The sequence below is a fragment of the Triticum aestivum genome, chromosome 7A (assembly GCF_018294505.1).
Source record: "Triticum aestivum cultivar Chinese Spring chromosome 7A, IWGSC CS RefSeq v2.1, whole genome shotgun sequence".
NCBI lineage: Eukaryota > Viridiplantae > Streptophyta > Magnoliopsida > Poales > Poaceae > Triticum > Triticum aestivum.
In genome coordinates, this window is record NC_057812.1 from 65722087 (window position 1) to 65793074 (window position 70988).

The following is a 70988-nucleotide window of genomic DNA, read 5'->3' on the forward strand; positions in this document are numbered from 1 at the left end:
ATCTCAGGAGCGTCTTGACGATTTCATGCTTGGTGATCTCAGTAGCACTGAGAGCTTGAAGCTCATTTGTGATGTCGGTGAGGCGATCAAACATGAGCTGAACATTCTCATTGTCGTTTCTCTTGAAGCGGTTGAAGAGGTTGCGAAGGACACTGATCCTTTGATCACTCTGGGTTGAGATGCCTTCGTTGACCTTGGAGAGCCAGTCCCAGACTAGCTTCGATGTTTCCAGAGCACTCACACGGCCATACTGTCCTTTGGTCAGATGACCACAGATGATGTTCTTGGCAGTAGAATCCAGTTGAACGAACTTCTTAACATCAGCAGGGGTGACACCGTCACCAGTATTGGGAACGCCATTCTTGACGACATACCATAGGTCGACATCAATGGCTTCAAGATGCATGCGCATCTTATTCTTCCAGTAGGGATATTCAGTTCCATCGAAGACGGGGCACACAGCGGAGACTTTGATTATCCCTGCAGTCAACATAGCTAAAACTCCAGGTGGTTAAACCGAATCACATAGAACAAGGGAGTACCTTGCTCTGATACCATTTGAAAGTGCTAGTGATCGACTAGAGGGAGGGTGAATAGGCGATTTTTATGAAAGTCTTCAAAACATGGAAGTTTCGAAGACAAATGATAGAAATGAACCTATTAACATGCAGCGGAAGGTAGACTACACTAGGCAAGCCATAGTCAAGTATACAATGAGTGAAACAGGAAGACTAATGACAGCTAGGCAGTATGGATCGGGATGGAAGATGGTATGAAGCCAATCAGAACAAACAGTCACACAATGAAGACAAACAGATAATGCAAGCAGGCAATGACTTCACAAAGACAACTGTAAGTAAAGAGAAGTAAAGGATAGAACCAGTTGCTTGGTGAAGACAAGGGATTTGTTGGACCAGTTCCAGTTGTTGTGACAACTGTACATCTGGTTAGGGAGGCTGAGATTTAACTCAGAAGACTGTGTCTTCACCTTATTCCCCTTGAGTTAAGGACACACGGTCCTCGCCCAATCACTCAGGTAAGTCTTAAAGGTAGACTTCCAAACCTTCACAGACTTTGTTCACCGGCGATCCACAATGACTCTTGGATGCTCATAACGCGATGCCTAACCGGCTGGAGGATTCACAGTCCTCAAGTGTAACAAGTCTTCAGATCACACAAATAGGAAGACTTCAGTGATGCCTAACACTCTTTGGCTCTGAGTGTTTAGGGCTTTGTCCTCGCAAGGATTTCTCTCTCAAAGGCTTCAGAGGTGGGTTGCTCTCAAACAACAAAAGCCGTGCACTAACTCTGAGCAGACACCAATTTATGGTTTAGGGGGTGGGCTATTTATAGCCACTAGGCAACCCGACCTGATTTGTCCGAAATGACCCTGGGTCACTAAGGAACTGACACGTGTTCCAACGGTCAGATTTCAAAAACACATGGTAGCTTGACTTGGGATACAAGTAAAGCTGACTCATCTAGATCTGGATATGATTTGCTCTCATTGTCTTCGCTCGAAGACTTAGGATTTGGTTGAGCATCACTTTAGTCATTCTGACTATGTTCACTTGGACCCCACTTGACAGTATGGTGGTTCCTATGACTCAACAAAGAAGAAGATGAAACTACGAAACAACTATGTCTTCGCGCTCCAAAGTCTTCATGCGATGTCTTCTCATGTCATAGTCTTCAATGTGAAACTCTTCACAGACCACAATTGTCTTCAATGTCTTCACACATTTTTAGGGGTCATCTCTGGTAAGTAAACCGAATCAATGAGGGACTACTACCTGTGTTATCCTGTAATTCTCACAAACACATTAGTCCCTCAACCAGGTTTGTCATCGATACTCCAAAACCAACTAGGGGTGGAACTAGATGCACTTACAAATAGTTTTATTTCTTTTCTTTCCTTTGGGGGTCGAGAGGATAAGGCCATGATTAAAATATTAAAGTGGCTCTTATATGCATTAAAGTGGCTCTTATATGCATTATTGTTGATGTGACAAAAGAGCCCATATTACCTTGTCTTCTCTCTTGAATTGAATGCTTGCAGATTCTAGCTTAGTCCAATGCACGTGCACTATTATTATTATCCACACTATTCGGTCGTGCAAGTGAAAGGCAATAATGATGATTATATGATGAACTTATTGAGATGAGAAAAGCTGGTATGAACTCGACCTCTCTTGTTTTTGTAAATATGATTAGTTCATCGTTCTTGATTCAGCCTATTATGAATAAATATGTTTGCAATGACAATTAGAGATTATAGTTACTTATGCCATGCTTAATTAGCTAGGAGCTTATAATGGTTTACCTTGCGTGCCAACATGCTATTAAAATGGTTGTGATGTGGTATGATAGGGTGGTATCCTCTTTTGAACGATTCGAGTGGCTTGACTTGGCACATGTTCACGCATGTAGTTGAAACAAAATCAACATAGCCTCTACGATATTTATGTTCATGGTGCATTATATCCTACTCATGCTTTCATTCGGTGTTGATTAATTTTAATGCATGTTCATGACTGTTGTCGCTCTCTAGCTAGTCGCTTCCCAGTCTTTTGCTAGCCTTCACCTGTACTAAGCGGGAATACTGCTTGTGCATCCAATTCCATAAACCCCAAAGTTGTTCCATATGAGTCCACCATACCTACCTATATACGATATCTACCTGCAGTTCCAAGTAAATTTGTATGTGCCAAACTCTAAACCTTCAAATAAACATTTTGTTTTGTATGCTCGAATAGCTCATGTATCAACTAGGTCTGTCCGTATCTTCCATGTTAGGCGGGTTATTCTCAAGAGGAGTGGACTCCGCTCCTCACTCATGAGAAAATGGCTGGTCACCGGGATGCCCAGTCCCATGCTTTATGCAAATCAAATCAAAATAATTGCAAACAAAACTCCCCCGACACTGTTGTTAGTTGGAGGCACTCGTTGTTTTGAGCAAGCCATGGATTGATGCTTGTTGGTGGAGGGGGAGTATAAACTTTACCATTCTGTTTGGGAACCGCCTATAATGTGTGTAGCATGGAAGATATCGCCATCTCTCGGTTGTTATGTTGACAATGAAAGTATACCGCCCAAAATATTATTCATATATATTTCAAAACCAAGCTCTGGCACCTCTACAAATCCATGCTTCCCTCTGCGAAGGGGCCTATCCATTTACTTTTATGTTGAGTCGTCATCCTCTTATTAAAAAGCACCAGTTGGAGAGCACTGCTGTCATTTGCATTCATTACTATTAGTTTACATTGAGTATGACTTGACTGGATCTCTTTTACCATGAATTACAATGTCTAGTCAGTCCTTGATCTTTAAAGGTGCTCTGCATTTATGTTTTGCTGTCTCAGAAAGGGCTAGCGAGATACCATCCTGTTATATCATATCATAATTGTTTTGAGAAAGTGTTGTCATTCGAGAGTTATTATTATTGCTCGCTAGTTGATTATGTCATCGATATGAGTAAACATGAGACCTAAATGTTATTGTGAATATGGTTAGTTCATAATCTTTGCTGAAAACTTGAATGCTGCCTTTACATATTTACAACAACAAGAGCAAACAGAATTTGCAAAAAAAAAAATCTTTATCACTTTCAGTTTATAAACTGAATTGCTTGAGGACAAGTAAGGTTTAAGCTTGGGGAAGTTGATACGTCTCCGTCGTATATACTTTTCCAAATACTTTTGCCCTTGTTTTGGACTCTAACTTGCATGATTTGAATGGAACTAACCCGGACTGGCGTTGTTTTCAACAGAATTGCCATGGTGTTATTTTTGTGCAGAAATAAAAGTTCTCGGAATGACCTGAAAATCAACGGGGAATTATTTTAAAATATATAAAAAATACTGGAAGGAAGATCCATGTCAGGGGGGCCTCCACCTGTCCACGAGGGTGGGGGCGCGCCCTACCCCCCTGGGCGCGCCCCCCTGCCTTGTGGGCCCCCTGGCGCTCCACCAACCTCAACCCTGACTTCATATATTCACTTTCGGGGAGGAAAAAATAAGAGAGAAGGATTTATTATGTTTTACAATGCAGAGCCGCCTCCAAGCCCTAAAATCTCTTGGGAGAGCTGATCTGGAGTCCGTTCGGGGCTCCGGAGAGGGAATCTGTCGCCATCGTCATCATCAACCATCGTCTATCATCAATTTCATGATGCTCACCGCCGTGCGTGAGTAATTCCATCATAGGCTTGCTGGACGGTGATGGGTTGGATGAGATTTATCATGTAACCGAATTAGTTTTGTTAGGGTTTGATCCCTAGTATCCACTATGTTCTGAGATTGATGTTGCTATGACTTTCCTATGCTTAATGCTTGTCATTAGGGCCCGAGTGTCATGATTTCAGATCTGAACTTATTATGTTTTCATCAATATATGAGAGTTCTTGATCCTATCTTGCAAGTCTATAGTCACCTACTATGTGTTATGATCCAGCAACCCCGAAGTGACAATAATCCGGACCACTCCCGGTGATGACCGCAGCTTGAGGAGTTCATGTATTCACTATGTGTTAATGCTTTGGTCCGGTACTCTATTAAAAGGAGGCCTTAATATCCCTTAGTTTTCAATAGGACCCCGCTGCTACGGGGGGTAGGACAAAAGATGTCATGCAAGTTCTTTTCCATGAGCATGTATGACTATATTCGGAATACATGTCTACATTACATTGATGAATTGGAGCTAGTTCTGTGTCACCCTATGTTATGACTGTTACATGATGAACCGCATCCGGCATAATTCTCCATCACCGATCCATTGCCTACGAGCTTTCCATATTTTGTTCTTCGCTTATTTACTTTTTCGTTGCTATTGTTATCATCGCTACAAAACACCAAAAATATTACGTTTGCTACCGTTACCTTTTACCACTGTTACCACTACTATCTTATTACTTTGCTACTAAACACTTTACTGCAGATATTAAGTTTCCAAGTGTGGTTGAATTGACAACTCAGCTGCTAATACTTGAGAATATTTTTTGGCTCCCCTTATGTCGAATGAATAAATTTGGGTTGAATACTCTACCCTCGAAAACTGTTCCGATCCCCTATACTTGTGGGTTATAATCCACCTCCGCCTCCCACCTTCGGGCTGCGGCGGCAGAGTAGGTGATAATCCCGGCGGTCGACGGTGGGATGGCGGACATGACCTCCTTCCGCCACGGCCGCGTTAGCGTTGGCGGCGAGCTCCAGCGCTCTGCCCCTTGCCACCTCCCCCGTCCCTCCAGGCTCCAAGAATCTCGCCACGGCACACGCCACCGCCTCCGCCGGCACCGTCTTCTTCTCGTCGTCCCACGTGCTTTGCAACCCGATCCACACCCTCTCGTCGATCCTGAGAACGTCCGTGACCAGCCTCTCCTCGATGAACTGGTCGCACACCAACGGCCATGTCAGCATCGGCACATCGGCGGACGCCACCTCCAGCAGCGAGCTCGCCCCGCAGTGCGTCAGGAACGCCCCCACGGCCGGATGGGCCAGTATCGCGGCCTGCGGGGCCCACCCTCGTAGGAGCATCCCCCTCTTCCCCACGCGCTCGTCCCACCCCTCCGGCGGCGCCCACCCTCATCAAATTAGAAAGAAAAAAAACTAGCGAGCGAAGCGTAGAATTGAGTTGCTGTGAGCGAAGGATCGAAGGCTGTTTCTTCCCGATTTGATTTGATGACGTCGCGTGCCAAATCAAGTCAAGTCGACCGACCGAGCGAGCGAGCACGCTAGCGCATGCATGCGTGTTTTAGATAGGATCACGTGCACGCCCGGGTTACTCAAAGAAAGGCGTCGTCCAGGAATTTTGAAGAATGCAAGCACGTACGAACTGCATATTCGTCAAACCCAGATGTTATTTGAAAGAGAGCAAGAGACAATTGGATGGAAGAATCAGCTAGATCTTAATTAGAGTGAGCAAAGCATCCAAGGTGATGATCTGTTTCCAAGGAATCTATACTAGCAGAGCATATAACTTCTGAATTTGTACTCTCTACATATGTACCTATAAATAAGCTTAGATGGTTTCAGAAGAACTATTATCATTCATAAGTTTCTCTACTTCACAGATGTAACACCTAACAAGAGAAGTGTACCAAAAGTTCTTCGGTGTGCCGGTGCCGTCATAAGCTCTACCCCAAATAGGCTGCAAAGTGCAAAGACATCAAAGTCTTAGTCGGTCATATAACGAAATTGAAGAACATAATTAAGAGGAAATAATGGTATCTCGAAAAATAAAATTCAGCAATAAATTACCTGAAACTGCTGTATGGCGAGGGCACAAATAACAGCAACAACCCAAATGGCCAGATCAAGCTGTTATTTACTTTGTAGGGTCTGATATAATATATGAGTTTTCTTTCAAAAGATTTTGACTTTTGTTCTTCTCCGCGGTCTGCTCTTTGCAAAACAAAGCATATGATGAAGTTTGAACTTACACATTGCTTTGTACAGGATAGTAAGAAAAACAGGTGCCAAGATAAAGTAAAATAGGAATTGAATATTGAAGCCATTTCTATTACGAAAGCAGTTTGATCACCCAATCAGCTCAAAGCTGCAACAATGAAACTTCGGGTGTTAAGGGCATCTCCAGCCGTTGGCCCCCAGGAGGGGCAAAAAATCGCCCCCTGGGGGCGCACCGGCGCTAAACCGCGCACTGGGGGCGTGATGCCCCCCAGTCGCGGCCCCCACGGGTTTTGAAAATGTTTAAATTCGGCGCAAACACAACGCAAACATGTTTGAGTTCGTTCAAATTTAAACATATTTTACAAAAAAAGGAAAAACTACCGCGGGCTACCTCCGCCGTCTCCCTCGCCGCCCGCCCACGCGGTCCTACATGCCGAGGAGTCTGTAGAACCACGTGTAGTCACCGCCGTCGTCGTCGTCGTCGTCGCCCCAGCCGACGCCTCTGCCGTCCCTGCTGCATCCCTCCCCCGGTTGGCGCGGCGGGTTGGACGGTCCGGGGGCGTCGTCGTCGTCGTCGCTGTCGAGGACCACGACGTCGTGCTCGTCCTCGCGCCCACGCTTGCGGGCGGCGATCTCCTCCAGGTCCCGGCGCTGCCGGACCATCTCGTCGCGGAGGTAGTCGTCACGTGCCCACCGCAGGGCGTCCTCGTCGGAGAAGCCACGCCGGGCTATCTCCTCGTACTCCGCGGGGAGGCCGGGCTTCGGCTTGGGCTCGACGAGGACGAAGCGGCCGGTGGGGGCGGCGTTGTCGCCGATGCGGATGCCGGAGCTGCGGGTGCGCGCGCTGACAGGCGTGCCCTGGGGCTCCGGCTTGACGGGGCGGAGGTGGAGGCAGGGGGAGCCGCCGGACGAGGAGGAGGACCCCTCCCCCGGTCTCCATGCGCCTCGGGGTCCAGGAGCTTCCCCGGCGGCGTGGGAAGGACGGGGGAGCGGGTACTCGAGGCGCGGCGTGTTGCCGCCCTCGATGTACTCGAGGACGGCCTCCAACGTGCGCCCGGGCACGCCCCACCACCGACGCCGGCCGACGGCGTTGAGCCTGCCGGAGTGCTCGATGCCGTTGGTGGCCTCGAGTTGCTCGGCGTGACGGCGGCGGAAATAAGGCTCCCAGAGCGGGCTGTCGGGGACGTACCGTGGCCCCTCCCTCGCCGCACGCGGCAGGGACGAGCGGATGCGTGCGATCTCCGCACGCCCTGCCGTGCCGGTGGGTACCGAGGGCACCGGCACGCCGCCGTCGCTGATCCTCCACGCCCCGGGCACCCACATATCCGGCGGGACCGGGTACTCGGCCTCAAAAAGGAGGCGAGCCTCGTTCTCGTGAAGATGGCGGCGGCCGAAGCCGTTCGCCGCCGCGCCGTCGCCTGGGAAGCGCTCGGCCATGGGTGTGATGAACTGGAGACGGCGAGAGAGAGGAGAGGGAGGAACGACGACGGCGAGAGAGTGCGAGTCACGGAGTGCGCTGGGGCGCGTCTTATATAGGCCGAGGCGCCGCCAATGCGCGAGCTGCCGTGAGTACGCGTGGCGGGCGAGGGAGGGCGAGGGACGCGCGTCATCCTGTCTTCACTGCACCGCCCATGAGGCATCAATGGCGCAGGCTGACCGGCGCGGCAGCGTGGCAGCTTTGGCATTGATTCGCCGCGGGAAACGAGGCGATAAGGACGACGAAGGGGCGAGAAGAGAGCCGTGTCCTTGACGCGGCGGGCCACGGCTGTTTCACGCCAAAACAGTTCGCTCCGGCGCCCCCGGGCGCCCCCAGCGCGCCGGGTTTGGTCTGGGTCCGCCGGCGCTGTTTTCGGCCCAAGCCGGCAAAAATCGGGTTCCTGAGACACGACTGGACCGATCTTTCGGCGTCGGCGTAAAAAAACGCCTAGGAAGGCCTTTCTGGGGCACGGCTGGAGATGCCCTAAGCACCAAGAATGGCTGGCCCAGTAACAACAGTGCAGCAGCAGAAGAAACAGGAAGATGCAGAGTAGCATGTGCTCGTCATGTAGGAGTCAAAAATGATGCAGGCAACTAAGCACGGCCGACCTTAGGCATTTTTGTGCCAGCGGCAGATGCTATAGCCAGTCAACAGTAGTACACGAGGTTGGGCCCAAGTCTACACTGTAACATTGTGGAGAGTTGTTCAAGTGCTAGACTCCAATGGAGCCTCCTTTCTCTGCGTGAGTGCATGCTGCGGTATGGGGTGACAGCACGCTGCAATACGGAGCCAGCTCAGATCCCTAGTGCACGTGAATGGCTGGGAGTCCACGAGGTGCTCTGCCTCCATTGGCATTTTTCTCAAAAAAAAGTTCATCGTAGCGCTTCTCTTGAGCAGCCACACGAGTTTTTTTTAGAACAAAGGCTCCAGAGGAACCCAGCTTTGAATTAACAAAGCTATCAACTGGCCAGGATTACATAGCAAGATTATAACCATACCAAACAAAGAAAAAGAACATAAAAATGGCGAAAAGTACAAAGGCGCCGGGGAGCAGCTCACAATGCTTACATACAACAAGCTAGAGAAACAAAGAGCAAATGCTTGGAGATGCCAGCGACCTCTTGCATGCACAGAGCCAAGGAGGAGACGGCAGCCGGCTCGGGAGAGGGGAACGACGACAAAACAAAGCATGCCGTTGCCAAAAAAACTCTAGGACTTGGAGAAGACGCAGCCTACCGGATCCATCATCAAAGAAGGCCCCTGCCTCCTCGCCCAGCTCGAGGGCGCCGAACCGTTGAGTGATGGACATGTTCACCCTAGAACCTGGATGGCTGGTATCCAAGGAAGCCACAAGAGCGGAACCAGGCGATCCCCGCTTGCCGCTGTCGACTCACCTAGAGCAACCAAATGCCAAAGACCAGAGCTCTGGCACGTAAGAGGGTGAGCAGCCAGGATGAACACGCCCTCCGCCCACACCGCAACAAAGCCCACACCCCATCCTTGTTCCCAAAAACAGCGCCTTCAAGAAAGTTACGGCGCCAGAGGCGTCGCCGCCGTCCAACAGAGTTGAGGTGTTAACCCGGGAGACAAGGGGGACGGGGTGGGGAACAGGACCTGACCGACGCCTCCAGGAAGGTGAGTGGCGCCCGTGGGCGGCGCAGCCGGCAAGGCTGGCAGGGTTTCCCCTGGTCCTGCATCCCGGCACCCGCTCCCACCTGACGAAAACCGAAGCTCCTCGACGAAGCAGGCCAGATCTGAGGGATGAGCTCGCTGGAGAGGTGTAGGAGTGGAGACGGCCAGATCTGACGCCGCCGAGGCCGACGCCGCCACGCCCTGGCCCGCGTCCTCCGGTGGATTCGCCGCCCGCACGGCCGAGATCCGTCGTCCTGCGCCCGCGCCACCAGATGCCGAAAGCTGGGGCGCCTCACCAGTCGGGGCCGCCACCCCGGAACCCGGGGCCCCCCGCGAGCGAGGCGGGGCAGCGAGGGCCCCGCCGCCACCTTCATCAGCAGCGCGCGGGCTAGCCCAGCGGCTGCTTCAGGAGGCGGCGAGGGGGGATCTAGGAACGGAGGGAGACGGCGCGGCTAGGGTTTCGCCCCTCGGGCCGCCTGAGCGGGGTGGCGCGAGGGAGGGGGGGCAGCCACACGAGTTCGATCCACACACGTGTGGAAGATCCAAGCTACATCTACTACATAGACCGACGAGCTTCCGCACGAGCGAGCCAATGGAGATCGAGCTCTGGCTGACATGGGCGACGCTCGCGGTCGTCTTGCTCCTCTACTTCCTGGCCAACACTACCCGCCTTGCGGGCACCGGGCGGATGCCGCCGGGCCCGACGCCGCTGCCCGTTGTCGGCAACCTACTCTGCCTCCGCGGCGGCAACCTCCACCACACCCTCGCGCGCCTTGCGCGCGCCCACGGCCCCGTCTTGACGCTCAGGCTCGGCCTCACCACCGTCGTGGTGGTGTCCTCGCGCGACGCAGCCCGGGAGGCGTTCACGCGGCACGACCAGCGTCTGGCCGCGCGCGCCGTCTCGGACGCCGCGCGCGGCCTCGGCTTCTCGGACCGGTCCATGGTGTGGCTGCCGAGCTCCGACCCACTCTGGAAGACCCTGCGCGGCATCGCGGCCGCCCACGCCTTCTCCCCACGCGCCCTCGCCGCGGCGCGCGGCGTCCGCGTGCGCAAGTTGCGCGACATGGTGCGCCACTTCCGCGGCCGCGCCGGGAGGGAGGTGTACGTCGGCCAGGCCTTGTACGCCGGCGTGCTCAACCTCGTGTCGAGCGCGCTCTGCCCTAATAGCACACCACCGAGTTGCAATTGAGAGTGACACTTGCAATTGTCGGGGCATGGCAATTGCAGTTGTGGGCCTAGTGATAAACATGCAACCACTGTTCTATCGACAAAACACCACTTAATTGAAGTCGCGTTGAGAACATGCAGCTGAAGTTGGAGCGACACTTTGAAGTTCATGCCTATTGGCGAACATGCAAAGGCCCCATTTCCCTAATAAAACACCACAACCTTACGGTCTATGTAATAATATGATTTCTAGTTCACTAGAGAGTGAAAAAAAAGCAGGCAACAATGTACTAGCCCATCGACACAACACACATGTCAACCACACACAAAACTCGATGTCCAAAATCAATAGCTAACAAAACGAATGAGATCTAACTAAGTCTCTATCAATCAAGAAAATGACAAATAAAAAATAGCCCAAGAAAAAAAAACTATCTTAAAAAGGAATATAAACAAAAAAATTGAAAAAAAGGAAAAAATAAATCAAATAAAAATAAAAAAAGGAAGAAAATGAAATAAAAAATAAGGGCAACAAACACCCGATGACTCAAAATCTCCCATAAAAATAGGATAAAGAGAACAAAAAGGCTGCACTGCAAAAAATAATCCGGATGCAACATAAGAAGCCTACAACCTTATCCCACCCGTGCTAAAAAGGAGAGAAGACGGCTTACGATGCCTAGCCGCACCGCTCGCACGATGGAACTAAGTGTTACGTGACTAAATCCAAAAACTGCAATGTGTTTTTGTCGGGCGACGAAGGACGTGAATGAGATATATTATTTTTCATAAAATTAGAATAATATGCAACAGAAAAACTGAAAATAAAATAAAGAAACAAGTAAAAAATATTACGAGAAGAGATGAAGGAAAACAAAAATATAAAAGAAAAAGGGGCAAACAAAGGAATCAAGGAAAATGCCACATAAAACTTCAAAATAACCTGGCAAAAGAAACTAACAAAAAATGGAGACGAGTACAAAGAAAATTGGATTGCTTGGTTTCGAATGTAGCCAGGTGAAAGAGACACACTGATTTTTAGCCCAACCGTTTGAAAAATCCTGACTCCCCCTCTGGATGTTCGTGCCGGTGCCGGCGATGGTGCGCGCAGGATTTGGCTGCCAAATTATTGGCGGACCTTTTCGCGCCTTCGTTTCGCCGCTCGTTGGCGAAAATCCTGTAGGGGCGTGGCCGATCTGAGCTGGGTGAGCCAAAATTGGCTTCAATCCAAGCAGTATCACAAGTCACGGGCACAACCACTAATCCATCCAAACAGACCCTAGCTAATGGTGCGTGAATGCATGCTGCGGTGCAGCGATAGGGGTGACAGGACACGGGCCAGCTCAGATCCCTAGTGCATGTGAATGGCCGGGATAAATTCAAGTCCACGAGGTGCTCGGCCTCCATTGCCATTTTTCTGTGAAGCTTCCTCTGAGAAAAGTTCGTCGTAGCATTTCTCTTAAGCAGCCACGAGTTCGATCCACACACGGGTGGAAGATCCAAGCTACTAGTACCCTACCAACAAACGAAATGGCGCCGGCATTAGCTGTGCAATCCACATCTACTTACAACATAGACCAACGGGCTTCCGCCTGAGCAACGCGCACCACAAGAACGAGCCAATGGAGATCGAGCTCTGGCTCATCTGTGCGACGCTCGCGGTCGTCTCGCTCCTCTACTACCTAGCCAACACTACACGCCGTGAGGGCACCGGGCGGATGCCGCCGGGCCCCACGCCGCTGCCCGTCATCGGCAACCTTCTCTGCCTCCGCGGTGGTAACCTCCACCACACGCTCGCGCGCCTGGCGCGCGCCCACGGCCCTGTCATGACGCTCAGGCTCGGCCTCACCACCGCCGTGGTGGTGTCCTCGCGCGACGCGGCCCGGGAGGCCTTCACGAGGCACGACCGGCGCCTGGCCGCCCGCGCCGTCCCGGACGCCGCGCGCGGCCTCGGCTTCGCGGACCGGTCCATGGTGTGGCTGCCGAGCTCCGACCCGCTCTGGAAGACCCTGCGCGGCATCGCGGCCGCCCACGCCTTCTCCCCGCGCGCCCTCGCCGCGGCGCGCGCCGTCCGCGAGCGCAAGGTGCGCGACATGGTGGGCCACTTCCGCGGCCGCGCCGGGAGCGAGGTGGACGTCGGCCTGGCCTTGTACGCCGGCGTGCTCAACCTCGTCTCCAGCGCGCTCTGCTCCGTCGACGTGGTCGACATGGGCGCCGCCGAGTCGGCGCAGGGCGCGCGGGAGCTCGTCGAGGACCTCATCGCGGCGATCGCCAAGCCCAACGTCTCCGACCTCGTCCCTTTCCTCCGGCGGCTCGACTTGCAAGGGTGGCGTCGCTGGTCGGCGATACGCATCGGGAAAATCTTCCGCATATTGGACTGCATAATCGACCGTCGTATGGCCAACACCTCCACGGAGGAGAAGCCTTCTCACGGTGACTTCCTGGAGTCGCTCCTCCAGCTCTTCTCCACGGGCAAGATCGTCCGCGACGGCCTGACAGCCATACTGTTCGACCTCTTCTCAGCCGGGAGCGACACCATGGCGCTCACCGTCGAGTGGGCGATGGCCGAGCTGCTCCGGAACCCAGGGGTCATGGCCAAGGTCCGCGCTGAGGTATCCGACGCTCTCGGCGGCAAGGAGACCATCGGCGAGACCGACGCGGCGGGCCTGCCATACCTCCAGGCCGTGGTGAAGGAGGCCATGCGGCTGCATCCGGTGGCGCCGATACTGCTGCCGCACCGGGCCGTGGAGGAAGGCGTGGAGATCGGCGGCTACTCCGTACCCAAGGGCTCAACGGTCATCTTCAACGCGTGGGCGATAATGCGGGACCCGGCGGCGTGGGAGAGGCCCGACGAGTTCGTGCCGGAGAGGTTCCTGGGCACGGCGGAGCAGGCGGTGGACTTCCGGGGCAAGGCGCTCGAGTTCATCCCGTTCGGGTCCGGCCGGAGGCTGTGCCCCGGCGTGCCGATGGCGGAGCGCGTCGTGCCGTTCATCCTGGCCTTGTTGCTGCGCGCGTTCGAGTGGCGGCTGCCGGACGGCGTGTCGGCCGACAAGCTGGACGTGAGCGAGAAGTTCACCACCGCCAACGTGATGGCTGTCCCGCTCAAGGCCGTGCCCGTCGTGGTCACTGAATAATGGACGTCACAACGTGGAAGTACACGTCGCAATCTTTCTCACCAAGATTTCGTGATTGGATTACTCATCTGTCTTGTGTACACGCCAACATAACACGCCGTCTTAATTATTTTTGGCTTTTTTGCAAAAATAATCTTATTCTTATCTTCTTGTGGGATAAGATTATCATCCGGATTTGCTATTTCTCAGGGGAAAAAAATTCTATGAGACCAGGTCTCACGCGAGACCCATCCTGATGGATGACACGTGCCATTCACAAATCACAAAGCATCCCCACCCCCCCACCCCCCCACCCCCACTTAAAATCAGGGGGGAGAGAGATTAGATGCTTTGTGATTTGTGAATGTCGTGTGTCATCCATCAGGATGGATCTCACCTGCTAACCGTGAGACCTGGTCTCATATAATTTTTTTCCTTTCTCAGGTGCCTAAAATTTCTTTTCGCATCAGTCACTTTTTTGCTTCTTCCTTACCTCTTGGACGGACCTTGCCGAAGAAGAACTAGCCCCACCATCTATCTTGGCGTGAAGCCATAACCCCATTATCTATCTTAGGGTGGAGGCTGGGGGGTGTAGGGGATCGTCGGAAGTGTTCGTGTGGTGTCGGGCTTACAGGGATGGCCAGGGCGGTGACCAACAACAGCGATGGGGGTGGGGGTGAGGTGGGCCAGCCGCAGGTGGTGAAGGCCAACAGTTAGGGCGGGGTAGGCTGGGGGCGTTCGGGAGGAGGAAGAAGATGAACAATAGCGCGATCTATTTTGAGCGGTTGGATGAAGAACTAACGGTCCATATAAAAAGTGACCAATGTAACTGTTTTTTCAGGCACCTGACAGACAGTGGCTCCCATTATCATTAGTAATGTAGTTATTTGTGGTCCAAATTCCACAAATATCCATGAAGCATAGCGCCATGAAGGTTCTTTTCATACCTTAAGTCCTCCTTTGATGGTAGGAATAGAAAAATTATCAAAAGTAATATGATATGCATCTCACAGGATAAGGTGTTTTTTTTTTCATTGGATTTGAGTTTTTTTTTTCTTTTACAAAACACAGTAAAGATGTATCCTTATCAATGCACGCATACATGTACACCCTATTCCTAAGTTTAGGACTTAAACCTAAGCGAAGATGTTCAACCAAAAAAAGTTGACAATGTACGCTTCCCTCAATTTGCGTCTAAGCCAATATTTTTTTCCTTTGATGCATGAAGGATATGATCTTGTATACGAATAGGATTTTATTCATGCAAATTGAAGGGCTTTAAAGAGAAAAAAATCTACAAAACCTATCATGTATGATCCTTATAAAAATTGATGTAAAGCAAAGAAGGCCTAAATGGCTACCTGAACCCACACATCTCTTCTTCTTTTTTGAGTAAAAGCAATCATTTCAGGCAAAAAAGAGAGTAAAAGCCATCATGATAGATTATATTAATTGGGGAAGCACACATACATTGTTTGAAATTACATCAAGCAAAAAACTAGGAGGTTTTTTTGGCCACACAGTGGTAGTAGAGCCCTCTGCTCTACTCACAAGCAAATCCACGGTCATATTTGCTTCAATGGACAATAACAAAAGGAGATAAAGTCAAAACTACGATTATGGACGAGCATTCTTTGAAGATTGCTGCCGTTGGACTTCATTGTTCATCGTTCATTACCTCAACAACATTCATGCAGTCTGCTTTAACCATCCGTTTGCTGCAACTGAGTGGTCTCGCTTGGAGTAAGGGCGTGTTCGGCAACTCCGCAGCTTCCAGCTTTCGAGAAATCCGCCGTGGAGCAGCACGGAACGATTTTGCTCGAAGAAGCTGGCTTCTCGAAGCTGAGCCAAATCACAGTGCAAATTCCAAGTACCGGTTCCTTTTCCTGGCTCTATAAAAACGTAGAAGCTGGAGTTGAGTGTTATTATGAGGTGCTGCCACCGCCAAGTGGCATTTGCGTACCGGTTCGATTGGTCTGTCCCCTGAATAGCCCATGTCTTCCCTCTGTATCCCTCCATCACGGCCGCTGTGCATTTTTTAAGAAGAAAAATAGGAGCCGCTGCATGCCTACCGAGCTGGGCTTTGGTTGTCAGCCCATGCTAGCGATGAGAAGCTGCCAGGCGTGGCGAACGCGTCCAGAATCGCCAAGTGAAGTGAGAAGCTAGCTTTAGAAGCTGGATTTGTGAAGTTTTAAGAAGTTAGATAGATTCAGAACACGCCCTAAGCCCCGTCCTGAAGAGCACACGCTCCCATTGTACATGCATCTTCAGCGAAAGGGATCCCGCTTCAAGCCACCGCCACAAAGTTGCCACAATTGTCGCGCCACATCTCTTCTTTCGTTGAGGACTCACGAAATCTCAACATGCTTCCATTTTCCTTTTGAGACGAGCATGGTTCCAGCTCTGGTCATGAGTACCAATATCCAATAGGCTGCTCCATATGATATATTGGGCTTGGTTTGTGAAGCAGACTATAAAAATGAAGGAAACGGGTGGCTTGCAAATCTTATTTCGCAACCTGCAGGCCAAGTTGTTTTACCTTTTCTTTCTTGGGACGAACCTGCACGCCAAAAACGCACACCCCTGCACATTTTTTGGGCCGGCCCATGTGTGGGCGAGAAGCACCTGCTTTATTATGTTGTTTTTTCGGCTTTTTTTCATTTCTGATTTTTAATAATTCAGGATTTCAGAACATTAGAAATTTTTGAGAAATAACAACATTTTTATAAATCCAAAAAATGTTCATAATTTTAAAAAATGTTTGGAAAGTCATAAAATGTTCATGGGTTCAAAAATTGTTCATGTTTTGAAATGAAGTCTGTATATTCAAATAATGTTCATGAGTTTCAAAAAATATTCATGAGTTTCAAAAATTGTTCGGTAAATCAAAAACATTTCAGGCATTCCAGAAAAATTCGTGAAATTGAACAAGGTCACAAATTCAAAAAAATCATGAATTTTAAAAAATTGTTCAAACTCATCAAAAAATGTTCCTGGATTTTAGAAATTAGATAAAAGATGATTGATTCAAAAAATGTTCATGAATTTTAAAATATGTTTACCGATTCAAAAAAAATTCTGCTGATTCACAAAAATGATCACGAGTTTTAAAACAAATGTTCAAAATATGTTCACAAATTTGTAAAAAAAATCATGATTTCAGAAAAATTTCCACCAATTTTAAAAATTCTCACGTTTTTTAAAATGTTTGTGAAATAGTAAAAATGTTCACAAATTTGGGAAATATTCAAAATTAATAAATATGTTCGTGAATTTGAAATATGTTCTTTCCAAAAAATGTTCACAATGTAAAAAAAATATTCACGAATTTGACAGATTTTGGCAAATTTCAAAAAATGTTTATAATTGCAAAAAATAATGTCATGAATTTGGAAAAGAAATTCAAAAAATGTTTGAACTTTCAAAAAATATTCACAAAATAAAAAATAATTACAGCAAAAGGAAAAAATTAAATGAAAATAGAAAACAAACGCTAATAAAAAGAAAAACATGAATGAAAAAAAGGAAATTTAACAGGAAAAATAAAAAATAAAGAAACAGGAAAAATGAGAAAGGAAAATCAAAAAAACAAAAAAAAAAGGAAAAACTGACTCAGGGAAGGTTCTACAACCTTCTCAAAATCTGGTGGAAAATAAACTTGGCTGGGTCGGCCGGTATAGTAGACAACGCGAGTTGGGGGGGGGGGGGGGGGGTACACACTATGTTGCTAGACAGCAACCTACGCATGGAATGTCGTGCTAGTTCTCACACACAATAGCCCAGGGCCAGCTCCGCCCTCTGAATGGCTGGTTGAGATGCTGAAATCCATGAGCCAAGACAATTTTGTAAAATGCTTGTGACACTCTGATCCATTTAGTGGGCAAGGAGAAGAGCTATCCATGAGGCACAGTTCCAATCGCCACGAACTACTTCCGCGTTCATAAAGAGTTACATGTCTGATCTTCAAGAGCTTCCGGTTAGGAAACATCATCATCCCCCGGTCCATAATGGTGAAGTCAAGTGGACTACTCCACCAGCAGGTTCTGTTAAGATGCATGTTGATGAAGTAGTTGGTAGACATTGTGGGAGGGGAGCAATAGCTGCGATATGCCGGGATGCTTTAGGTTTGTTCTTGGGGGAGTCAGCAAATTCAATCCCCGATCTAGTGTCGCCAGAGATTGTCGAGGCTATGGCCAGCGATGAAGCTTTGTCCTTGGCTATGAATCTTTTCTGCAGCAGGATCGTCATAGCTACAGACTACTCCCTCCGTTCTGAATTACTCGTCATAGAAATAGATATATCTAGATGTATTTTAGTTCTAGATATATCCACTTTTGCGACGAGTAATTAGGAACGGAGGGAGTATATAGCAAGAGCGAATCATTTAAAGGGATAATTCCTGGGTAATTCAAGATCCATTGTATATTTTTTTTGAGTGGAAGATTAGTTGTACTACCTCTGTACGAAAATATAAGATGTTTACAGAGGGAGTATATATGAGGTGAAGAAAAGGATGCAAGAATTGATGTGAGCTAACAAAAGAAGTCGCCATGCTTGAATTTCCGTTAGACCAACTATCATATTCACGAAAGCATTTTAAGTTAATAAATTGTTTTCAATGCTGAAAAAAAAACGTCATGCAAAAAACATAACTTAGCTTATTCGTGTGCACTTGGCACCTTCAGATCCTCAACTAGCAAAGTAGGTACCTTATTCACGTCTTTTAATCGTGTTAAATTTTACGACTGAGTTTCTTATATGAAGTGACGGCTGGAGCCGCAGGGAACTTGTCTTAACAGTGCAACCCCACCGGCCCTGGATCCTTTGATAGTACTCCAAAATGACCCATCCCTTCTCTTCTTCCGAGTAGCTACAGCGTTGGAGGTTGAACTTAAAAAAAGTTTGACTTAAGACAATTCTAAAACTTCAATTGTTTTAGAATGGAGGAAGTCTGTCACCCATTGCAAGGTATAATCATGGAGAATGAGTCGGTCTGGCAGTTTGAGGAAAGGGGAAAACAGTGCGACAGGTTTGCGGCGACGGCAGTGCTATGTAGCCCACCCACCCCCGCGCGGTTTTAGAGGAGGTCGTCTGATATTGGGTGAAGAAAGATTTTAAACACCACCCTGGAAGCAACGTTTTCGTAAAATCAAAAGGACGCCGATAAGTCCTGAATGTTCAGGACTTGACTATGGCAAATCTAACATTTTTTGTGGTTATTTATGTTTGTCGATCATGGTATGTTTAGTTTGTAAGCATGGCAAATCCGCTCTCAGTTTATTTTTTGTCAGGAAATTGATGTGCCTGCCAACTACAATTGCCATCCTCGCGTCAACTAAAGTTGCCATAAAAAATGTTCGATTTGTCATGATCAAATCCTGAAGGTTCGGATTTTATCATTTCCGGATCAAGAAGAAAAGAAGAGAACTTCCCACCAGTTCAACTTTCAACACATGTTCTGCTGTAGAATGACCTCTTTTTCCTCCAAAGCTAAAGGAGCTTCCTTTTCTTCCTGGCAAAGTGAAGAAATATTACAAAGGCAGAGAGAAATGACAAACTATTGATGGGCAGCGATGCCAACTTTACTTAGCTGATTTTCTTTCCACAATGTCCCATGCTTGCAGAGTTGTAATGGAAAACACAAAGCCAATCATTCATGAGCAGAGCTGCAACAACACCCTATTAGTTTGAAATACCCCTGCATTTTACTCAGGGGCGGAGCCAGAAAATTTAGTCATTGGGTTCACTTGTTGACTAGTGAGGATTTAATACGAATTAGTTAAGCGTAAAAGCTATTTTTACTCCATTTTACAGCACCCAAAATAATAGAACAAATAGAAAAATGATAGTGCATACTACATATTTTGTTATGTTAATAATAGTTGAAGAGTATAAAACATACCAGTTGGATGAAATTCTAAAACCACTTGTTCAGATACTATAAATAAAGTAGTACCGAAATAATTTCATAGCTCTGGTGTAGCTCCTCGTCTTTCTGAAAAGAGTAAAAACAAGATAAGTTAGTTTGACCAGTTTAATATAAGTACCATCGAGCCAAGAAAAAAAAGGAAAGTTGCTCATATTTTAGAGTGTCTCCTTTTTATTTGTCTCATTATCTTAAAAAGACCAAACACTGGATCATTACCAATGGTAGAAAACATGTATTTCTTCCCATAGCAAGTTACCCATTTTATTGCGCGGTTTTTCTTTGACATCATTAAATCACCGTTGAGTATCTTCAAATTTTTCTGTGATAATCAAACTTAGCCGGTGGCTTCTAATTCCTGCAGTTAAATATTTGCGTGTAATCTCAACTTGCTCCTGGGGTTTAGTTGTGTATTACGAAATTCTCTGCCAATCCGTCGGATCATTAGGCAACTGATATAAATTAATTTCTCCAAGGTGTGAGAAGACTACTCGCAATGGCATATTTGATGAATTTTGCCTACATCTAACAGGTCATCTTAACATGTCTGCATCTTTGTCTTGATGTGGTGATCGATTTGTCTTTGAAAAATATTGTTCCATGGTCTAGGTCAATCAAAATCCGTGATTTACATTAGCAAACTAGGGCAAAAATATTGTCATACTAGAGTATTATGCTAGACAGAACATACACAAGAGGAAAGGTGTGACCGTGCGATCTCACTAGTCTGTACCTTCAATATGGAATTGAATTGACGGCTTGCCGCTGGGGTCCGATGATGGATCGATGAACGAACAGAAGAGATCGAGAGGAGAGAGGCCAGAGGTGAATTGGCGAATTGGACGAGTAAAGGTGTGGCGGCGGCTGCCTAGGAATCGTACGAGTACAGTTCACGATGGAGAGACCGGACCTGCGTAGTTGTGGGCACCGAGGCAATTTACTTATGGGCCTTTGGGCCCTTTTAGCCTATCCACCAAGGCAGTTCACGAGATTGATGGGGTCAGTCTAATCTTTTTACTGGGTTCAGGCGTACAAAGTACCTGCCGATACGTACGTAGCTACCAGGTTTCGTTGGGTTCAACTGCACCCAACGATACAACGGTGGCTCCGCCACTGATTTTACTGGCGCCTCTCTCTACAGCAGGCTCGCTGCTCATCGCCAGAGAAGTACACCATGTGGCGAGCGGCCGCCTCCCGCCTCCTCATCCCCCGGCCGTCCTCTCCGGCAGGCGCTACAGCGGCATGTACTGTGCGGAACCTCCGCCGTCTCACATCGTTGAGGCCGGAGCCGCGCCCAGCAGAGGCTGAGTTCACGTCGGCGGAAGCTCGGCGAATGGTGCGGCTTGTTGGACTCGAGGTGCTCAAGAGGCGGCTGCGGAGCCGGGAGGACGAGGTGGTACCATACGCCGAGTTCCTAGACGCGTGCGTGGATGCCGGCGCGGCCCCGACGCGCCGCCAGGCAGAGGCACTCGCGGGGGCGATGGACCAGTCCGGCAGCGTGGTGCTCTTCCGGGGAATGGTCTACCTCCATCCCGAGAAGGTGACGTTTAGAGCATTCTTGGTCTTCGCTTTAGTACCTGAACCTCAACTAGGTTTCTCAATCTTTTCTCTGTTTTTCAATAAAGTTCATATTTGCTACATTTTTCATTTTTGTCATGCCCTAACTGAGGATGCGAACCTGCCGCCACAGTATCCCAATACATCTTCAAGATGTCAAACTAGACTCATTGACATCTGAGAGACAAGAATATGCATTAACAAAGAATTATCAACTGGGAAGGCAAGCGAGTAAACGGTATCGAAGTTTGAGAGTGTATTCCAACCGGTTTTGAAACCAGGGCACAATTTCAGGGTCGAAATGTGCACTACTCAACACATAGTACAAACTGAAAGAATTCAACATAGACTAAAAATGCTCTTGCAATAGTTGAACCTACTACTTAGCTATTTTTGTTATCGTTGACAATCAGTAAACCGTCAGCCTCCACCGCACCCCTCAATGTCTAGACTAGATAGGATCTAAAGGTAGATAGATGATGGAGGCAACTTCTTGGTGATGCTATCTCCAAATGCTTGTTAGCCTTTCATACCTGTTGGTTGTGGATTTGATCTCCTCTCTGCCGAGATCTTAGGATCCTTATATAGTCGATTTTGTGTCATACATAGTTATTCACTGCCCATCGTCGGTTATACAATTTTCAGCTGACACATTTATATTTGTTACCGTCCGCCATTAGATAGTAGACCTGGTTAGAAGCGCAGTGCCGCCTGTGCTCGAGATAGAGAATGATGCGAGAAGGGAAGAGTTTGAGCTACTGAAGAAAAAGAAAGGAGAGATCGACCGGCAGGCGTGCAAGCAAGTGAGGCGAATCCTCTGGTCTGGCTTCTGGTTCGTGCAAGCCACGGTCGGCCTCTGCTTCCGCTTCACATTCTGGGAGTTCACGTGGGACGTTGTAGCGCCGATCACCTTCTTCGTGGCCGGCGCCCACCTGCTTTCCGGCTACGCCTATTTCCTCATCACCTCGCGCAACCTGTCATATCGAACCTACATGGAGAGGCTGTTTAAATTAAGGAGGAGAAGGCTTTGCACGAAGTATGGTTTTGACATGGAGAAGTGCCTGGAGATGGAGAGGCACATGAGGTGTCCTCTGGGAGGTGATTATTCTCAAGGTAGTAAGCTTCATTCATAAGTATGGCACCGGCCACCAGCAAATTTCTCAGTTGATTGTTGACCTTCTTTTAACACCAAATTTTATACCGACTGATCAACAGCTGCTACCAAAGCGATCTTCGGAGAAATCGAGCGACGGATGCAGGACGAGGTGATCAGCCATGGCGAGCCTCTCGGTGCGCTGATGGAGAGTGGCCTCATGCCCACAGAGGCGGAGGCACTCGTGCAGAAGATGGACGAAATGAGCTTGGTGCTGCTCGTCAGGGGAAAGACCTACCTCAACCACAAGAAGGTGATATCACAAAATTGTTAGGTTCTCCATTTACACCTCTCTCTAATACCTAAAACCATGTACCAAAACACTTCAAATTCTCTAAGGGAGACTAATATTGCAGGGCAATGATATATAAATTCACATGATGAAAATAATATCATCAGATCTGTGGTCAAAATATCACCATAATATATCACAACTTTATAACCTTGCACTAACATATTCATATAACAGATCAGCAATCAAAGTTACATATTGAAAAGTTTGTTCAGATCACGTGCTGGCCAATAGTATCTGTGTGTCATCATATCAATTGCACATTGGACCAAGTATCGTGCCTGTTTTTTCACTTTGCCATAGTTTATAAAAAACTGCTCACTTTGCACATTGCCACATTGGAGTTGTTAACTTTGCTTTGCTGTAGCGCCACATTTCAGGAGTGACTTTTATGCCATGGCTTAAAAAGTCCCAATAGCTGTTTCATATAAAATGAATAATATCAATGTTTCTTTTTGGAACCGGGCTTTACCCCTTTTCACTGCAAATGAACGGAAATACAACCAGTTCCAGAAACATTGTCAGGGGGATAATATCAATGAATTGTTCCATTTGCAGATTGCGGACCTTATCAGAAGGGCCATGCCGTTTGCGCTCGCCCCAGAGGACGACGTGAGAAAAGACGAATTCAGACAACTTCAGACGAGGATGCAAGAGATCAACGGCATGGCGCACAGGCATGCCGTGCGGATTCTATGTTTTGGCTTCGCATCATTCATACTCCAGTTTGCCCTCTTCTTCCACCTTACGTTCTGGGAGTTCTCTTGGAGTATCATGGAGCCGCTCGCCTACTTCTTGGCCGGACTCCAGCTGATTTTCTGCTACGGCTATTTCCTGCGTACCGCGAGCAATCCGACGTTACAGGACTTCAAGCGTAGGCTGTTCTTGGCAAGGAGGAGAAAGCTATGTGCAAAGCTTAGTTTTGATATGGACAGGTACCTGAATTTGCAGAAACACTCTAGGGTTCCTCCTGAAGGTGATTATTGATCTCAAGGACGTAAGCATTATGAGTTGTAACTTGTAATACCAGACCAGAAATGTCTCAGTCATTGCCTGACGCTGATAGTGTCCTCTCTAGATTTTAGAATGACTGCCTTTGGGCTCCTTTAAATAACGGAAGAATTACATTACTGTTTGCTAACAAAGCGATCCTGACAAGAGTCAGCAATAACCTACCAGATTAACCTTGGAGCCGTATATGTACCAAATTCCCCGGGTAAAGAAGCATTGCTCTAAGTCATGAGAACACCAAACCCAGGGAACCAATCTCAATTGGACGGGGAAGTCAATGTACAAAGCAACTGAGTTCAAGTCTGTGCCGATGCGAGTTCAGGTTTCTATTTATATTGCAGTTGCACTTTAGCATGTAGTAACATATCATCAATGATCATGTTTTTTTTACAAAACATAACAGAAAGCAAATAACAGATGATTTTTAACCTACAGAGAACTGAGCGCTAGCTAAGCGGCAAGGAGGAGTTCAGTTTGTTCAACCCGCGCACCCGCGTTCGAATCTCACCGGGACTCCACTGGGATGCTATCTGTGTTTAATCGTGGAGAGGTCTCACTTCTACTCCCTTTGTCTCAAAATGTAAAGCGATTTTTACGCTAGTACTCCGTCCGTCCACAAACAAGTGTCTTGTTATGAGCGGCATATACTACAGCCCAGGCAGTTAGGGGCCTGACTCAGTTATCTTACAGCCCAATTATATCATTAGGAGAATTATACAAACTCATATAAGGACCGTTTTGAGATTAAGCAAGAAGCAATCATATAATTGCTCGGCTTCCTTAGGGAGCCGGGAGACCTAACCCTAGCCGTCTCCTCCCCTGCGCCATCTCCCTCCTGCCAAAGCCGCCGCCGCCTCCACCACGCAAGGACGGCGCCCAGCCGCCGGCCGCCGCGCCCTCGCCCTCCTCCATCCTTCCCCTACAATCTTCATCCTAGAACCGGCAGAACCCTAGCTCCTAACACCTTGGTATCAGGTAGCTCAGTTCCGATCATGTCTTCGCCGTCGCCCATCCCAACGCTTCCGCTGCCGACCGTCACCACCGCGACGCTGGCCCTCTCCACCGCGCCGTTGGCCTCCCCGTCCGCGCCGCTGGTCGCATTCCCCGACGCAGCCACCACCCAGATGACGGTGCCCTCCACCGCACCACCGGCCGCCGCCTACACCCCGGAGATCACCGGGGTCCTCAACGATCTCGTCACAGCCGTCCAGGGGATCTGCCTCTACTTGGCCGGGCCCTACGAGCTGCCGCCGGCCGCATCACCAACCATCGCCACCGGGCCGATGCTGCTGCCGTGGCAGTCGCCGCACCCGGCGGCCTCCGCCGTGCTCGCCGGGCCGCTGCAGCCAAAGCTGCACCTACCGTCGCCACCGCGTTGGCAGCCCTGGCAGCCGCCGCACCCAAGGGCCACTGCGGTGCTGGTCGGCCCGCTACATCCCCCGCTGCAGCTGCAGCCAACCCCCGCCACCGCCCCGCTCTGGCCACAATGGCCGGCCGCGGCCATCGCGGCGCCCGCCGCCTCCGCCGTTTCCATGCAGCAGCAGCTGCCGTTGCAGGCGCCTCCACCGCCAGCATCGGGCTAACTACGACCGTGCCGGCGGGCGTGCCGATTCAGCAAGTGCAGTTCCCGCCCTCGCCGTCACAGCTTCCGTCCTGGTTGGCCGGGACGTCACCGCTGCCAGTCTACACCATGGCCGCGAACCAGCCGACGCCCTCCCTATCGTACGGCGGGCCCTCCGACTCCGCGGGTTTCCACGCTGGCTTTGACGGGCCACCGCTTTCTAGCGGACCACCGGTGCACACCGGACCGACGCCATCCTCTTTGCTGCTCCGTACCACCGAGCCGTACGCAGATGGCAGTCATGCTCAGACACCGCCGCGCTTCGCCAAGCTCGACTTCGCCACCTACGACGGCGCCGAGGACCCCCTCCACTGGCTCAACTAGTGTGAGCAATTCATCCGCGGGCAACGCACGCTCGTGTCGGAACGTATCTGGCTCGCCTCATATCACCTTCCGGGCGTCGCACAGATGGCCATGTACTACGCCCGCGCGTTCAAGCGCCGCGCGGTGGCCATCCAGCAGGCATCACCGTCCCGGGCCACTAGACCGCCAACCGAGCCGGACGTTCCCGCGCAGGGTTGGCCTGCTCAGGCTTCCACGGCACCCCTCGCCGCGACCGCGGCGTGCCCGTTCCGCCGGCTCACCTCGGCCGAGCAACTCGAGCGTCGTCGCCAAGGGTTGTGCTTCAACTGCGACGAGCCCTACGTACCCGGCCACGTTGCCCGCGACTCTTCTATCTGGAGGCTGCGGACTAGATTGAGGCCGACGCCACCGCCGCCGAGCTCGGCAACCTGCCCGCCCAAGCTGCCGCGGAGGTGTTTGGCGACGGTTGATCACCTCGAGGAGTTCCGCAAGCGCTTCCCCGCCTTCCAGCTCGAGGACAAGCTGTTTGTGCACGCGGGGAGAAATGTTATGAGCAGCATATACTACAGCCTAGGCAGTTAGGGGACTGGCCCGGTTATCTTATCGTGTTAGGGGCTTAGCCCAATTATATCATTAGGAGGATTATATAAACTCATGTAAGGACCCTTTTGAGATTAAGCAAGAAGCAATCATAATTGCTCGGCTTTCTTAGGGAGTCAAGAGACCTAACCCTAGCCGCCGCCTCCCCTGCACCATCTCCCTCCTGCCAAAACCGCCGCTGCCTCCACCGTGCAAGGACGGCGCCCAGCCGCCGGCCGCCCCGCCCTCGCCCTCGTCCTCCTCCATCCTTCCCCTACAATCTTCATCCTAGAACCGGCAGAACCCTAGCTCCTAACATGTCTCAACTCGAGTATAACTTTATGCTAAGGGAGAAATCTGTCCCCCTTTAGCCATGTTTCTTTAGATTGTTAACCTATAGACAGAGAAAGTGAGGGGCAAACATAAATCTCATGAGGTGGGCACTGAACTGCAACCCGCAGAGAGTTGAAAACTGTTGAATAACTAGTGACAGTGACATACCATCTCTTAATCCGTTCAGCACTGACAGCACCGGCTCTAAACTGAGCACGGATAGCATTGCCGTCCGCAACCATTCGTTCAATTCGAGGAAACAGAAACAGAGGATTTATTCAGAAAACAGAAGCAGAGGAGGGGGGATCTCACCATCACGATCCCTCAATTTCTCGACGAGGGCAGCACACGAGCGGGCCAGCTCGCCGGTAAACGCAGGCCGGACGGAGCTTCGGACGCATAGCCTGTCGCCGCTGCCGCCGCCGCCGCTGCGGTCGAGGTCATTTTTAGGGGGGTGGGGCGGGAGACGTGGGGGCTGCCGCTGCGACGGCGAGTGGGTGCGGGCCTGCGAGGTAACGAAAAGAAGTCGGGGAAGAGAGAAAACGGGACAAGTGGGATTTTGTGCTTCAGATCTGCTCGAAATGGGCTCGGATTCGAGATCTAATTCAGCATGCTCTTTCTTTGGCGAACGATAGGGGTCAAATCGCCTGAATATATTTATAATAAAATCCCCCTATTTTCCAAAAACAAATGATCATCAGGTGCTTAAAAATGTTCCTGGATAAAAAAATATTTATGTATTTATAAAAGGAGTTCGAGCTTTTTGAAAAAGAGTTTCTTTAACATAGTGCAAACACAGGCACTCATAAACACACACATACCCTCACATCCATGAACGGACGCACGCACACTCTACCCGCACATCCTACCCCTTTGAGCACCTTCAAGAGAATGAGCCAACACATCACCTTGAGATTGACGAAGTCCCACAGACACGCTCGTAGTCGTCGGGAACTTCTCCTTCCACTGAACTCATATTATCGGAAGGCCTGAAATAAATTCAAAAAAATGCAACCAGTAATGTCAAGTCTAGAACTTCAACTCTTATGTGTTGGTTCCATCACGAAAAACCTAACCATCTGAGCTATGCTCAGTTCGCTGAAAAAGAATTATTTATGCATGTGTTTTTTTAAGTATGTATTCATGTCTTGATATATGTACACATACTTTGAGAAAAACTTTCAAGCTTTTGTCCCAAAAAATAAATGCGAAAGAAACGATATATAAGAAAATAATAAACGAATATTAAAAGTGAACAAAAAAATAGAACACATGGGAGAAAAAGTAAAAGGAAAGGACAATTTTGAGACATAAAAATCACGCGCCACTACTTTATGAGTTGATGTAACTATCATGAATTCTAGACCACGATCCTTGTCCTGCTAGGCCTGGCCGACCGGTCCTGCCTTGAAAGCCGGCAACCGGTCTAGGTTTACGCTTAACTTTCCCGCCCAAGGCTTAGCTCAAAACTGTGTGAGAATCTGAAATGGCCTAAGTCTATTTTGCTTAAAAATAGATAATGGATAATAATAATACATTTTTATATCCTAATAAAATATTTAGTCAAATGAAAAGGTATTGTTTATTGTGTTTTGGCTGGGTTTGGCATTTTTTTAGAACGGGCTTTGGTAAGAGTATCTGCAATCAGACCCATCAAACACTCGTCAAACATCCACATGGATAGCCGGGCACTACCCGGGCACAAAATCGTCATCCAATCAGACCTCCTAGAGTCGGTTCAAACATTCAGGCTATCTGGCACCCCTCAAACTGAGCTTATATGTAGGGCAGATTTGTCGCTGCTTAGACACGCTCGGGCGCATCGACCACGTCGGGTTGGCCTAACCCGATCCCACACATATCTCGTCCCTATCCACACCACGGACCGAACCCTAGCTAATTTTGCCACTCCACCCCACTTCCAGTCCATTCCGCCCAGCTCTTTTACGGTAATGTCCGACCATATCTGGCAGCAGACTTTGAGTCCGTTAACTCTAGACCCGTCCACTGGGACCTTGTCTCCTATACGGACAAGGAGATAGCTGGCCCACTGGCTCTTCGCCGGCCCCAGGAGGATAGCCAAGCTCCTGCAGTCGTAGCCATTCCAGTTTGAATCAATAGCCGAAAGCTCGCGGTGAATCAAGCAGTAGATGCGACCCGATTGGAGGGTCAGTCGTGCCCTCGCCCATGCCTCCATGGAGTACAAGCCAGTGGGGCTTGGATCCAGCGGTGGCAATGTGTGTGTTGGCGGCTCAAGGCACGTGTCTGCTCCGGAACCGGAGCAGGCAGCGGCCACGACCAAGCAACCCGTGCGGTGGGTCCTTGTACCCACGGCCCAGGGCTTCGATTCTGTGCCTGGCGTCCCTATCGTGTGAGAGCTAAGGGCATCTTCAGCCGTTGGCTCCTCAGGACGCATAAAAATCGTTCCTTGGAGGCGAGCCGGCGATACAATCGGCGCTGGAGCGGTTTTGCGCCCAGACGTCGCCTCCAGCTCGCCCCCAGGCGCCGGAATTGGTCCACTTTGTAGCCCAATTTCGATGAATAAAGGGCCCATGTGGACGAGAATAGGCCCATATTCGGCGTGGTTTCTTCATGTTTCGGCGTTTAATTATCAAAACAATTATTTCTTATCACATATTTCATCACAGAAAAATAAAATACTTCAACAAAATAGTACAACAACAAATAGTTCAATACAAATTATATAGTTCAACAAATAAAAACTCGTATTTCATCACACGGTGTCCCCCTTGAGCCTCCATAGGTGCTCAATCAGATCTTTCTGCAGTTGATGATGCACGTGTGGGTCTCGGATCTCCTGACGCATACTGAGATAGGCAGTCCAAGTTGTGGGTAGATTGTGATCAACTTCGGCTAGAGGCCCCTGCCTGTATTATGGTTCAGTGTCAAACATTGGGTCTTCTTGCTCGCTCTCGATGATCATGTTGTGCAAGATGACACAACAAGTCATAATCTCCCACATTTGATCTTTGGACCAGGTCTGAGCGGGGTACCGAACAACAGCGAATCGAGATTGGAGCACACCAAATGCCCGCTCGACATCCTTCCTGCAAGCCTCCTGAACTTTCGCAAACCAGGCATTCTTGCCTCCTGCCGCAGGGTTTGAGATCGTCTTCACAGATGTTGACCATCTCGGATAGATGTCATCGGCTAGGTAGTACCCCTTGTTGTATTGGTGCCCATTGACCTCGAAGTTCACCGGAGGAGAATGGCCCTCAACGAGCTTGGCAAAAACAGGAGAGCACTGCAGCACGTTGATGTCATTGTGAGTTCCTGGCATACCAAAGAAGGAGTGCCAAATCCAGAGGTCCTGTGTGGCTACCGTCTCAAGCACCACACTGCAACCGCCTTTGGCGCCTTTGTACATTCCCTGCCAACCAAATGGGCAATTCTTCCATTTTCAATGCATGCAGTCGATGCTTCCAAGCATCCCAGGAAATCCTCTTGTTGCATTCTGGGCTAGGATCCGAGCAGTGTCTTCCGCATTGGGTGTTCTCAAGTATTGTGGCCCAAACACTGCCACCACTGCCCGATAGAACTTATAGAAACACTCTATGCTGGTGGACTCGGCCATGCGCCCATAGTCGTCGAGTGAATCACTGGGAGCTCCATATGCAAGCATCCTCATCGCTGTCGTGCACTTCTGGATGGAGGTGAATCCAAGAGCGCCAGTGCAATCCATCTTGCACTTGAAGTAGTTGTCGAACTCCCGAATGGAATTCACAATCCCGAGGAAGAGCTTTCGACTCATCCGATAATGGCGCCGAAATGTTTTCTCGCCATGAAGTGGAGCATCGGCGAAGTAGTCGGAGTAGAGCATGCAGTAGCCTTCGAGACGATGCTGGTTCTTTGCTTTCACCCGCCCCGGCGCCGAGCCACCTCGCCGCGGCTTTTCATTGCTCGCCAGTAGCTGGGCGAGGGCGGCGAGCACCATGAGATGCTTTTCTTCCTGGATGTCGGCCGCGGCTTCCTCCTCCAGCAGCGCGGCGAGCTCTTCCTCGTCATCCGAGTCCATCGCCGAGTCAGTCAAAACGCCGAACACCTTGCGCTCGGTGGGCGTGTACCCGCCACTAAACCGCGCCTCCGCGGCCGGAAACGGCGGCCGGAGACGCCCAGCTGCTGTGGGAGGGGCTGCCGCGGCGAAGCGCTGCTATTTTCTGGCGGGGAATGGCTATCTAGCGGAGTAGGGCGGCGGCCGTCGCCGGGATATAGCTAGTGGTGGCCGAGGGCGCGGGGGTGCGAGGCGAGTCGGGGGAAGAAAACCTTGACTTTTCCCTCTCGGTGTGGGCCAGGCGTGCTTTTCCCTAGCGCTGGAGCCCCCAACTGCTCCCCAGCGCTCCGGGTTCGGCCTGTGACCGCCGGGCGAAAAAAAAGGTCCGAACCGACGATTTTCGGCGTCCTAAGGGCGCGACTGGACCGTTTTTTCAGCGCCGGCGTCGAAAAAATGACCTAGGGAGGCCTGTGGGGGGCATGGCTGAAGATGCCCTAAGGCGTGTCGCGCCGCAGAGGGCGAGTTGCATCGGTTCATGTCGGACAAGGCTGTGGATGATATTCATGCCTGAATCTGTGCGAAGCAACAAGCCCGGGCAGCTCGTGCGCTGACGGTGGAGCAAGCTCGGGCCTTCTATGACCTCGTCAGCCAGCCTCCCAAAGAGGAGGAGGAGGAGACCAGTGCCGCATCTGACACTTGCAGCCCCGGTGCCGAGCAGATATTCCTCGACCCCTATGTCGTCTTCGAGCGCTACAATCTTTACCAACCGGCCAAGCGCAAGGGCAAGGGTCAGCAAGGGTGGCAGTGGGAAAACTTCCTCTATAGCCTGATTTTAACTTGTAGAACATGCCTAAGTTTGATAGTTTGATGGCATATATGATGAACTATCATATGCTATATCCTAGTTTGCTTTGTCATGTACGAGCTAGCATTCGCTATGCCTAATTTACGTTGTTTGACCGTTGCATGATACTGTTTGGGTTTGAAGGTTTGCATATGAGAGGGATGGTTGTTGATGCGGAAATTGAGGGATGATCGGACGCTGTCTACAGACATACATGAGTCAAATTAGAACGTTGTGGTTGTAATCCTGTAGATGCCCTAAGCCCTGCATGGACTACGATCAGGTCTAATCTACCCACACCAAATCTAGTAAAAAAAATGAGCAGTCATTCCGGGAAGAAACTGTCGGTGCACGGGGCTGAACGATCACCCGAACTTTCGTCCTCGGCCTACGTCGCTAGATTACGCACGACAACGACGCTAGGAAAAGACGTGCATGCATGCAGTCCAGATCATACGATTAACAAGACAACAAACAAGCCAATGCTTGGACGTCGGTCCATCCTTCGGCTGCTGGCCGGAGAGCGATGTTGCTACTCCCGCTGCGTCCGTTGCGACTCACCGATCCGGTCAATCATCGAGTCCATAACATCAAAGCTGCCGTTTCAGAGTAGACGTCATGCGTGGCTGTTGGAGCTGCAGGTTGAACGAAGCTCTCAATCCACACGCTGTGGAAGGGGCCCTTCTCAACTGTCCAACTTAATTAGCATGCATGCGTGCATGCATCAGAGTGTGATTGTAAGATCCGTGTCCCTATGTATTATTTTATTCAGCGTATGTGGCGAGAAGCTCTTGAGAACTGCACCGAATAGTTAGCTCGATCTTTTCTTTCTTTTTTTGCGGTAAACTACAATTCCACACGATCAGAATAAAATGAAATGAGCAGGTGAGACACGAGAGGAGCTCAGTATTATCTTGTCTTGTAATCTGTCCTAGCAATTACAATATTATCTACTCCCTCCGTCCGAAAATGCCTTTTGGAGCTCGGCCTCCATGGAGGCCGGTTTTTGAAAAACACAAAATTCATGAAAATTCATATTTCTACAATTCAAAAAAATCTGAAAAAAATTACAGACATACATGGAGGCATAACACACATGTGTGTAAATTTTTAGGATGAAATACGTTGAAATGAAGGCTGTGCAAAAAAGACAAACCTGAGGCTTTTTAACACATGTTACTATTCATCCTCAAAGTCCAGAAATTTGTCTTTTTTCTATAGGTCGCATGTCGAAGTATTTCATCTTGAATTTTTACACACACATACATTTCATCCGTGTATAGTTGCATATTTATTTTCAGAATTTTTTGAAGTCAAAAAGTTTGAATTTTGAATTTTTCAAAAATAAAGGGGTCCATGGAGCTCGGTCACCAAAACACCCTACTCCCCTCCGTCGCATAATATAAAAACGTTTTTGACAAGACGCTCTTGTATTATAGGACAGAAGGAGTACATCGGAATAGCATATGTATTCCCTTCACTTCAAGAAGTTTTCGCAGTGCATCAAGCAGAAGGGGCTAGCTAGCAGATGCATTTCACAATCAGTTGGTCCTGCATGCATGCACAATGTTGAACAGAGCTTTTGTTGGGAGGAAGAATAGTGGCTCTTAGAGCATTACTAGTAGAACCCTCAAACTTTCAAACCCTCACTAGCGTTTTAAGGGTTCAAAAATGATGTTTTTATGCACTTTTACGGATTGAAAAACAGGAGCAAAGATTAGAACCCTCAAACCCAACCCTTATAACGGAATATTTCCAATGAACGACGTTGTCGTTGCGCGCGGGAGGTCGAGGGGGCGGCCGCCGGCGACGAGGGCGACTAGCAGCGGCGGTCGCGGGCGTGGGCGCGGGAGTTGGGAGGATTTTTCCCTCCCGCGCGAGGATAACCGCCAAATGAGGGTTGGGGTAGATTTTGCTCTCCAACCCTTACTTTTGAGGATTGGGAGAGAGTTTGAGGGTTGGATCTTTAAAAAAAATTGAGAGTTAAGGGGTTCTAGCCTACGGTTTTTTTTCGACGAAAACTGTAAAAAAAAACAGTTATTTTTAGGGGTTTGAGGGTTTGAGGGCTCTAGTAATGCTCTTAATTGGAAATGTAGGTAGGGTCATATGTTGGGACACGAGACGAGTGATCCTTCTTTTTGACCACATGTCTTCATTCCATTTACATATTCCCCGTTGACAGTAACAGTTTAACGACTGCCGCCGGTCCTTCTAGTGGTCTTCTTTTTGGCCCTTTTGATTTCCACTTTAGTCCACATGGTAATGATGCGTGCAACAACTACCCTAAGACCTAAGATCAGTTTTTCTACAGCTAGAGCTTATGTGGATTATTATTGTTTCCTACACGGTGACTATATTTTTTCCCGTAACAGTGACGTTTCACCCGACCAGAGGCTACCACTATTTGATTATGACTAGCTCTGGTCCATTTGAAATGTGCCTAGCCAGTAGCAGCTGTGATTAGGCATGGCCGGCCATGCCAACTAAGAACGCACCCTACTTCATTAAGCATCGCCTGATTGGAATCGGAACCAAATCTCCTCTGATCGACACAAGTGCGTGCGTAAAAGTTCTCCAACTAGTCTACGGTAGATCTCAGAACTTGATCAGAAAAGTGTGGACCGGCAGCAAAGCTTGCCCTTTTTGTGGCAGGGGTGAGTCGATTGATCATCTCTTCAAGCAATGTTCTATTTTCAGGATGCTTTGGAATATTTTGAAATGTGCTTTCAACATGATGGATGTGCCTGATAACATTCAGGATTTGTTTGATAGTTGGATCAAAATTCTTAGTAAAACTGAGGAACATTTGATGATGGCTGGTGTTTCGCCATGTTTTGGACAATTTGGAAATTACTCCCTGCGTTTCTAAATATAAGTCTTTTTAGGGATTTCAATACAAACTACGTACGGATGTATATAGACATACTTTAGACTGTAGATTCACTCATTTTGCTCCGTATGTAGTCCCATATTGAAATCTTTAAAAACACTTATATTTAGGAACGGCGGGAATAAGGAATAGTGTTGTGTCTGATAAAAACAAGATAAATGATCCTTGTGTTTCAATTAATATGATTGCGAGGAGACTTACTCTCCGAATTGGGATTTCCTAGTGAAAATGCTTACCTCTAGATGTTTGGAAAAAAATGGATTGGGTGGATCCTATCTCTTCTACAATGGAGGTTCTTTTGTGTTAGAATTGATGATGAAAATGCCCTTTGTTTACAGGAGGGAAACAAGGGGACCCTCTGTCACCCATGCTTTTCAACCTGGTAGCTAATGTGTTTTCACGAGTGCTTATCAAAGTTGTTATAGCTAATATTATTTTTGGGATTATTCCCCATATTATCCATGGTAGGTTAATCAGTTTGCAATCACGAGATGGTCTACGGACCTGAATATAAATTTTGTTACCTTTGTTCTTCTTTGTAGTGTCATGATAGTTGATTAACAGATCAGAAGCCTGAAAAAATAGAGTTGAAATGCATGATTGCTTTTTCACGGATACACTAGATGTGTATCTTTGAATTGATAAAAGGGAAGAATATACTGATGCAATCCTCAGGCAATGTACATAGAGAGGCGTGACGCACCGAGGATGCAAAGTGAGCAGGAAGAAGGGTGTGCTTGGACCCGGAGGGGTACAAATGAACGGTTCAAGTACAATCAATTGCACAATTTACTCTTCATCTGTATCCAAATATAAGATATTTTTACAATTGAATTTAAACTGCAAAAACATCATACCGATGGAGTAGTTTTTAATGGAGGATATGAAATGTGTACCACATTTTGCGACCCTGAGCAAATGTGTGCATATCTATTTATTTGGTAAGAGCATCTACAGCCGGACTTTACAAATCCGGCCTCTCAAACGCCTGCGGATGCGCCCGGGCGCGTCCGCGGGCATTGACCAGGCACGTTTCAAATTAGCCACTTTGCATCCGTCTCTCATATTTCATCCCCTAAATCCATACAAAGCATGCAAAAGAATGCTACATTGCTACATCTACGTACTACCCTAGCTACTCTTCATCGTCGGAGATGTCCACGACGACAGTGCCGGGCGCCGGCTGGACGGCCTGGTAGGAGGGTTCCGGCTCATCCTCCTCCTGCTCGACCTCATCCATGTAGGCGAACATCTTCGCGCCTAATCCGGATCCGTTCAAGGAGCTTGAGCCAGTGCTCCGGCGTTAGAAATGGCTCGCTCCTCACCCGGCGGCAGGGGGCATGGCTACCAGGCGGACAGATGGAGTGGAAAGTTGCGGCGGCGGCGGACATGAGGAGAAAAATATGGATGGTTGATAGGGTTTCGGTGCCGCCGGTCGACTTAAATAGCCGGGCAATGCACTACACGCCCCTCCGAGGCTGCGCCACGTGGCACCGGTCCGGCGGAGAAGATGAATTTTGGACCGCCGGGTTTAAGGGCGTTTCGCATGGGACCCCTTCGTCAGTCCGAGTAGAAGCCGAAAGCTTGCTACTCGATGGATCGATCGACGACCATCGCGTGGCCGGACCTGGACTCCCAACCAGAACTTGACGCACCGACACGCTGGTCTGTACACGTATGCATACCCGTACGACGCATGCACACCAACCGCCAGTAGGCCGATGCGACGCCGCACCGGCCCGGCGATGATGCTCGCGTACCACGGCGGCGCACGTCACTGTTCCAGTTACTTGCCAAGTAACCGCACGTGTAGCGGCTTCGCCATCCACACGCACGCACGGCCGGCGCACCGACGAACGGGAGGATACGTCAAGGGAGGGAGGGGAGGGGAGCGCCCGCCATTGCGTCGGCCAGCGAGCCAACGGCACCGGACAGCCAGCCAAGCCAGGCCCCGCCTCCCGCGCGCGCGCTGCACCCCGGCCCCGCCGCACCCACCGCCCCAACGGCACGCTCCAGAGCGCGCCTCCCTAGTCCCTACTCGGCGGGAATGCGACGCGGTGCACATGCGCTATTTATACCTCGCGCCACGCCGTGCCACTTCCATCACTAGCAACCTGCACTTCCCTCTCGTCTCCCACACTCACGCTCACACTCCCGGCTCACACTCAGCCAAACCGGCGGGCAGAGAAAGTTGGCAATGGCGCCACGGGCTGCCACCGTCCTGCTCTGCACCGCGCTAATCTGCCTCTCGGCGACGCACTCCCTCGCGCAGGCGCCCGCCCCGGCCGGCAACGCCCCGCCCAAGTCGCCCAACGCGACGCCGGCCCCCGCGGCGGCCGCGGCCACGCCCACTGCCTCCCCCGCCCCGCCCGCCGCCGACGCGTCCGCGCCACCCACTACCACCCCGTCTGCACCCGCGCCCAAGTCTTCCCAGGCCACCCCCGCGCCGACCACCACTCCCGCCACACCGGCGCCGGTGAAGGCCCCGGCCGCTCCCGCGCCGACCAACACTCCCGCCACACAGGCGCCGGTCAAGGCCCCGGCCGCCCCCGCGCCGACCAACACTCCCGCCACGCAGGCTCCGGTCAAGGCCCCGGCCACTCCCGCGCCGACCGCCACTCCCACTCCCACCACGCCGGCACCAGTGAAGGCCCCAGCCACCCCCGCGCCGACCGCCACTCCCACCACGCCGGCGCCAGTCAAGGCCCCGGCTACTCCAGCGCCGACCACCACTCCCACAACACAGGCACCGGTGAAGGCCCCGGCCGCTCCCGCGCCGACCACCACCCCCGCCGCACCAGCGCCGGTCCTCAAGGCACCCGCCACCCCGGCTCCCGCTGCCGCGCCGCCCACCACTCCAGTAGCCACCACCGCGCCGGTCAAGGCCCCAGCCACCCCTGCGCCCGCGGCCGCGCCGATCACCGCTCCAGTCACTCCCGCCCCCGTCACTGCCCCCGCCGCGGCTCCTCCCACTCCCAAGCCCAAGGCCAAAGCCCCCGCGGCCGCACCACCCGCCAAGGCCACCGCCCCCGCTCCAGCAGCGCTCCCTCCCACCGTCGAGGCACCCGCAGCCGCCGCGCCAACACTCATCCCCGAGGTGCCTTCCGCCGCGCCAGCCCCATTGACCAAGCCCACCGACGCCCCCGCGCCGGCGCCGTCCAAGAAGAAGCGCTCGTCCAAGAAGAAGACGAAGGCGCCCGCGCCCGCCCCGGTCGCCGCGGCCCCCGTGAAAGCCAAGGCCGTGGCGCCTACCACCGCCGAGGCCGCCGCGGCTCCCGGGCCCAGCGGCGACTCCACCGCCGCCGACACCGCGGTACGTGCATGCATCTTATCAGTGATCACTGGATTTGGGGCCCAATATAATCCATGCACACTCCATGAAGCAAATTTACGAGGCTGCCACCCGGACGGCATGGCCATGGCGGCCAGTGTGTCGGCGCGCATGCACTGTTGGGTCAGCCCGGCACGCACGTGCTCCCGACTGGCTAATTAACTCGCCTGACATTATTAGCTGGGGCATTAACTTGCCTGACATGAGAATCAAATCAAATCACACCGTTGACGCCAGCATGGAGGACCGTCCACGCTGCGCGCGTGGACCATGCACACTATTGTTTACTTCATCGTCGGCGCGCATTTTGCAACCAAACTACTTAACGTGTGCAATGTGTCGATGGTTGTCTTGCAGAGTGCCCCGGCGAGGAGCACCGGGATGGCGGCCGCCGTGATCGTGGCGGCGCTCGGCGCGGCGGCGATGCTCACCTAGACCGACGGTCCCCGTCGATCGGGCCGTGATGATGCGCGCGTCGGCCATGTCACCCTTTTTCTCTTTTCGTTTTGTGTATGTAATTATTTACGAGGGGTGATGTGTTTGGGTCCTTTTCTTTCCTGCGTGCAGTAGAGCTCACATTGTCGGGATTCTTTTCCTTTGCTTTGTGTTGAGAGAGACGGGAGAGAGGTCAGAGTGTCACGGATGATATGTACGAGAGACAGACGAGAGGGAGAGGGGACGCTGCCTGTGTATTATTGTTAATTTTATTCACATTTATAACGTATTTATATCACAGTTACCATTACGTTTTCATCGTTGTCATTGTTACAGTTGTTGTTGGTACCTTGACATGACTGTGAAGCAGAAACATTCTTTTGGTTTTGGTTTTCGGTTTTTCATCTTTTGCCTGTTGTTATTGGGGAAGAAAGGGAAAGCTGGGTTGATGCCTTTTGCCATGGTTAGACACGGCCGACCATCAACTAACCACAAGGTTACAATCTGAAAACTTATGCAAATAGTATTTTAATTAAATGAAAATTAACGGGGTTGATTTTCTGAAAGTAAGTTTGCAGTGATTAGTGACACTGCCCGTCCATAAATTACTCAACAGCTAGCTAACTGTCTGTGTCAGCTTACCAGACCACAATCACCGTACCGCCGAAATGGGGCTGTCACGGCAACAAACTATTCCAATCGTTTTCATTGTCTGCATGCCATCGGCGTGATAACGAATTCTTACCGCGCGGACGGTGACGGTCGACGATTCTCCTTATTGGCGCTTGTTTCAGATTCGTCACGGCATCTCCAACGCCGCCGGGCTTGGTTCGGTCCGCTTAGTGGTCTGAACATGTTTTTCTTCACAAACCGGAGACCAATTAAGCGATTTTAAGGCTGTCAGGATCACTGCCGCTCCCGCTTCTGACTATCCTGACCAACCCAAAAAACCCTTCCTTATCCACATGCGCTTCTTGCTCGGCGTCAGTTGCCCGCATTCATGCCCCTGTAGAGCGTCCGCTGCACATTGATGCTGGCCCAGAGCGGCTACGATCTCTCACTGGCGCTGGCATTGAAGCGGTGCGCTGACCGAGAGAGCGCCGCCTGATGTAGACACAGACCTAGGATAGGGTAATAGGCCTGACCTATACGCCCCACCTAAAGTCTTGTCCTAAAAACCAAGGAGTTCAAGAGTCAGAAGCAGTGGACCAACAAAGGTGTCGAAGCGAAGTCCACTCGACCTATCAATCACTCGAAGACCTCTCTTACTCAGGTCACTCGACCACCAAACCACTCGGCATATCAGAAGACCTAAAGCCACTCTGCGCAACAACGGTCAAGCATTCATTCGCATACTTAATGCTCATTTGTAGCACCTTAATACAGGCGTTACCTGTAACGCCTCCTCTTAATGTATATTGAACCCTGTGTAACGAAGGGAAGTTGGGGTCCTGGCGTACTCTATATAAGCCACTCCCTCCTCTGGGACAAGGGTTCGCACCCCCTGTAACTCACACATGTATAATCCAGTCGACCGCCTCCGGGCTCCGAGACGTAGGGCTGTTACTTCCTCCGAGAAAGGCCTGAACTCATAAACCTTGTGTGTACAACTCCTCCATAGTTAAGATCTTGCCTCTCCATTCCTACCCCCATATTCTACTGTCAGACTTAGAACCACGACAGTTGGCGCCCACCTTGGGGCGGGTGTCCTAGCGACTTGTTGGAGAAGTTGCGATTTTTCCGATCCCCTTCATCATGGTTTCAGGCGGAGTTTTGGTGGAGGGCCGCGAGATCCATCTCGGCGCGCTCATGTTCATCGCCGACGACTCCGCTTGGCTTCAGGAGGCTCCGCTCGACGTCGACACGCTCCCTGTCCGTGGGGCAACGCACTTTCGCGCTTGCGTCCGCGGCGTCCTCTTGCGGCAGCCGTCGACCCAGTATCGGTCGGCTCATGTGTCGTCCTCCCTCCCTGTTTCCCGCCGGCACAAGCGCTCCGGTCGGTCGAGACTTCAGCGGTGGGCGAGACACGCGGTGGCTCGCCAGTCAGCACCCCCCAAGTCACGGCGATCGAGCCCGACGAATCTCTCTACGGCCTGTTCGACTGGCTCCGCAGAGACTGCATCCGAGTGCGACAGCAGTGATCCAGCGGTAGAGGTTCTGATGGTCTATGAACCACGCAGTCCTCCCGGCTTTCCCCACACCGACAGAGGCGACGGCGGAGGCGGTCCGTCGCATACCCATGAAGAGTATCTCCCCGAGCCCCTTACTTCGCTGCAGAGAGAAGAACTTCACCGCCGGAACATGGATGCACTGCACACTCCTATCGTTGGAGAAACCCACGAGGCCCGTGCCTTAGAGGACGCGCGCTTGGCCAACTTGGCTGAGCGCACTCGACTGGAGAACCTCCAGCGAGCACTCGACGAGCATGCGTGACAACGGATTCCAACATCCAGTCGACGTCAGTTCTTTCCGCCACCGACTCAGGTATATCGAACTCCGATTCAGAATTTAGCAGCTGCAGCCCGTATAGCAGAGTCGATTCAGCCTTCTCAGTCAGAGGCTGGCAGAGGCTTGTTGTAGATCAGAGCATTACTCCGGGCGGCAGGAGATCAGAATTCAGCTATGTCACAGTCGCGAAATAGGATCCACAGCAGATATATCGCTGCAGATATAGTCCAGTCGACCCACAACCCAAGATCGCCCCCGAGGCGTGAGGGACGTGTCGACCGGCGTGATCAGAACAGGAACCGTGAGCAGTATGATCACCGACTCGATCGAGATAATCGACGTCGAGTACCCACCCCTCCCCCAAGGAGTGGATCGTACGTGCCTCGACAGCAGGATGGCAGATGCCCTCACAGTGTTGGGCGAAGGATTCCAGTCGACCCCAGGGAGCCAGGCTTTGATGCGAGATCCATTCTCGTTCAGGGTTTGGTCGACAGGAACAGAGCCCACCAAGAAGGTCGAGACAGAGATGTACCCACCAGCAGCAGAGTACATGTCTCAGGACCAGAGTGCTTCAGTAGAGCCATCAGAGCCGCGGTGATTCCTCCCAACTTCAGGTTAGCGACTGGAGTCAGTAAGTTCACTAGTGAGTCCAAGCCTGATACTTGGCTTGAGGACTACCGAGTGGCTGTTCAGATTGGCGGCGGTAACGATGAAGTGGCAATGAAACACCTGCCTCTTATGTTGGAAGGCTCGGCCAGAGCATGGCTGAATTAGTTAGCGCCCAGCAGCATTTACACTTGGGAAGATCTTCCCCAAGTGTTTGTTAGAACATTTGAAGGAACTTGCAAGCGACCAGCAGGGTTGACAGAGCTACAATCTTGCGTGCAGAAACTGAATGAAACTTTGAGGGCCTACATCCAGAGATGGATTACATTGCATCACACAGTAGAGAACATATCTGATCACCAAGCAGTCTGTGCCTTCAAGGAAGGCGTCAAGTACAGAGAACTAAACCTGAAATTCGGTCGAACCGGAGACATGTCTCTGAGTCGAATGATGGAGATTGCCACCAAGTATGCCAATGGTGAAGAAGAGGATCGGCTCCAGAGTGGCAAGCACAACACAGCCGCCCATGAAACCGGAGGAGGGAACTCCAGTCGGAAGCAGAAGCGGAAAGCCGAGCCAGCTGCTCCTGGAGAAGCCTTGGCCGTGACTCAAGGAAAGTTCAAGGGGAAGCCCAAAGGGCCTTGGTGTTGGGGAACATAGTAATTTCAAAAAAATTCCTACGCACACGCAAGATCATGGTGATGCATAGCAACGAGAGGGGAGAGTGTTGTCCACGTACCCTCGTAGACCGAAAGCGGAAGCGTTATAACAATGCGGTTGATGTAGTCGTACGTCTTCACGGCCCGACCGATCAAGCACCGAAACTACGGCACCTCCGAGTTCTAGCACACGTTCAACTCGATGACAATCCCCGGACTTCGATCCAGCAAAGTGTCGGGGAAGAGTTTCGTCAGCACGACGGCGTGGTGATGATCTTGATGTTCTACCATCGCAGGGCTTCGCCTAAGCACCGCTACAATATTATCGAGGATTATGGTGGAGGGGGGCACCACACACGGCTAAGAGATCTCAAGGGTCAATTGTTGTGTCTATGGGGTGCCCCCTGCCCCCGTATATAAAGGAGCAAGGGGGGAGAGGCGGCCAAGGGGAGGAGGCGCGCCCAAGGGGGGCAATCCTACTCCAAGTAGGATTCCTCCCTCTTTCCTAGTCCAAGTAGGAGAGGGGAAGGAAGGGAAGGAGAAGGAGAAGGAAGGAGAGGGAGGAAAAGGAGGAAAGGGGGGCCGGTCCCCTAGTCCAATTCGGTTTGGGCTAGGAGGGCCGCGCGCCCTGCCTCCTCTCTTCCACCACTTGGCCCATGAGGCCCATTACTTCTTCCTCGTATTCCCGTAACTCCCCGGTACCCCCGAAAATACCCGAATCACTCAAAACCTTTCCGATGTCCGAATATAGTCGTCCAATATATCGATCTTTACGTCTCGACCATTTCAAGACTCCTCGTCATGTCCCCGATCTCATCCGGGACTCCGAACTCCTTCGGTACATCAAAACTCATAAACTCATAATATTACTGTCATCGAAACCTTAAACGTGCAGACCCTACGGGTTCGAGAACAATATGACCGGGACACATCTCCGGTCAATAACCAATAGCGGAACCTGGATGCTCATATTGGCTCCTACATATTCTACGAAGATCTTTATCGGTCAGACCACATAACAACATACGTTGTTCGCTTTGTCATCGGTATGTTACTTGCCCGAGATTCGATTGTCGGTATCTCAATACCTAGTTCAATCTCGTTACCAGCAAGTCTCTTTACTCGTTCCGTAATACATCATCTCATAACTAACTCATTAGTTGCAATGCTAGCAAGGCTTTTGTGATATGCATTACCGAGAGGGCCCAGAGATATCTCTCCGACAATCGGAGTGACAAATCCTAATCTTGAAATACGCCAACCCAACATGTACCTTTGGAGACACCTGTAGAGCTCCTTTATAATCACCCAGTTACGTTGTGACGTTTGGTAGCACACAAAGTGTTCCTCCGGCAAAAGGGAGTTGCATAATCTCATAGTCATAGGAACATGTATAAGTCATGAAGAAAGCAATAGCAACATACTAAACGATCGGGTGCTAAGCTAATGGAATGGGTCATGTCAATCACATCATTCTCCTAATGATGTGATCCCATTAATCAAATAACAACTCTTTGTCTATGGTTAGGAAACATAACCATCTTTGATTAACGAGTTAGTCAAGTAGAGGCATACTAGTGACACTTTGTTTGTCTATGTATTCACACATGTATTATGTTTCCGGTTAATACAATTCTAGCATGAATAATAAACATTTATCATGAAATAAGGAAATAAATAATAACTTTATTATTGCCTCTAGGGCATATTTCCTTCAGTCTCCCACTTGCACTAGAGTCAATAATCTAGTTCACATTGCCATGTGATTTAACACCAATAGTTCACATCATCATGTGATTAACACCCATAGTTCACATCGTTATGTGACCAAAACTCAAAGGGTTTACTAGAGTCAATAATCTAGTTCACATTGCTATGTGATTAACACCCAAAGAGTACTAAGGTGTGATCATGTTTTTCCTGTGAGAGAAGTTTAGTCAAGGGTCTGCCATATTCAGATCCGTATGTATTTTGCAAATTTCCATGTCAACAATGCTCTGCATGGAGCTACTATAGCTAATTGCTCCCACTTTCAATATGTATCCAGATTGAGACTTAGAGTCATCTAGATTAGTGTCAAAATTTGCATCGACGTAACCCTTTACGACGAACCTTTTGTCATGTCAATAATCGAGAAACATATCCTTATTCCACTAAGGATAATTTTGACCGCTGTCCAGTGATCTACTCCTAGATCACTATTGTACTCCCTTGCCAAAATCAGTGTAGGGTATACAATAGATCTGGTACACAGCATGGCATACTTTATAGAACCTATGGCCAAGGCATAGGGAATGACTTTCATTCTCTTTCTATCTTCTACCGTGGCCAAGGCATAGGCAAGAACTCTTTCTTTGACTGTTCCATTTTGAACTACTTCAAAATCTTGTCAAGGTATGTACTCATTGAAAAAACTTATCAAGCGTCTTGATCTATCTCTATAGATCTTGATGCTCAATATGTAAGCAGCTTCACCGAGGTCTTTCTTTGAAAAAACTCCTGTCAAACACTCCTTTGTGCTTTGCAGAATAATTCTACATTATTTTCGATCAACAATATGTCATACATATACTTATCAGAAATGTTGTAGTGCTCCCACTCACTTTCTTGTAAATACAGGCTTCACCGCAAGTCTGTATAAAACTATATGCTTTGATCAACTCATCAAAGCATATATTCCAACTCCGAGATGCTTGCACCAGTCCATAGATGGATCGCTGGAGCTTGCACATTTTGTTAACACCTTTAGGATTGACAAAACCTTCTGGTTGCATCATATACAACTCTTCTTTAAGAAATCCATTAAGGATTGCAGTTTTGTTATCCATTTGCCAGATTTCATAAAATGTGGTAATTGCTAACATGATCCGGACAGACTTTAAGCATCGATAAGAGTGAGAAAATCTCATCGTAGTCAACACCTTGAACTTTGTCAAAAACCCTTTTCGACAAGTCTAGCTTTGTAGATAGTAACACTACTATCAGCGTCCGTCTTTCTCTTGAAGATCCATTTAATCTCAATGGCTTGCCGAACATCGGGCAAGTCAACCAAAGTCCATACTTTGTTCTCATACATGGATACTATCTCAGATTTCATGGCCTCAAGCCATTTTTGTGGAATCTAGGCTCATTATCGCTTCCTCATAGTTCGTAGGTTCGTCATGGTCAAGTAGCATGACCTCCAGAACAAGATTACCGTACCACTCTGGTGCGGATCTCACTCTGGTTAACCTACGAGATTTGGTAGTAACTTGATCTGAAGTTACATGATCATCATCATTAGCTTCCTCACTAATTGGTGTAGTAGTCACAGGAACAGATTTCTGTGATGAACTACTTTCCAATAAGGGAGAAGGTACAATTACCTTATCAAGTTCTACTTTCCTCCCACTCACTTCTTTCGAGAGAAACTCCTTCTCTAGAAAGGATCCATTCTTAGCAACGAATGCCTTGCCTTCGGATCTATGATAGAAGGTGTACCCAATTGTCTCCTTTGGGTATCCTATGAAGACACATTTCTCCGATTTGGGTTTGAGCTTATCAGGATGAAACTTTTCATATAAGCATCACAATCCCAAACTTTAAAAAACGACAACTTTGGTTTCTTGCCAAACCATAGTTTAGATTGTGTCATCTCAACGGACTTAGATGGTGCCCTTTTAAACGTGAATGTAGCTGTCTCTAATGCATAACCCCAAAACGATAGTGGTAAATCGGTAAGAAACATAATAGATTGTACTATATCTAATAAAGTAGGGTTATGACATTCGGACACACCATTATGCTGTGGTGTTCCAGGTGGCACGAATTTGTGAAACTATTTCACATTGTTTTAATTGAAGACCAAACTCGTAACTCAAATATTTGTCTCTGTGATCAGATCGTAGAAACCATATTTTCTTGTCACGATGATTTTCCACTTCACTCTGAAATTCTTTGAACTTTTCAAATGTTTCAGACTTATGTTTCATCAAGTAGATATACCCATATCTGCTCAAATCATCTGTGAAGGTCAGAAAATAACGATACCTGCCGCGAGCCTCAACACTCATTGGATTGCATACATCAGTATGTATTATTTCCAATAAGTCAGTTGCTCGCTCCATTGTTCTGGAGAACGGAGTCTTTAGTCATCTTGCCCATAAGGCATGGTTCGCAAGCATCAAGTGATTCATAATCAAGTGATTCCAAAATTCCATCAGCATGGAGTTTCTTCATGCGCTTTACACCAATATGACCTAAACGGCAGTGCCACAAATAAGTTGCACTATCATTATTAACTTTGCATCCTTTTGGCTTCAATATTATGAATATGTATATCACTACGATCGAGATCCAACAAACCATTTTCGTTGGTGTGTATGACCATAGAAGGTTTTATTCATGTAAATAGAACAACAATTGTTCTCTAACTTAAATGAATAACCGTATTGCAATAAACGTGATCAAATCATATTCATGCTCAACGCAAACATCAAATAACACTTATTTAGGTTCAACACTAATCCCAAAAGTATAGGGAGTGTGCGATGATGATCATATCAATCTTGGAACTACTTCCAACACACATCGTCACCTCACCCTTAACTAGTCTTTGTTCATTCTGCAACTCCCGATTCAAGTTACTAATCATAGTAACCGAACTAGTATCAAATACTGAGGGGTTGCTATAAACACTAGTAAAGTACACATCAATAACATGTATATCAAATATACTTATGTTCACTTTGCCATCCTTCTTATTCGCCAAATACTTGGGGCAGTTCCACTTTCAGTAATCAGTCCCTTTGCAGTAGAAGCACTTAGTCTCAGGCTTAGGACCAGACTTGGGCTTCTTCACTTGAGCAGCAACTTGCTTGCCGTTCTACATGAAGTTCCCCTTCTTCCCTTTGCCGTTTTGTTGAAACTAGTGGTCTCGTCAATCATCAACACTTGATGTTTTTCTTGATTTCTACCTTCGTCGATTTCAGCATCACGAAGAGCTTGGGAATTGTTTCCGTTATCCCTTGCATATTATAGTTCATCACGAAGTTCTACTAACTTGGTGATGGTGACTAGAGAATTCTGTCAATCACTATTTTATCTGGAAGATTAACTCCCACTTGATTCAAGCGATTGTAGTACCCAGACAATCTGAGCACATGCTCACTGCTTGAGCTATTCTCTTTCATCTTTTAGCAATAGAACTTGTTAGAGACTTCATATCTCTCAACTCGGGTATTTGCTTGAAATATTAACTTCAACTCCTGGAACATCTCATATGGTCCATGACGTTCAAAACGTCTTTGAAGTCCCGATTCTAAGCCGTTAAGCATGGTGCACTTAAACTATCAAGTAGTCATCATATTGAGCTAGTCAAACGTTCATAACGTCTGCATTTGCTCCTGCGATAGGTCTGTCACCTAGCGGTGCATCAAGGACATAATTGTTCTGTTCAGCAATGAGGATAATCCTCAAATCACGGATCCAATCCGCATCATTGCTACTAACATCTTTCAACATAGTTTTTCTCTAGGGACAAATCAAAAATAAACGGGAAGCAACATCGCGAGCTATTGATCTACAACATAGATATGCTAATACTACCAGGACTAAGTTCATGATAAATTTAAGTTCAATTAGTCATATTACTTAAGAACTCCCACTTAGATAGACATCCCTCTAATCCTCTAAGTGATCACGTGATCCATATCAACTAAACCATGTCCGATCATCACGTGAGATGGAGTAGTTTCAACGGTGAACATCACTATGTTGATCATATCTACTATAGGATTCACGCTCGACCTTTCGGTCTCCGTGTTCCGAGGCCATATCTGTTATATGCTAGGCTCGTCAAGTTTAACCTGAGTATTTCGCGTGTGCAACTGTTTTGCACCCGTTGTATTTGAACGTAGAGCCTATCACACCCGATCATCACGTGGTGTCTCAGCACGAAGAACTTTCGCAACGGTGCATACTCAGGGAGAACACTCATACCTTGATAATTTAGTGAGAGATCATCTTATAAAGCTACCGCCGAACTAAGCAAAATAAGATGTATAAAAGATAAACATCACATGTAATCATAATATGTGACATGATATGACCATCATCATCTTGTGCCTTTGATCTCCATCTTCAAAGCATCGTCATGATCTCCATCATCTTGATTTGCTGATAACTTCAACAAAACATGATCATCTCAAACAACAACTTATATCTCATCACGTCTTGACCATATCACATCACAACATGCCCTGCAAAAACAAGTTAGACGTTCTCTACTTTGTTGTTGCAAGTTTTATGTGGCTGCTACTGGGCTTAGCAAGAACCGTTCTTACCTACGCATTAAAACCACAACGATAGTTTGTCAAGTTGGTGTTGTTTTAACCTTCGCAAGGACCGGGCGTAGCCACACTCGGTTCAACTAAAGTTGGAGAAACTGACACCCGCCAGCCACCTGTGTGCAAAGCACGTCGGTAGAACCAGTCTCGCGTAAGCGTACGCGTAATGTCGGTCCAGGCCGCTTCATCCAACAATACCGCCGAACCAAAGTATGACATGCTAGTAAGCAGTATGACTTATATCGCCCACAACTCACTTATGTTCTACTCGTGCATACGACATCTACGCATAAAACTAGGCTCGGATGCCACTGTTGGGGAACGTAGTAATTTCAAAAAAAATTCCTACGCACACGCAAGATCATGGTGATGCATAGCAACGAGAGGGGAGAGTGTTGTCCACGTACCCTCGTAGACCAAAAGCGGAAGCGTTATAACAACGCGGTTGATGTAGTCGTACGTCTTCACGGCCCGACCGATCAAGCACCGAAACTACGGCACCTCCGAGTTCTAGCACACGTTCAACTCGATGACGATCCCCGGACTCCAACCCAGCAAAGTGTCAGGGAAGAGTTCCGTCAGCACGAGGGCATGGTGACGATCTTGATGTTCTACCATCGCAGGGCTTCGCCTATGCACCGCTACAATATTATCGAGGATTATGGTGGAGGGGGGCACCGCACACGGCTAAGAGATCTCAAGGATCAATTGTTGTGTCTATGGGGTGCCCCTGCCCCCGTATATAAAGGAGCAAGGGGGGGAGAGGCGGCCAAGGGGAGGAGGCGCGCCCAAGGGGGGCAATCCTACTCCAAGTAGGATTCCCCCCTCTTTCCTAGTCCAAGTAGGAGAGGGGAAGGAAGGGAAGGAGAATGAGAAGGAAGGAGAGGGAGGAAAAGGAGGAAAGGGGGGCCGGCCCCCTAGTCCAATTCGGTTTGGGCTAGGGGGGCCACGCGCCCTGCCTCCTCTCTTCCACCACTTGGCCCATGAGGCCCATTACTTCTTCCTCGTATTCCCGTAACTTCCCGGTACCCCCGAAAATACCCGAATCACTCGGAACCTTTCCGATGTCCGAATATAGTCATCCAATATATCGATCTTTACGTCTCGACCATTTCGAGACTCCTCGTCATGTCCCCGATCTCATCCGGGACTCCGAACTCCTTCAGTACATCAAAACTCATAAACTCATAATATTACTGTCATCGAAACCTTAAACGTGCAGACCCTACGGGTTCGAGAACAATATGACCGGGACACATCTCCGGTCAATAACCAATAGCGGAACCTGGATGCTCATATTGGCTCCTACATATTCTACGAAGATCTTTATCGGTCAGACCGCATAACAACATACGTTGTTCCCTTTGTCATCGGTATGTTACTTGCCCGAGATTCGGTCGTCGGTATCTCAATACCTAGTTCAATCTCGTTACCAGCAAGTCTCTTAACTCGTTCCGTAATACATCATCTCACAACTAACTCATTAGTTGCAATGCTTGCAAGGCTTGTGTGATGTGCATTACCGAGAGGGCCCGGAGATACCTCTTCGACAATCAGAGTGACAAATCCTAATCTTGAAATACGCCAACCCAACATGTACCTTTGGAGACACCTGTAGAGCTCCTTTATAACCACCCGGTTACGTTGTGACATTTGGTAGCACACAAAGTGTTCCTCCGGCAAACGGGAGTTGCATAGTCTCATAGTCATAGGAACATGTATAAGTCATGAAGAAAGCAATAGCAACATACTAAACGATCTGGTGCTAAGCTAATGGAATGGGTCATGTCAATCACATCATTCTCCTAATGATGTGATCCCGTTAATCAAATAACAACTCTTTGTCTATGGTTAGGAAACATAACCATCTTTGATTAACGAGCTAGTCAAGTAGAGGCATACTAGTGACACTCTGTTTGTCTATGTATTCACACATGTATTATGTTTCCGGTTAATACAATTCTAGCATGAATAATAAACATTTATCATGAAATAAGGAAATAAATAATAACTTTATTATTGCCTCTAGGGCATATTTCCTTCACTTGGAACCCGAATAAGATGAAAGACCAAGATGGAAATGATGTGTTGGATCTGCCATGTCACATTTCACACAAAGAAAGATGAAGAGGGTAAACTCATTTATCCGAAGCATACCACTCGACAGTGTCGGCTCTTGATACAGCAGTTCCTAGGGAAACAGCCCAAAGATAAGGAAAAGGAGTCGGACAAAGTTGAGGACAAGGAAGATAGTGATGATGGGTATCCCCAGGTCAATTCTACCCTGATGATTTTTGCTGATGTTGAAAGCAAAAGTCGATTGAAAGTTATCAACCGAGAAGTGAATATGGTCGCCCCGGCGACACCCAGTTATTTGAAATGGTCTCAGACTGCCATCACATTCGACCAGTCCGATCACCCGACGCACATAGCCACCCCTGGGAGGCAAGCTTTGGTGGTCGACCCAATTGTTGAAGGCACTCGACTGACCAAGGTTTTGATGGATGGAGGCAATGGCCTGAATATACTATAGGCAGAGACGTTGAAAGGGATGGGCATTCCGATGTCCAGACTCAGTACCAGCAACATGAGCTTCCATGGAGTCATTCCTGGAAAGAAGGCTGAGTCACTCGGCCAAATTGCTCTTGATGTGGTTTTCGGTGATTCCAAAAATTACCGCAAAGAAAAGTTGACGTTTGAAGTTGTGGACTTCCAGAGCGCTTATCACGCTATTCTAGGCAGGCCAGCTTATGCATGATTCATGGCTCGACCATGTTACGTGTACCTCAAACTGAAGATGCCTGGTCCCAGAGGTGTGATCACTATTACCGGCAATCGGAAGAAAGCGGAAGAGTGCTTTCAGAAAGGCTCAAAGATCGCCGATGCTCAGATGGCAGTGGTAGAGCTGCAGGAATACCAGAAAACTGCACACCGAGTGATTTGCTGCAAGCCAAGAAGCCCGATACGGAAGCATTTCAGTCGCTCGATGAGACAAAGCCGATTCACATTCACCCGACCGACCCCAGTGATGCTCCGACTCATATCTCTACGACACTCGACTCCAAATAGGAAGAAGCACTCATCCAGTTCCTCTGTGAGAACTGGGACATCTTCGCATGGAAGCCTTCTGACATGCCGGGTGTTCTCAGAGGGCTGGCTGAGCACTGTCTACGAGTCGACTCAAAAGTGAAACCGGTCAAAGAACATCTTCGACGGTCCGCCGTCCAAAAGAGAAAGGCCATCGGCGAGGAGGTGGCTCGGCTCTTAGCAGCAGAGTTTATCCGAGAGATTTACCACTCCGAGTGGCTCGCCAATGTTGTCATGGTCCCCAAGAAGGACAAGTCACTTCGCATGTGCATTGACTTCAAACATATCAATCGGGCCTGCCCGAAAGATCATTTTCCTCTCCCCCGCATCGACCAGATAGTCCACTCGACTGCGGGATGCGAGCGCCTGTCTTTTTTAGACGCCTATTCCGGTTACCATCAGATCCGTTTGTATGGTCCCAAGTCCCGACGAGATCAAAACAGCTTTCATCACTCCATTCGGGTGCTTCTGTTATGTTACCATGCCATTCGGCCTCAAAAATGCCGGAGCCACGTTCATGAGGATGATTCAGAAGTGTTTGCTCACTCAAATTAGTTGGAATGTGGAAACATACATGGATGATATTGTGGTCAAGTCACGGAAAGGTTCCGACCTGCTGACTGACCTTGCCGAGACATTTGCCAACCTCAGGAGGTATGATATCAAGCTTAACCCATCAAAGTGCACATTCGGAGTTCCTGGCGGAAAGTTACTCGGTTTTCTCGTTTCCGAACGAGGAATCGACGCCAACCCAGAAAAAGTTGGTACTATACTCCGAATGAAGCGTCCTGTGCGCGTGCACGATGTCCAGAAGCTTACTGGTTGCTTGGCCGCTTTAAGTTGATTCATTTCTCGTCTCGGTGAAAAGGCATTGCCTCTTTACCGACTGATGAAGAAGTCAGACAAGTTCGAGTGGACTCCTGAAGCTGATGCAGCATTTGCAGAGCTAAAAGCCCTGCTCTCCACCCAGTCGGTGCTTGCTGCTCCAATCAGCAAAGAGCCTTTGCTGCTTTACATTGCAGCCACGAGACAAGTCGTCAGTTCAGTACTTACGGTCGAGCGGGAAGAAGAAGGAAAAACCTTTAAAGTTCAGCGCCCAGTATATTATGTTTCTGAGGTTTTGACCCCATCAAAGCAAAGATATCCTCATTATCAGAAGCTTGTATACGGGATTTATATGACCACGAAGAAGGTTGCACATTACTTCTCTGACCATTCCATTACAGTCGTCAGCGACGCTCCATTGTCAGAGATTCTGCACAACAGAGATGCAATTGGTCGAGTGGAAAATAGGCGATTGAACTCCTTCCCCTAGATATCAAGTTTGAGGCAAAGAAAGCTATCAAGTCCCAAGCAATTGCAGATTTCGTCGCCGAGTGGATTGAACAGCAACTGCGGACTCAAGTTCACTCGGAGCACTGGACCATGTTCTTCGACGGTTCTAAGATGCTGAATGGTTCCGGTGCTGGGGTAGTATTGGTTTCCCCCTGAGGAGATAAGCTCAGATATGTTCTCCAAATCCACTTTGATTCCTCCAATAACGAAGCAGAATATGAAGCACTTTTGTATGGGTTGCGCATGGCCATTTCACTCGGCGTCCGTCGCCTCATGGTCTATGGCGACTCAGATTTGGTGGTGAATCAAGTGATGAAGGAGTGGGACATCAGAAGTCCAGCCATGACCGGTTATTGCAATGCAGTGAGAAAGCTAGAGAAGAAATTCGAGGGGTTAGAGCTGCATCATATACCCCGACTGAAAAATCAAGCAGCTGATGATTTGGCAAAAATAGGTTCCAAGAGAGAAGCCATTCCCAGCAATGTGTTTCTGGAACACATCCACACACCATCAGTTCAAGAGGATCCTTTCACCGAAGAAGCCCCGCAACCAAAACGTGCCATGAATCTAACTGAAGTTGAGGTTCCAGCAATGGTCGACCTGATCATGGAAGTTTTGGTCATCACTCCCGACTGGACAGTGACGTACATCGCATACATCCTAAGGAAAGAACTCCCAGAGAATGAAGAAGAGGCTCGACAGATCGTCCGTCGATCTAAGGCATTTACTGTGATAAAGGGACAGTTACAGGAAAAGCGCGACTGGAGTCGGTCAAAAATGCATAACACCAGAAGAAGGTCAAATAATTCTTGATGATATCCACTCGGGGACCTGTGGCCATCATGCGTCCTCTCGGACCATCATGGCTAAAGCATACCGAGCGGGATTTTACTGGCCAAAAGCAAATGAGATGGCGAAGGAGATAGTCGACAAATGTGAAGGATGCCAGTTCTATTCCAATATGTCGCACAAACCCGCTTCAGCCTTGAAGACCATTCCACTCGTCTGGCCCTTCGCTGTTTGGGGATTGGATATGGTTGGACCGCTGAGAACTGGCAGGAGCGGCTTCACCCATGTGCTGGTGGCAGTCGACAAATTCACTAAATGGATTGAAGCTAAACCTATCAAGAATCTTGATGCCTGCACCGCTATCAGCTTTATCAGAGAGTTGATATTCAGATATGGAGTTCCGCATAGCATCATCACTGACAATGGGTCAAACTTCAATTCCGACAAGTTCAGAGCTACACGAGTCGACTACGCGTCAGTCGCTCACCCCCAGTCGAATGGACAAGCAGAAAGAGCAAATGGTCTCATTCTCAAAGGACTAAAACCTCGACTGATGCGCGATCTCAAGCATGCAGCAGGCGCATGGGTCGACGAGATTCCATCAGTTCTTTGGGGATTGAGGACCACCCCGAATCGATCGACTGGATGAACCCCATTCTTTCTGGTCTATGAAGCTGAACCAGTTTTGCCGAGCGGCTTGCTTCACAATGCACCCCGAGTTGAACTCTACTCTGAAGATGAAGCAGAACAAGCCTGGCAGGACTCAGTCAACCTCCTAGAAGAGGAAAGAGAGATGGCCATGATCCGATCGACCATTTATCAACAGGACTTGCATCGATTCCATGCCAGATATGTGAAGAGTCGAGCCTTTCAAGAAGGAGACTTGGTCCTCCGAGTGGATCAACAGAAACCACACAAGCTCGCTCCTACTTGGGAAGGTCCTTTCATCATCACCAGAGTTCTCCACAATGGAGCATACCATCTTTACAATGTCGATCGCCAGATTGATGAGCCACGAGCCTGGAATGCGGAGCTGCTCCGCCCCTTTTATACTTAAGTACTCTCTTGGATGAGATGTAATAAGAGATACCTCTGTAGTTTGTTTATCAAAAGACAAAAGTGTTATAATTTTCCCAGTGATTGTTGTTGCTTTTGTTTACGTGAGAAATCCCCCAGTGGATGGCTTAGCTGTGAATTCGTTTCGCGTAAGTTTTAAAAAATCCTACCGAGTGGTGAGCCAGCCTCCCACTCAGGGGCTTAGCTGCGAATCCATTTCGCCTAAGTTTAAAAAAAATCCTACCGAGTGGAGAGCCAGCCTCCCACTCGGGGGCTTAGCTGCAGTCCAAGTACTCGCCTAAGTTTTAAAAATCCTGCCGAGTGGTGAGCCAGCCTCCCACTCGGGGGCTTAGCTGCAGTCTAAGTACTCGCCTAAGTTTTAAAAATCCTACCGAGTGGTGAGCCAGCCTCCCACTCGGGGGCTTAGCTGCAGTCCAAGTTTTCGCCTAAGTTTTAAAAAATCCTACCGAGTGGTGAGCGATCCTCCCACTCGGAGGCTTAGCTGCAGTCCAAGTACTCGCCTAAGTTTTAAAAATCCTACTGAGTGGTGAGCGATCCTACCACTCGGAGGCTTAGCTGCAGTCCAAGTACTCGCCTAAGTTTTAAAAATCCTACCGAGTGGTGAGCGATCCTCCCACTCGGAGGCTTAGCTGCAATCCAAGTACTCGCCTAAGTTTTAAAAATCCTATCGAGTGGTGAGCGATCCTCCCACTCGGAGGCTTAGCTGCAGTCCAAGTACTTGCATAAGTTTTAAAAATCCTACCGAGTGGTGAGCGATCCTCCCACTCGGAAGCTTAGCTGCAGTCCAAGTACTTGCCTAAGTTTAAAAATCCTACCGAGCGGTGAGCGATCCTCCCACTCGGGGACTTAGTTGCAGTCCAAGTACTCGCCTAAGTATTCTCCACCTCAGAGCTGCATTCCAAGCACAAAGAGTATTCCAGGCAAAAAAAAATTCCAGTCGAAAGCAAACACCAGCATATTCAGAAATAAACCAAGTCTGGATAAACCCCAAGGTCCCAGACGGCAGATCAAAAGTATTCGAGCATCAAGCCCGAAGAAGTTTAACGGTTACACAATCACTCGGCATTCCGAGGCAAATAAAAGTGGAGCATAATATTTTTCGGTCAGGCATCAGGAGAAGGACTGGCTAGGTCAGAGAAACTGTCAAGGTCAATGCTGTCTGCAATGCGAGTCGCGGCGTCAAGGAAGGTGTCCATGAAAGATTGAAACGTATGCTTCCTCATGTTAGCAACCTTGAGCTCCGCCAGCTTGTCTTCTTTGACATCCTTGCGGTGCACTCGAACCAGAGACAGAGCGACGTCAGCACCACAGCGAGCAGATGACTTCTTCCATTCTCGCACGCGTTCAGGGATTTGATTCAGTCGAGCCATCAAAGACTCGAGATCTTGAGACAGCTCCGCCTGAGGCCAAAGACCAGCATCAACCCGAGTCATTGCAGCTTTCAAGCGTGCCAGATAAGCAACCGCGCTGTCCATGCGAGACTCCAACCGCAGCATGTTCATCGCAACATCATCTTTGACTGGACAGTTGATGGGATCGAGACCCGTCTCGACCCGCCCGGTTTCCGCTTCAAAGTCTTGGCAAAGTTTTGCATGATCGAGAGAATTATGAGTCGACGGCACCATTAGACTTGTCAGTCGACAGAAATAAGACAGATTAGTCAATACCTTCAAGTTTCAAGACTAGCTTCGCAGCAAGTTGGCCCAGATAAGACTCTAGCTCGCCATTCTTGGCCTTGAGGCTTCCAAGTTCGTCGGTCAACTTCTCTTTGTTCTTCTTCAGTCGCTCGACCTCCTGATTGGCGTCAGATACAGCAGTCTTCAGCTTGGAGTTTTCTTCTTCTAACTTGCCGACTGAAGCAAGCTTCTTGTCAGCAAGCGATGTCTTCTCGCGCGCCTCCTTCTGTGCTGCGGCAAGATCCAGATCCTTCTTCTTCAGAGCTTCCTTCATTTTCTCTAAAGAAATAACATTCTTCAGGCGAGCTTGGAGTTGGCGGTTTTCACTACATACATCTGCTCGAGTGAAGCCACTCGGTTCAAAGATGGAAAGGAAAAGTGCTAGTGTTGGGATATGGAGCGGTCGATTGGTTACCTCCCATGGCAGCTACTTCATCACGAGCGGTCTTAAGGTTCTTCTTGGCCAGTTCCAGATCAAGGTTGAGGCTGATTTGCTGTTTGTTCATGTCAGAAAGTTGAGCCCCAAGATCACAAGATTTCTGTAGTCACAGCCATATTAGTCGACAGAGATAAAAATAGATAATTATTCTAAGACTACCACCGAATCAAACATTCAACGGCAGTCTCGGGGACTACACCCACTGGGTGCACTTAGCGTGCCCCCACTGATTTCCATACCACAGTTGACGGTCGACTGTCCTTAAAAAAAGACAGATCCAAATTCTCAGACCACAGTCGACTGCCCCCAGTCAACTACGGTCTCGGGGACTACACCCAGTGGGTGCACTCAGCGTGCCCCCACTAGTGCAAAGAATCAGTTCGAACCGACACAAAGAGATATACTATTTCCGAACAACCACATTCCAGTGGGTGGTCAGACAAAAAAACGGTCGATCGAAAAATCAACTAACCTGGACATTGGTTTGCATGGCAGCTCCGGCGTTGAAGGCCACCTGACTGGCCTCATGCACCACCTTCAGCTGCCCCATCACAAGGTTCAGTTGAAGAAGAGCTTCTCTGGCAGCAGCCGGTGGATCGTCCGGAGTCTGATATGCAACAAAAAGTGACGGAGGTAGAGCAATCGAAGTAGCCGCCGAATCTGAAGCATGGAGTGACGTCGGCGCAGTAGGAGCCTGAGCAGCCGATCCCGAGGGACAATCAGTCGACAGAGGAACAACGAAGGTGACGTTGGTTCGAGCCGGGTCTGTCGACCGCTCGACCGTCGCCGCAGGCGTCCCAGTCGACCGAAGAACTTGGGCTTCGGTCGCCTTCCTGCCCGGCTCCTTGTCCTTCCTCCTCCTTCCTCTCAGCGGTACTTCCTCTTCATCATCTGGGAGCACAACAATGTCTCGTGGAGCTGCAATAAACAGAGAGAGCTATAAAGACAACTGACCAATATTCCAGTCGACCAAACAAACTTTGAGTCGGGCAAACTTACTGGCTTTGGAGGTAACAGCGTCATCAGCTTCCTCATCGGCAGGGGTCTTGTCAACATCCATATCAGTCGCAGCCGAGGTCGGGCTATACAGGTCCATCATCCGCTCGGTCAGAACAAGAAAACCGATCGGAACGAGAAAATATGAGAAGAACATTTACCCAGAGGCAACAGGGACGTCCATCTTGATCCTGGGCAAGGTCTTCCGAGCCTTCGAAGGATTAGCTTTGGGCTGCTTGGGGACCGTCTCAGTCAACTCTGGAGTCGGAGACCGAGCGCGCTTGTGAGATGGAGCACTCGACGCCACAGCTTTGCCGCGTCTGCTCACGGGGTCGTGCCGCTGCTTGGATCGACGTTCAGAGCGAGGCGGCGAGTCGGCCACCTCCTCATCGTCAGACTCGTCACTCTCATCATCTTCACCATCAGCTGGGGACTCCCACTCACCGCTCTCCTCGGCGCTGTCCCCGCCCTCTTGGTCTTGCTCCAGGGCTTGTTCACCATTAGGCATCGAGTACATCTCCGTGTAGATCTGCAAAACAAGGAACCGATCATAAGTCAGTCGGAACCTCAATCAGTCGGAAAATATGTTCAAAAATTCAGTTATGACGACCAGACCTTGTCTGGCAGGTTGCTGTCGCTGAAAGGGTCGACTCTCCTGGCACCCCTGGGGTTGTCTTTGTTCCCGGTAATACCTATCAGCCAGTCGGCCACGGTTTTGGCCTCCACTTCCTCCGGATGAATCCGAGCAGTGTCACCAGCCCCGGAGTACATCCACATAGAATGATCGCGAGCTTGGAGGGGTTGGATCCGCCGACAGAGGAACACCTCGAGCAGGTCCATACCAGTGACGCCCTGATTGATCAGTTGGACTACTCTCTCAACTAGCATGCCTGTCTCTGCCTTCTCAGCAGCGGTCACTCGCAAGGAAGATGGAGTTTGGACACGACCAAAAGAAAAAGGGGGAAGTCCGGTCGACTGGCCTGGGGTCGCGATATCCTGACAGTAGAACCAGGTCGACTGCCAACCCCTGACCGATTCAGGAAGAGTCATCGAAGGAAAAGAGCTCCTCTTCCTCTTCTGAATGCCCAGGCCCCCGCACATCTGGATAACATGGGTTTTCTCGTCTTTTGAGTTCACTTTCTTCACGGTTTGGGATCCGATGGTAAAGAGGTGTTTGAAGAGGCCCCAGTGTGGTCGGCACCCCAAAAAATTCTCACACATAGAGACGAACGCAGCAAGGTACGTGATGGGATTGGGAGTAAAGTGATGGAGTTGGGCACTGAAAAAGTTTAAGAAGCCCCGAAAGAAAGGATGTGGTGGAAGCGAGAAACCACGGTCGACATGGGTGGCGAGCAAGACACACTCACCCGGTTGCGGCTGCGGCTCTGATTCCCCCTTCAACAGGCGCGCGGATTCATGGACGATCAGCCCTAACTCGGCCAAATCATCCAGGTCCTCTTGCCGGAGCGAAGATCGGATCCAGTCTCCCTGGATCCAACCTGACGGCAGCCCCGAGCGTGATGAAGACCCCCGATTCATCTTCTTGTTCTTCTCCGCCCCCGTCGCCTTCTTCGCACGCTCTAACGCCGCCGTTTTGTCCTTCCCCATGGCGGCAGAACAGCGGTGTCGAGAGTGGTCGCGCTAGGCGAGGTGGAGACGCGAGAGGAAGAAGAAGGGAAATGAGCACGCACGGTGCGAATGCCTCGGCTTCGCCGCTTTTAAAGGCCTACTTCCGAGTGGCTGACGCATGGGCCCGATCAGTCCTGTCAAATCCCCCCAACAGTTGCACACGTGATACGTGGCGGAAAAGGTGGCGCAGAAATCGAAATGTCCGATTTATCTACTCCACTTACCGCGGGATGCTCCGCCTGGCGCGCTTCCACCCAAATTTCGAATCCCGTGAGATCCAGGATCCTCTGTAACCGATCTCACCAAAGATTCCAATCAGAGATATCACTCGACAGATGTCACTGAACAAACCAGTCGGTGATTTTTGAATCAATCAAGGCGACTGAAACGAAGTCGAAAGTTTCAAACAGTTGTCCTCCACTCGGAGAAGGAGACACGGCAGATCAAGGGCGAGAACCAGGTCAACTACCGTCCTTCTTTTTCACTCAAACCTCGATCCATTCGGGGGCTAATGATGTAGACACAGACCTAGGGTAGGGTAATAGGCCTGACCTATACGCCCCACCTAAAGTCTTGTCCTAAGAACCAAGGAGTTCAAGAGTCAGAAGCAGAGGACCAACAAAGGTGTCGAAGCGAAGTCCACTCGACCTATCAATCACTCGGAGACCTCTCTTACTCAGGTCACTCGACCACCAAACCACTCGGCATATCAGAAGACCTAAAGCCACTCTGTGCAGCAACCGTCAAGCATTCATTCACATACTTAATGCTCATTTGTAGCACCTTAATACATGCGTTACCTGTAACGCCTCCTCTTAATGTATATTGAACCCTGTGTAACGGAGAGAAGCTGGGGTCGTGGCGTACTCTATATAAGCCACCCCCCTCCTCTGGGACAATGGTTCGCACCCGCTGTAACTCACACACGTATAATCCAGTCGACCGCCTCCGGGCTCCGAGACGTAGGGCTGTTACTTCCTCCGAGAAGGGCCTGAACTCGTAAACCTTGTGTGTACAACTCCTCCATAGCTAAGATCTTGCCTCTCCATTCCTACCCCCATATTCTACTGTCAGACTTAGAACCACGACACCGCCCTTGCACACCTGGCTAAACAAAGCCTCCCTGCTGCGTCGTGCGGTAGAGCTCGCATTCAGAGTGTCGCGATTCTTTTGCTTTGCTTTGTGTTGAGAGAGACGGGAGAGAGGCCAGAGTGTCACAGATATACATACGAGAGACAGATGAGAGGGGGAGGGGACGCTGCCTGTGTATTATTGTTAATTTTATTCATATTTATAAATATTTATATCACTGTTGCCATTACGTTTTCATCAGTGTCATTGTTACTGTTGTTGTTGGTACCTTCACGCTGTGAAGCAGAAACATTCTTTTGGTTTTGGCTAGCCATGCCATGGCATATGCCATCTTTCGGTCTTTCATCTTTTGCCTGTTGATTGGGGAAGAAAGGGAACGCTGGGTTGATGCCTTTTGCCATGATTACAAACCACAAGGTTACAAACTGAAAACTTATGCAAATACTCTCTCCGTCTCATAATCCAAAACATTTTTTGACACTATGAGACGAAGGGAGTACTATTTTAATTAAATGAAAATTAACGGGGTTGATTTTCTAAAAGTAAGTTTGCAGTGATTAGTGACACTACTCGTTCATAAATTACTCAACAGCTAGCTAACTGTCTCTGTTAGCTTACCTCACCACAATCACCGTATACCGCCGAAATGGGGCTGTCAGGGCAACAAGCTATGCCAATCGTTTTCATTGTATGTATGCATACGCGCGCATGATAACGAATTCTTACCGCACGGACCGTGGCGGTCGACGATTCTCCTGATTGGTGCTTGTTTCAGATTCGTTAGTGCATCGCCAACGCCGGGCTTGGATCCGCCCGCTCGGTGATCTGAACGTGCTTTTCTTCACAAATCAGAGGCAAATTAGCAAAACTTGCGGGAGTCTGGATCACTGCCACTCTTGCTTTTGACTGTCCTGGCCAGCCAAAAAAAACCTACCTTGTCCACGCACGCTTCTTGCTCGGCGCCAGTTGCCCGCATTTATACCAATGTAGAGCGTCCGCTCCATATTGACGCTGGTCCAGAGCGGCTGCGACCTCTCGCTGGCGCCGGCATTGAAGCGACACGTTGGCCGAGAGAGCGCCGCCCCTGCACGCCCGGCTGAACAAACCTCCTTGCCGCATTCAACCGGCTTCAGACTGCCCTGCCTATCTTCATTGAACGCGTGCTTTCACCGAGAAACCTACTCCGGCCACACACACCCGTCCGCTAGTTGGTCGGCATTAAACACAACGCCACTTGGCTCCTCGGGTCCGCCTCACCACCGACCACTTTGGACGATCCGCTGCTATAGCTTGCCATCGATGTTGGAGCGAAATTTGTGATCGATAGATGCCGCTACTCTTACGTGCCTTGAAGCACTTATAGATACACTTCCCATAACTTGACATTTGTTCCTCAACATCGATGGCCAGATCAAGACCATTTTTCTGCCATGCATCACACAACAAATACAAACACATCACATCACAATTGCATACAAAATGAAAAATCCCACGAAAAATCAATGAAAAAACCAAAAAAAAGATAATTCCATTTACCTCCCAATCATTTCATCGAACACGTTGGAGATGCTGAAAACTGTGGCGACGTGTGATGTCGGCTCGTCCTCGTGTTGTGGTTGGAAGGGATGTCAAGTGGCCCTAGGCGATGCTCGAGGAACCAGTGCCGTCGTGTGAGGGATCGCCGCTGGCACAGCCGCCACCTTCTTCTTCGCTCGGGCCGCAGCGGCGATCATGGATCACACGGCGGCCTCTTCCTGGTGATTTTCTTTGCATGCGGGGGGAGCCTCGGCGGCTATGGTAGGATCCTTGGGCGCTTCCCCGGCGGCCGCGACAGCGGTTTTGTGGTGGCGCAAGGCCTTGGCGGTGGATGACCATCAACTTCTCGCCACCAACAACATGACGCACGATAGGGGGTGACTGCTAGCCTGATGGGAGCTGCGGGAAGGCTGGCGGCAGTAGCGGTCGTGTCAGGGATGCCTTCCTTGGCGACTCGGTGGCCGGTGGTGGTCGCGGCAGGAGGCGACACAACTGTGAAAACTTTTAGATTGGACGGTTAGCATTCACCTCTATCGTGCTTCATGTTGTCGCACGATAGGGGTTCCGCGGTGTTCGTTTTGGTTTTGCGCTAGTGCAGTGCCAAACATACCATTCCTATAGCAACGTTTTGTTTTGGTATGGAAAAAAAAATTGGTAGCCATGCACGTGTTGGTCTTCTATTGGAGCCCGTTTGTTCTAAAATAACATATCTGGAGCCGTTTTTGGGCCCCAGAAATAAAAAATATATTTTTTTGGCTACATCTTTTTGGTCTGCTGAGAAGTCTTTGGCTGCGTTGGCTTCGCTTTGGCTTACGATTGATCGCCGCCGTTGGATCTGGAAGACTGGAATAGAAGGAGGAGGATACGAGTTTTAGAGTCAGCGTGACTTGTCTTCCCCACCTGCCCGCCTCACCAACCGCCGTCCGCCGGCCGATTCGACTCCTCCCGCGAAGCGCCGTCCATCTTCGCCGCCCGTGCCATGTCGCGCCCCGCCGGCAATCCCTCGTACGCCGCCGAGCTCGGCGCTGCCAAGAAGGCCGTCGCCCTCGCCGCCCGCCTATGCCAGGTGCCCTTCCCTGGACCCCAAAATCCCTTCTTCCCATGCTGTGTCGAGGCCCGCGGGGACGCTGCTCGGAGGAGACCGCGCTCGCGCAGCCCCCGCCGGCTGCTGGGCCGTGCCTCGTCTTGCTTGCTTTTCTTCCACCTTCCCTCCGAGATTAACTGGAGAAGCATCGCTGGTTGATGGTCAACGTGGAGAAGTGACCACTTAGAAGTGTAATCAACTCTAGACTTGAAGTATGTTAACGTAGGCAATCTTAGCTATGGTAATGACTAGAGAGAGATATTTGAGTATGTTGATTGCAAACTGCTTGCTTCGCTGTTCATCAGATTGTTGATGCGTTGCTGCAGTTGGAACTTATTGCGTTTTGCCCTGTGACTTCTTCTTCAGACGGTGCAGCAGGAAATTGTGCAATCAGACATCCAATCCAAGGCGGATAAGACTCCTGTGACCGTAGCTGATTATGGTACATGCTCACTCTGTAACTGTTTACCTCCAGGTGCATGTATCTGCTGTTTGATGCTCAATTAGCAGTCCTCATACTCAAACCATAATTCGAGTCAGTCGATGTTTCTTGATTTAACTTACATGGAGATATTAAGATTTCTGAATGACATGGCTCAGTGATGTAAAGAACATTCAGGGTCGTATATATGATCTTCATCAGTTTACATTCACATTTGAAACTAGTTCGTTCTCTCAACTCCCCATTCAGGTGATAATTTTATTTTCATACATGTAGGATCTCAAGTACTGGTAAGTGTTGTGTTAAATATGGAAGTAACTTCTGGTTCCTTTTCTATGGTGGCCGAGGAGGTAAATCACTTGTGTTCCGGTTAAATCATTTATGTGTATAATACATAAGTATTCTACACAACCTGAGTGTTTGTACGTACGCAGGACTCAGAAGACTTGAGAAAGGATGGCGCTGAAGAAATTCTGGAGCGCATTACTGATCTTGTAAACAAAACTCTCGCTGAGGATGGTTCATACAACCTTTTATTATCTAAGGAAGCTATCCTCTCTGCAATTGATACCGGGAAGTCCGAGGGAGGTCCATCTGGCCGACATTGGGTTCTAGATCCAATTGATGGGACTAAAGGGTGAGCTATGGTAACTCCAACCTGCAGATTTCACATTCTGCTAATGCGATAAAAAAAATGTCTGGTTTTTCCGCCAATTGCACTATCTATTGTACAGTAGTTTCTACAACTGCCCTCTTGCTCACCAAAACCAGTGTTGCTGCTTTAATTTGCTGTGCGTTTTTCTAATCATTTATTCGAGGTAGCAGGCACCACTGCCTTCTTTCAAACAACTAGAGTTCTGACCTATGACTCTTCATACAGAAATGAATTCTTTTACCAACAATCTTATTTAACAAGTACAGATGCCAATATTACTACGGAAATTTCCTGAACCAGCTCTATGTAAACTATCCGCTGTTCTTCTTTTGAGATAGCTTGTGAAGCGCGCTAACAACTGATCAGTTAGCTGGCAAGATTGTATACATCTCTCTCATGCCCCATATTTTAACTAAACATTCGAAACAGATTAATCGTGAACACTAATAGCATTGTTTGAAAAGAAAGATATTGCAGTCATTTGATGACACCTCATGTTGTTACTATCTTTGCCTATAATACATTTTGATCTTGGTTTTGTCTTAATAACTTGATTCAGATTCGTGAGAGGAGGCCAATATGCCATTGCACTGGCACTGCTTGATGAAGGCAGGGTTGTCTTGGGTGTGTTGGGATGTCCAAATCTTCCTTTTACATCAGTAAGTAACCTCAGTGGTAGCTCATCAGGAAATCAAACTGGGGCCCTCTTTTCAGCGGCAATCGGTTGTGGTGCTGAAGTACAGTCGTTAGATGGCTCTCCACCACAAAAGGTTATTATCACTTTCAATCTCTTTTATTTGATTTTAATCAGTTAAGACTGTTTGTGCCTACTCTCTCCGTCCGGTGCAAAGTGTACATATAGAGATTTTTGGACAAATTATGAAGTAGAGTAAAAAATGCATTGGAAAGGTGCAAACCACCATCTCTCTCATCTTTAATTACCCAACCTCCAATGAGCTAAGTGCATGTAGAAATTAAGGAGACCATGTGTAGAATGTTATTGGTCTTGATTACAGTGTGATGAGAGAGAAACATTTGTTTCTATTTTAAAGTGCATTGGGAAGATAGAAGTGCACTCTTTTGTGGACAAATTTTAAAACCAAATGTACACTCTTCACCGACGGAGGGAGTATGTGAGTTATTTTCTTTTCTTGTGATTGACTTGCTTCTGGCTAACTTTCATTACAGATTAGTGTTTGTACCATCGACAATCCAGCCAATGCCTCGTTCTTTGAATCCTATGAAGGAGCACACTCGATGCGTGATTTTACTGGCTGTGTAGCGGAGGTTTGATCTTGATTACTCTTTGCTTAGGCTACATCCATTGGAGTAGAAACTAATTCTGTGTTTGAGTGCTAGTAGAAACTTGGTGTCCAAGCTCCTCCAGTCAGAATAGATAGCCAAGCAAAATATGGTGCCCTGGCCCGTGGGGATGGTGCCATTTACTGGCGTTTTCCACACGAGGGTTACAGGGAAACGGTATGGGATCATGCAGCCGGCTCAATTGTCGTCACAGGTAAGAACATTTCTCTGTGTGTTTTTTTTTAAACAACGAACTCAACTGAAGAATACACATTTCTTACTTCCATTTTTCTGATGTTTCCCAGAAGCTGGAGGTGTAGTTAAAGATGCCTCAGGAAACGATCTCGATTTCTCGAAAGGCAGATATCTTGATCGTGACACGGGCATCATTGCTACAAATAAACAGTTGATGCCATCAGTCCTGAAGTCTGTCCAGGAGGCAATCAAGGAGAAAAAACAGGCCTCTTCCCCATTGTAGAAGGTTCTTGAACCTTCCCTGTTGTAGAAGTTGGATTGGTCCAAAATAATGATTGCTATGCTACTCCTTGTTCATTTATTCACACTGTTTATGTGTAACTGACCTTTTGTTGGAAGTAAATACAACCCTTGTTATACAATATCTGTACATATCCAAGGAGTGGCTGATAGGCAGCCATGCCCTGAAAGAAACTGAATAAAGATAGAAATTTCCTGCGGTTATAAATATCTTAGCATGGCTTTTGTTCAACATAAATGTGAGCAATAATACAGTACATCAACTTTTTCTTTTCTTTTTGTGAGCAACAACCAGTCTCTTGTGTTATTTCCTTCAAATCAAACTTGCATTGTGAGAGTTTTAACTTGAGAAACCAAGGCTTGTGTTAGAGTACTATATATATGCGGGAGGAGCCGCATGAGCAAGATGGGATCTTGAGGTAGAAGGAGAAACACTACAGGGCTCCTTACCTTGACTCGGACTCGAAATTGCCGAGGGCCAACGCCCTAGCCGCCGCCGCTGCCATACGCGTCAAGGCCATTGACCGTGCTTGGCGCCGCTCGGTGCTCCCTACACCGCGCCAGCCGCTGGAGGTGAGGAGGAGAGGAGGCAGCCCCTCTCGGTGGTGGCTGCAACGGCCCATACGCTCCACTGGTGAATGAGGCCTTGCCGCTCATCACCGTGGAGAGGTGGCGACCGCACGCGGGGCAAGCAAGTAGGGGAGGAGGGATGCGACGCTCGAGGCGTACGGGGGATTGGTGGATAGGGTTGGCCAATCCCACCGCATGTTCCTACCCACCCTCCTGCGGCTTTGTTCGGTTACACCCTGTCGCAGGGGGATTGAAGTGGTTTTGGCAGGGATTTGACTTGTATAGGATTTAATCCCTGCCAAACCCCTTCAAAACCATGCCAACCGAACACAGCCTGCGGGAATTGGTCAATCCCACGTCGCCCACCCTCGCTGCAGTCAAATTGTTTTTCACACAAGGGGTGGGGGTGGGGGTGTTAAAAGTATGCATGTTTGGAGTGCCAATAAGAAAAATTCTTCTAATTATGTCCGCCCCTGCCACACACACAGAGCACGCACACCGCCAAAGCTGGGCCTGCGGGAGATGGAGGCCCACCTGTCATCCACCTGAGCACGAAAGAGCAGTGTGGGAAAAAACAAGCGGTTCGATTTTTTGACAGGGCGGTGAAAAAGCTCCAGCAAGGCAGATCGACCGAACGAGATTGAAACCGTGCCGGAGATAGCTCGTATGGGCGGGTAGCATAGCTGGTTTTACAGGAGAGATGTTTTGCAGAATACAGTGACCAGATACGGAGCTGATATATAAGCATTATATTGTGGTTAGCTAGCACCAATGTAATTTAGCCAGCACTTTATTGGATAGTCCACATCACTGTTTATAAGTACAAGAATGGCGCTAAATAATAAAGCTAACAACAATGGATTTTTGTTCTAGCTTCACCCCAGATAGTGATCAAACTAAACCTTAGAGCCAAGTTTAATGACCATGGATGTGTTTTACTCAGTTCCACCGTCATGCTCACAGAAACAGGTGTGACATTTTCCAACGGATGAAGTAGCATGACCCCTGAAGATAGCTTAATCTACCATTAAGTACAAAGTGCAATTACGGCATTGCCAACAAAGTGCTGATATGTTGGTGGATGTTGAGTTGTTGACATACTAGTCATTTCGACAGAGTGCTTCTCCACCAACTCATGAGCATATATCATCTTGTTCTTGGCTTGGGGCTGCATTTGTTCGTGTCTTTCCCGGATATGGCAGCCGTGGTCGCGGCTACAACAGCTGCAGCTGCTGCACCGACCTTGAAGCCTTTCATGGCCCCCGCGTACTTCATAAATGTCACTATCGCCGCCGTCTTTTGTCCGAAATCCATGGTATATTCCTGGAGCAGTTGAGCAAATTCAACATAGATTAAACTCAATCATTGCACTTATGAAAACAGAAAAATTAGAAGCCAAATGTGCCAAGTGTGCACATGTACATTAGAGTGATATTATATCGATGTCACCAAAAAAAATGTCAAGTCATTGTGATTATCATAAGTTTTCAACAAATATAAAAATAAATCAGCAGTGAATAACACTTCAATAATTTGAGCTTTGTCAGAACTTAGGACATAATGATTCCTTACTAGAATATGTAGTTTGTTGTTTGCAATGTGTAAACTGAAGTATTTTTCTTTGCCAAAACCGGCAATGAGAAACAAAAGAGGGGGGACGGGGGCAAAACTCACCCAACACGCTACCCAAGCCAAAAAGACCATCTGGTCGTGACTGAGACAACACATGCAAGCACAAACTCAATAATGCACGCCGCTACATCGAAGTTGCACACGATATCACTAATCGTCATCAACTATTGCGCCTGTGACCTGACAATTTCGACTTCACCGCAACTAAGGTTTAACAGTGAAACCACAAGCATTTCTGACGGGTACCATCAAGCAAGGCAACAAGCCAACAAGGGAGCTCTAAACATTGTACCGCAGCTAAGACTGTTTCGTCGCCACCAAGTCGCCAAACCATAGGAGTAAACTGAATTGAAATTTTAAGCCATGGCAAACCGACATCGTACGGTTTTGCTGCCACTGAGAAACTAGCTAAGACAACTTATCAAAAAACTGCAGCTCGAATGCCATGGGGTCATCCCAGTGCTCGGTCATTATATAGACGTGCTTATAAAAATAAACCACTTTTTTCTTCAACGCAAATGTTTTTTTTTGAGGGGCCAAATGCTTATTTCTATGCCAAGGTGCCTAATAAAGTACTGCTCTACAAATGAACAGCGGTGCTTAAGAAAAAAACAAAGACCTCTTAAACAACTTGCAGCTCTGCATAGCAAACTAGAAACTGCAGCTCTGCCGCATGGCAAAGTAGAAATTGCAGGGCTCGTCAACCTTGAAAGTTGAAAGTCTCCCTTCTTGCTCAAAGTCGATTGCCGCCAAAGATGCTAAATCCACCCGAGTCGTGGAGTTAAAATCCAGGCTTATAAAGTGAGCTGAGCCAACGGAATAGATCGAGATCGAGAGGATGGTCTGCTGGATCCAGCGTAAAAAAGGAAACGATATCTTAGCACTGGCTAGAGCAGAGTCTTACTTGGGATTTAACGAATAAAAGCAGCTGCCGGCTTGAGGGAGACAAAGAGGCACGGGCTAGAAATCTGAGGCGGTTGCTCCGGCCGGCCCTTGGACGGCGTCGCCTTCAACCTTGCGAGCTCGAGACTTCGAGAGCAGGAGGAGACCCGGAGACTGAGCAAGTCAACAAGATCTGCGACACTGGGAGAGCAGTGCCACTAGGAGAGGTTGTTGGAGGCAAGTGTGTGCTTGTGCGCGAGGGGAGGCTCAGGCCCGAAGGTATGGGCCCTGTTGAAACTAATAAGGCCCAGGAACCAAAGGAAGAAAAAGAACACATAGCGCAAAATACCGAGATCTCGGGGAGCTCCTAGGAGCCCCTATTTGTCGCGCTTTGCGTCAAATTGGCGGCCTGACGAAAACGCGCGTGACCCAGGAATTGAACCTGGGACCAACTGCATACTACTCCCTCCGTTCGGAATTACTTGTCTCGAAAATGGATGTATCTAGTACTAAAATACATCTAGATATATCCATTTTTGCGACAAGTAATGCCGAACGGAGGGAGTATAATGCACTACTAGCCACCCAGGCTAACAAGTACTGACGTTAATAAAACAGTGTGTTTCTTAAAGAAATAACCATAGATGTGGAACCAGAATGATATATTTTACTTAAATAACTAACCATAGATGTGTGTTTTTATTTTGATGATTTTATTTAAAAAAACTGAGTGTTCTATGAAAGCAAACACTTTTCAAATTGGCGAATTCCTTTAAAAAAACTGATTTTTTAAAGCAGGAAATTCAACTTGCGACAAAACTTGAGAAAACACAATGAAATTTTGAAAATTCTGAATATATTTTAGTTTTCAACAAAAATATGACGCATGTGATCAATTTTTCTAAATTGTGAACAAATTTTGAAACATGAATAAATTTCAAATTTATGAACAAAATTATAAAAAGGAAATATTATTCGAATGTGTGAACAAATTTTGGAACTGTGAACATTTTTCAAAATTGCGAAAAAAAATTGAAACATGAAAATTTTCAAAATCCTGAACAAAATTATGAAATTGTGAACATTTTCTCGAATTCTGAACAAATTTTGAAACCGTATTTATTTATATTATTCGAATCTGTGAACAAATTTTGAAACTGAACATTTTTCAAAATTGCGAACAAATTTTGAAACATGAAAATTTTCAAAATCTTGAACAAAATTATGAAATTGTGAACATTTTTTCGAATTCTGAACAAATTTTGAAACCGTATTTTTTATATTATTCGAATCTGTGAACAAATTTTGAAACTGTGAACATTTTTCAAAATTGCGAACAAATTTTGAAACATGAAAATTTTCAAAATCTTGAACAAAATTATGAAATTGTGAACATTTTTTCGAATTCTGAACAAATTTTGAAACCGTATTTTTTTATATTATTCGAATCTGTGAACAAATTTTGAAACTGTGAACATTTTTCAAAATTGCGAACAAATTTTGAAACACGAAAATTTTCAAAATCTTGAACAAAATTATGAAATTGTGAAATTTTTTTCCAATTCTGAACAAATTTTGAAACCGTATTTTTTTATATTATTCGAATCTGTGAACAAATTTTGAAACTGTGAACATTTTTAAAAATTGCGAACAAATTTTGAAACAAGAAAATTTTCAAAATCTTGAACAAAATTATGAAATTGTGAACATTTTTTCGAATTCTGAACAAATTTTGAAACCGTATTTTTTATATTATTCGAATCTGTGAACAAATTTTGAAACTGTGAACATTTTTCAAAATTGCGAACAAATTTTGAAACATGAAAATTATCAAAATCTTGAACAAAATTATGAAATTGTGAACATTTTTTCGAATTCTGAACAAATTTTGAAACCGTATTTTTTTATATTATTCGAATCTGTGAACAAATTTTGAAACTGTGACCATTTTTCAAAATTGCGAACAAATTTTGAAACATGAAAAATTTCAAAATCTTGAACAAAATTATGATATTGTGAACATTTTTTCGAATTCTGAACAAATTTTGAAACCGTATTTTTTTATATTATTCAAATCTGTGAACAAATTTTGAAACTGTGAACATTTTTCAAAATTGCGAACAAATTTTGAAACATGAAAATTTTCAAAAT

At 48.4% G+C, this 70988-nt stretch overlaps 4 protein-coding genes and 3 long non-coding RNA genes across 7 annotated transcripts; 4 read left to right on the forward strand and 3 right to left on the reverse strand.

Annotated features, from left to right (window-relative positions):
- Positions 1 to 12012: 12012 nt before the first annotated feature.
- LOC123154418 (cytochrome P450 76M5) lies at positions 12013 to 13923 on the forward strand. Its single transcript, XM_044573162.1, has one exon. It carries the CDS (start codon positions 12303 to 12305, stop codon positions 13812 to 13814), a length of 1512 nt encoding a protein of 503 aa, XP_044429097.1. The 5' UTR covers positions 12013 to 12302; the 3' UTR covers positions 13815 to 13923.
- Positions 13924 to 18794: 4871 nt separating this feature from the next.
- Positions 18795 to 20637, reverse strand: LOC123154392 (uncharacterized). The gene is made up of 3 exons (XR_006476827.1): positions 20453 to 20637; positions 19696 to 19788; positions 18795 to 19459 (listed from the first exon to the last, which is right to left on the reverse strand). It is a non-coding gene; the product is annotated as an uncharacterized lncRNA (long non-coding RNA).
- A 256-nt stretch (positions 20638 to 20893) lies between these two features.
- LOC123153024 (calcium uniporter protein 6, mitochondrial-like) lies at positions 20894 to 22409 on the forward strand. Its single transcript, XM_044572349.1, has 2 exons — positions 20894 to 21259; positions 21957 to 22409. The coding sequence occupies exons 1-2, from the start codon at positions 20894 to 20896 to the stop codon at positions 22407 to 22409; spliced, it is 819 nt and encodes a 272-aa protein (XP_044428284.1).
- A 713-nt stretch (positions 22410 to 23122) lies between these two features.
- On the reverse strand, positions 23123 to 27145 carry LOC123154391 (uncharacterized). Its single transcript, XR_006476826.1, has 2 exons — positions 23661 to 27145; positions 23123 to 23555 (listed from the first exon to the last, which is right to left on the reverse strand). It is a non-coding gene; the product is annotated as an uncharacterized lncRNA (long non-coding RNA).
- Positions 27146 to 36402: 9257 nt separating this feature from the next.
- On the forward strand, positions 36403 to 38396 carry LOC123154202 (extensin). The gene is made up of 2 exons (XM_044572981.1): positions 36403 to 37627; positions 38003 to 38396. The coding sequence occupies exons 1-2, from the start codon at positions 36512 to 36514 to the stop codon at positions 38078 to 38080; spliced, it is 1194 nt and encodes a 397-aa protein (XP_044428916.1). The 5' UTR covers positions 36403 to 36511; the 3' UTR covers positions 38081 to 38396.
- Positions 38397 to 62616: 24220 nt separating this feature from the next.
- Positions 62617 to 65963, forward strand: LOC123152343 (3'(2'),5'-bisphosphate nucleotidase). The gene is made up of 8 exons (XM_044571917.1): positions 62617 to 62841; positions 63226 to 63301; positions 63578 to 63651; positions 63736 to 63938; positions 64516 to 64726; positions 65145 to 65243; positions 65319 to 65472; positions 65564 to 65963. The coding sequence occupies exons 1-8, from the start codon at positions 62755 to 62757 to the stop codon at positions 65734 to 65736; spliced, it is 1077 nt and encodes a 358-aa protein (XP_044427852.1). The 5' UTR covers positions 62617 to 62754; the 3' UTR covers positions 65737 to 65963.
- Positions 65964 to 67095: 1132 nt separating this feature from the next.
- On the reverse strand, positions 67096 to 69086 carry LOC123150482 (uncharacterized). Its single transcript, XR_006475118.1, has 2 exons — positions 68860 to 69086; positions 67096 to 67646 (listed from the first exon to the last, which is right to left on the reverse strand). It is a non-coding gene; the product is annotated as an uncharacterized lncRNA (long non-coding RNA).
- Positions 69087 to 70988: the final 1902 nt, after the last annotated feature.

Coding starts and splice junctions, on each gene's coding strand:
- LOC123154418 (XM_044573162.1), top strand. CDS start 12,303: ATGGAGATCGAGCTCTGGCTCATCTGTGCGACGCTCGCGGTCGTCTCG.
- LOC123153024 (XM_044572349.1), top strand. CDS start 20,894: ATGTGGCGAGCGGCCGCCTCCCGCCTCCTCATCCCCCGGCCGTCCTCT. Junction 21,260..21,956: donor TCTACCTCCATCCCGAGAAG/GTGACGTTTAGA, acceptor GTCCGCCATTAG/ATAGTAGACCTGGTTAGAAG.
- LOC123154202 (XM_044572981.1), top strand. CDS start 36,512: ATGGCGCCACGGGCTGCCACCGTCCTGCTCTGCACCGCGCTAATCTGC. Junction 37,628..38,002: donor CCACCGCCGCCGACACCGCG/GTACGTGCATGC, acceptor GTTGTCTTGCAG/AGTGCCCCGGCGAGGAGCAC.
- LOC123152343 (XM_044571917.1), top strand. CDS start 62,755: ATGTCGCGCCCCGCCGGCAATCCCTCGTACGCCGCCGAGCTCGGCGCT. Junction 62,842..63,225: donor TCGCCGCCCGCCTATGCCAG/GTGCCCTTCCCT, acceptor CTTCTTCTTCAG/ACGGTGCAGCAGGAAATTGT. Junction 63,652..63,735: donor TTTCTATGGTGGCCGAGGAG/GTAAATCACTTG, acceptor GTACGTACGCAG/GACTCAGAAGACTTGAGAAA.